Raw genomic sequence first — 72089 nt, forward strand, 5'->3', positions numbered from 1 at the left:
GCTTTTGTGAGCATCAGTGACATTAAACACTACAATATTTTACCATTTCAAAACATTTGAACAGCAGTGTTTATATATAAAATATTAATATATGATAATGAATAAAATAAAACTATAAAGTATGCACAATGTAATTTTTTTCTGCTGAACCACAACTTAAAATTAAAAAAAAAAAATCAAAGAAATCACTGCAGCACTTTTCAAATGATCTTCATTTGTGTTCTGCAGACATAAAAAGTCACGCAGGTTTGAAACAACATTAGAAATTAAATATGTAATGACATAATTTTCATTTTTGAGTGAACTATCCCTTTAAACGCTAGGGAAGCATGTCATCCGAGGACACATTTAGCATCGTTGAACATCTGTTTACTTCTCACTTCCTTAGTGAAACAGCAAACTCATCTATTCTCTCTGCAGGAAATGATAACAGACAGAAAATACACAGAAATGACAATGACAAAGACATTCCTAAACCTATAGTGTAAAATAAAACAAATGCATGAAGATTTTTTATATAAATTGACACAAAAACCATGAGATCTGAACAACCTTGTTTTGGTGACGAGGGAGATTCATTCTCAAACCTACACAATGGGAGGTATGTACGCTGACAGGCAGAGCCTGTAGTTTAATGGCTAGAATCCCAGATGACACTCAGTGAACAGCCTACGTGCCATAAACCCAAACTACAGCAGCCTCAGTCTCTTTAGGAGAGCTGTGAGCTCACAGAGCTGTAACACTTGAGCATGAGAGGTCCTTAGGACTTAAAAGCACACTCAGTGACCAACAAACCCCAAGCATCAGCGGTCACTATGCCAACCAGAAATAAACTCAGCGTATATACGCAAGCACTACATCATATTGGATTTATATGTAACTCTCTTTTGATCCTAACATGCAAATCCTCCGAAAAAAGGTACAAAACTGTGAAGGTACACTTTCAAAAGGTACAATTATGTACATTTAAGGTACTACTATGTACCATTTAGAGGTAAATAAGGTACAAAAAGCTTTTGTATTTTGGGATAACACTCCAGTGACACCAATATGTTAGAATGGTCTTGAACTTCATATTATTTAATAGATTTGGACATCATTTTTATGCTTTTCTAAGATAAAACATTACTTTTGTTTTTATTTATTCATTTATATATTGTAATATCTGCCAAGTCTTCATTATTCACAATTCTATTTATTTCATGCATTTTATTCTTAAATTGTTCATGCATTTTTTTATTTAAGAAAGTGGCCAAAATTTTACGTATATTATTTCATTATAGTATTTCATTGTATTTGTTTATTCATTATTTTATTTGTATTCTATTTTTGGCCAATACAGACAACACATTTTGGGCATTTTATGCTTTTCTAAGACAAAACATTTCTTTATTTATTAATTATTCATTTTTATATTGTAATCTGTCAAGTCCTCATTCATCACAAATACATCTGAATAATACAGAATAATAAAAAATTATTTTCAATTATTTTACAGTTTGGTTTTATTTAATGCATTTTATTCTTAAATTGTTTATGCACCTTTTTATTTAAGAAAGTGACCAAAAATGTTTATTATTTTATTAATTAATTTTATGACATGCTTGAAATTTGTCATTATTTGTCCACGTCTCTATTTTGGAGCTGGATATTTTGTGGAAACAAATGCCATCTATTGGCCATTTTTTGTTAGTGCACATTTTGTGCATCCAAACTAATCAACCTAGGCATCACTTGGTCTCCATTAAGAAAAATTTACTACTGTACATCAGTCAGTGTTTTTTTTTTTTTATGTCAAAACATATAATTATACTGACATGGATGTTTATGTAGGGACGAATTCAAAGTCAAAAGTGAATCTGTTTGTTAATGTTAAGCCTGCTCAAGTGGTGGTCAGGAAAGTAGGACACTGGTAGTTACAACTTTAGATGAAGCTAAAAATGGATCTTAATACGTGCGGTCATCGCTGTAAACAGTCGTCTTGATTTGCAGCTCACAAGTAAACCCCAAAATGCATGGACAGCAGAAAGTTTGGCAAGGAGAGTACATCAAAAACAAACCTCCCTTCAAACTCTTGCTATATCTAACTGGAGCAACAGACTGCCTGGGTGGAGTCAACATCACTGAGTGACGCTAAAAGAGGTAAGCTGAGGACAGACTCAGAGGTTTCCTGTGCAGCTTTGCTCTTTCCTGGATGTGACACTTTGCCACGTCTGCAGCTGTAACTGTAATGAGAGACATATCCCAGAGTCCCACATACCTGTCCAAATACACAAGCCTGGCTAAAATGACCATTTAAGAAGTTGACCTTGAATTTGGTGTTCCTTCACTGGCAGGGAGATGTAAAATTAATTGAGCAACACTGATGCAAAACGAAAAAGTCTGCTGCAAATCTGTGCATGATAAAATCTCCTCCTCTGCATCAACATCATACTTTAGACACTTCAGAAATATTAATATTATTGAATAGTGTGGTTAGTAACCAAATATCAAGACTGATAAACTAAAAGACAGGGATAGAAAAGGCTGAATTTCAAAACGAAAACTTTTAAGGTCACTTCTAAAGGTCAAGAGTTTATCATGGCTTTGTTTTCTTTGCGTCAAGGTTGTAAAATAGTCCATCACTGTTTTTGTCCGGTTCTCTAATACCATCAACACATGCAAAAACATTTGTTTTCTTTAGTCACTAGTGTAATGAGTTCTCTATTTGTTTAAATATTTTGCCTCCAAGTTTGTCTGTTTATCTCATCTTAAAGGGATCACCCAAAAATAACATTTTGTCATCATTTACTCACACTCATTTCGCAAACCTGTGTGATTTTCTTTCTTATGTGTAACATGTACGTGTATAATGTCATTGGAGTCTAATGTTGTTTTGGACCCCAGTGACTTTTATTTCATGGACAAAAAATATAAAAAACATTTTTTTAAAGTATTTGTTGAATGTAATGTTGTTGGTTGTTATGCTAGGCCTATTAGATTTGTAGCAAGTGAGATGTACACAAACCTACTAAAATGAAAAGAAACACAACACAACATTTACTCAGAATTCACTAAATAAATAAATCAACTTTCTTCAAAAAACTTTGTGTTCCACAAAAAAAAGGAAGTGCATTTTTTTTAGATTTTTAATTTTAATCTTGCATGCAGTAACATTTATAAATGTATCAATTCCGTTAAAAAAATTGTTTACTACCCATTGACCTGGTAAACCTCAGCCAATCAGATGTATTTATCATCTAATGATGTTAATTTTTAAATGGTTAAATATTTACCAATTTATCAGCCTGGCTAATATACAGCTGAAGTTTACATACACCTTGCAGAATCTGCCAAATGTTTATTATTTTACAAAAATAAGAGGGATCATACAAAATGCATGTAATTTTTCTATTTAGTACTGACCTGAATAAGACATTTCACATAAAAAAAAAAACATTTACATATAGTCCACAATAGACAATAATAGCTGAATTCATAAAAATAATCCTGTCCAAACATTTACATACACTTGATTTTTTTTAATAGGGTCATTCCAGCTGGAATCATCAAATGGTCCCCACCTGACCCCCTCAGATTTGTCTGAAAAAAATCTATGTGATGGGTAATATGCCCAATAGATCATATACAAAATTTCAGATCTCTACTGTGCTTTTACAAAATTTGATGATTCCAGCTGGAATGACCCAATACTGTTGTTACTTGCATGATCCACAACTCTGTGTGTGTGTGTGTGTGTGTGTGTGTGTGTGTGTGTGTGTGTGTGTGTGTGTGTGTGTGTGTGTGTGTGTGTGTGTGTGTGTGTGTGTGTGTGTGTGTGTGTTTCTTGTTTAGTGACAGTTGTTCTTCAGAACAATCTTTGTTTTTTCAGGTCCCACAAATTCTTTGGTTTTACAGCATTTGTGTGTATTTGAACCCTTTCCAACAATGACTGTATGATTTTTGACATCCATCTTATCACACTGAGGACAACTGAGGGACTGAGGGACAGAAGATTCACACACTCACTGATGCTTCAGAAAGAAAACACGATGCATTAAGAGCCAGGAGTGAAAACTTTTGAACATTTGAAATTTTACCTATATATCATATTTTTATCATTTAGTACTGCCCTTTAGAAGCAACAGAAGATACTCACATGTTTCCCAGAGGACAAAATAAGTTACATTTACCCTGATCTTCAAATTCAAAAAGTTTCTGAAGCATCAGTGAGTGTTTTGAACCTTCTGTAATAGTTGCATATGAGTCCCTCAGTTGTCCTCAGTGTAAAAGGATCGATCTAAAAGTCATACAGTCATTGTTGGAAAGGGTTTAAATACACAAAAATGCTGGAAAAACAAAGAATTTGTGGGACCTGAGGAATTTTTATGAAGAACAGCAGGCAGTTTAACTGATCAGGGCAAACAAGGGATTCATGAACAACTATCGCTAAACAAAAAAACACAGATATTGATCATTCAGTATTAAGAAAATCAAGTGTACTGTATGTAAACTTTTAAACAGGGTCATTTTTATAAATTCAACTATTATTGTCTTTCGTAGACTACATGTAAATGTCTTTTATGTGACAAAAATAACATGAATTTTGTATGATCCCTCTTATTTGTGACCCTGGACCACAAAACCAGTCTTAAGTCCCTGGGGTATATTTGTAGCAATAGCCAAAAATACATTGTATGGGTCAAAATTATTGATTTTTCTTTTATGCCAAAAATCATTAGGAAATTAAGTAAAGTTCATGTTCCATGAAGATTTTTTGTAAAATTCCTACTGTAAACCTATCAAAATGTAATTTTTGATTAGGAATATGCATTGCTAAGAACTTAATTTGGACAACTTTAAAGGTGTTTTTCTCAGTGTTTTGATTTTTTTGCACCCTTAGATTCCAGATTTCAAATAGACGTATCTCAGCCAAATATTGTCCTATCCTAACAAACCATATATCAATAGAAAGCTTATTTATTGAGCTTTCATATGATGTATACATCTCAGTTTTGTAAAATTTAACCTTATGACTGGTTTTGTGGTCCAGGGTCACATTTTGGTAAAGTAATTAACATTTTGCAGATTCTGCAAGGTGTGTGTAAACTTTTGACTTGTATATTTGACTTAAATTGCATATATCTGTCTATCACTATATTATGGTCTGTCTGACTGATTTAAAAAGTGAAATTTAAGTAACACTCATAATTATTCACACTGCGACCACCACTGAGACCACAAAACACACTCTAATCAAAAAGACCTGCAACAACATAAAGGTCAAAGTGGGGTCCAACGGACTAACGAACTAGCGAATACTCATTTCTAATATGACTCAAGGTGTTAGCAAAATGACACAAAGTACAACCTTAAGAGTGTGAATTTAAGGTGGGTGTGGTGCATTAAGTTTCTGCTGCACATGAAATCATTTCATTGTCTTTAAACTTTAGGAAATGTTTGGCATGAACTTCAAGAGCTTAGAGGTTCACTACTCTTAAACAGATGTCACTCTTGTACAAAAACAGACATTTAACCACTCTCCGCAAGCTGTGGTGTGTCTGTTGTTTTCACACAGGATATCCTGTAACATCATTTCTGCTACTCTGACATTCAACACAAAAAGCTGTGAAAGAGGCAAAAATATGTCACAGTGTGCACCACATAGAAATAAAGTGTTGGAAGTTCTTCTAAGGTACATTAAACACCTCTAAATTAATTCAAACCAAATCTTTTTGGCATCTAAGTGAATGGGATCAATTTTGGGTGTCCTTGTAAACACAACATTTCCAAATCATGTCCAAAAGTAAATATGAACCAAATATGACTAACTTAACTTTCAAAAAAGACATGAGGACAGAAATGTGTGCACAAAAACCAAATGTTTGAGTCAGTAACAATGTCAATGTCATGTCAACAAACAAACTTAGGTAAACATTGTTTTATGTCACTGCCATAATGCAAGTGTTTGATGTACGTTTTACCTCAACTAGACTAAAAGAACATGTATATATCAAACTTGACCACAACAATCAATGCATCTGCTAGTTTGTCACTATAATGCACTTTGACACGCTGGTGTCAGTTTAAAAACGCTATGAAACTTTAATGACATAAAACTTACCATAATCGTCCGCCTCCATACTGCAGCAGTGTTTCACACAGCTAGTCTTCCTCCACTACACACACTCAACATCTTTTGTCAGTTGCGCTTTTTTCCTCTTCCAGGTTACATCAGTTTCACTCAGGGTGAACTGTACACATACATAGGCTATGTCTGCAAATCTACTGAGCCGCCTACATATACAGCATTTCTGAGTATCATGAACGCGCAAAAATGCCGCAAAATGCTTTCTATGTAGGAAGCTCACTGGGTTTTTAAACACAGCCGGTCTTTTTAGCGCTGTGAACAAATATCTGTCTGCGAAATACTATAGTGGCATTAAAATGTTACCGTTATTAGTAGCTTTTTTAATATATATTTTTATTTTATAGTCAGTTTTTGATAGTTTGATTTTCTAGTCAGTCCTCTGTGCTTTCCTGTCTGTTTTTCGCTATGTTTGATTCTGTCCAGCAGGAGTCTCCCCAACCTCTTGAGAGATTGAAAAGAGGACTTTTAAATGACACGAACTGTTAAACTAAACTAAAATAAACTAAAAAATATGTAAAAAATTACTAAAAAGAAAAAAAAAGTGAAATGCTATTGTCACCTATCAGAAAAAAAAATACAATACGATTTTTTGCTCTCATAACAAACATAAAATTATGTTGGTGTCGTTTCAAAACGTGTAATTTCTCCTACGCATTATTTTGTTAAGCATATAATTTACTAACTAGAAGGTATTTACCTGTTTCCCATCAAATATTGTCTATTTTCAGCATGCAACGTCTAAATACAGGATTCACTCTTAATATAAATTAAAGAGTGGGCCCACATTATAAGCGAATAAACATTCTGCTTTTATTCTCATCCTGTATGTCTGCACCCTCCTTCTCTATTCACTACTGGAAATTGTTTAAATGATTGACAGCGGCTGTAATTGTTATTCCAAACTCTGCAAATGCACAGACCCAGACAATAATCTTGCTATGTTCCTAAAGGAAAACTTCTGTTGGAAAAATGCAGCCCTATGATGGGAAAAACCAGGCTGTAGACTGTAAATCATTATGTAAATATTACATATAGATTTGCAGATTAGTTCACTCTTGAGACTGTTTACAAATTGGTCATTGCGAGCAAGTTTAGTTGCATTGTATAGCTCAGTCTGTGCATATTTTTTAAAGGGAAAAAAATCACAAAAACACTCTTTCTGGGCACCACATACACATTTTTGACATAGTTTCCTGGTTAAGTATTACCACAGACACTAAATTGCTTTTGTCTGTGCCGCACACCGTCAAACACGCAACAGCAGACCGAGTCGCAAAGTTTCTTTCCTTTACAAAGGCAATCAATACTAAGCTTTTTGCTAGGACTCAATTAGTACTAGAGCAGATTTGACTAGTCCCAGGTCTTGTGATTAGGCCTAAAACAAGACTCTGTGCTCTTTTTAACGATAGACTTTTATATAAAAAATTATATAAAAACAAGGTACTGTGACATTTGAATCCATGAATCCACAGGGGCTGCTCAGCCACAGCCAGAGGGGTGATGTCACCATAATGACGGAGTCATTGCCAACAAACTTGCCATGAGATTTTCCAACCATTGCATTAATTTATTTATTTTACTTCATTCTCTCTCTCAGAGCAGCACATTGTGGATTTTTGCTTTTCCCTCTAGTCAGAGTGGAAACAATGAGAATGTGCCAGCTGCAGACACAGCCTCATGGCAGACGCAGGAGCAAAGAGAGCCTTTTACTGCTGTTCTGAGTGGGAAGAGAAACAATAAAGAGACTTCAGTAGGTTTATGACTACAAGAGCAAATTCCTTATAGATGTGATAGCAGCTAAAGTTCCCGATTCAGCGTCTCTGGTGTGCTTTTGTGTATTAATATGAGAAGGAAATTAGGTTTTTATGGTGGGATTATGGTTCAATAAGGGTAAAAAGACATTTTAACTTAAAAGTGTGGATTAAAAATCAACAAGAAAGTGAAAAAGGAACTTGTATACTACTTTATATATTATATTCTGTTATACTGACAGACTGAGAGCAGCACTACAGTGTACTTTATAATGATTTCAAGCTTCAAAAAGGATGATTATCAGCATACAGTAAACCATAAAATCTGCCCATCCAACTCTATATTCCAAGTCTACTGAATTCTACTGAAATAGATTTGAGTGAGAAACAGACTGCAATTTAAATCACTGATTAGCCCGAATCATGAATGAATCATTTAGACAGGTTTTGTGAACCGAATCAACAATTCATTGAAAAGGTTTGAATTGTGAGACAAATGTAAAGACTGTTAAGGAATTTCTTTCTATACACAAAACTATCACCTGGCTTTAGAGGACTTGGAAAATAGTCATTTAATTTTGATTTTTGAGGTAACCATCCCTTTAATGATTCTGTTTGTTAAGGACTTGATAGGGTGCATAAACCATAAAATCTGCCCATCCAGCGTTATATTCCAAGTCTACTGAATTCATACAATAGATCTGAGTAAAAATAGACTGCAGTTTAAATCAATTAGTCTGAATCATGAATGAATCATTTAGAAAGGTTTTGTGAATCAAATCAATGATTCATTGAAAAGTTTGAATCACGAGTCGAATGTAAAGATTGTTAGTTAATAAATACTGTTCAGGAATTACTTTCTTACACAAAACTATCACATGGCTTTAGAAGACTTGAAAAATAGTCATTTAATTTTCATTTTTGAGGCAACTCTCCCTTTACTGTTTCAGTTAAGGACGTTATAGGTAACAATATGGTGCATAAACCATAAAATTTGACCATCCAGCTCTATATTCCAAGTCTACTGAATTCATATAATAGATTTAAGTAAAAAATATACTGCAAAATATATCTCTGATTAGCCCGAATCATGAATGAATCATTTAGACAGATTTTGTGAACCGAATCAATGATTCATTGAAAAGGTTGGAATTGCGAGTCGAATGTAAAGATTGTTAGTGAATAAAGATTGTTCAGGAATTTCTTAATACACAAAACTATCACGTGGCTTTAGAAGACTTGGAAAATAATAATTGAATTTTCATTTTTGAGGTAACTATCCCTTAAAGACGTTATACAGTATATTAGCATAACAATACGGTGCATAAATCATAAAATCTGCTCATCCAGCTCTATATTCTAAGTCTACTGAATTCATACAATAGATCTGAGTAAGTAATAGACTGCAGTTTAAATCACTGTTTAGTCTGAATCATGAATGAATCATTTTGACAGGTTCTGTGAACTGAATCAATGATTCATTTAAAGGGTTTAAATCGTGAGTCAGATGTGAAGATTGTTAGTGGATAAAAACTGTTCAGGAATTGCTTTCTTACACAAAACTATCACTTTAGAAGACTTGGAAAAGAATAATTTACGTTTCATTTTTAAGCGAGCTATCCTTTTAATTATTCCTTTTTTGAGAAAATGATAGATACAGTACATTAGCATAACAATATGGTGCATAAACCATAAAATGTGCCCATCCAGCTCTATATTCCAAGTCTACTGAATTCATAAAATTCATTTGAGTAAGAAATAGATTTTAAAAATAGCAATAGAATCATCATTAATGAATCATTAAGACTCATTGAAAAGAGTTGAATCACGAGGGTGAATGTAGATTGTTAGTGAATAATGACTGTTCAGGAATTACTTTCTTACACAAAACTATCACGTGGCTTTAGAAGACTTGGAAAATAATTATTTAATTTTAATTTCTGAGGTAACTATCCCTTTAATGATTCACTTTGTTAAGGATGTGATAGGAAACAATATGGTGCATAAACCATAAAATCTGCTTATCCAGCTCTATATTCCAAGTCTAATGAATTCATACAATAGATCTGAGGGAGAAATAGAATGCAATTTAAGTTACAAATTAGTCAGAATCATGAGTGAATCATTTAGGTTCTGTGAACCAAATCAATGATTCATTGAAAAGGTTTGAATCGCTATACTTCTTCAAGAGAGCAAGGGCGAATGCAGAAATTGTTAGTGTGCTTTCTTACAGAAAACTATCACGTTAGAAATCTTGTAAAATTATCATTTACTTTTCATTTTTTTAGTGAACTATCCCTTTAATGATTTATTTTTTAAGGACATTTTCATAACAATATGATGAATAAACCATAAAATGTGTCCATATATCTCTATATTCCAAGTCTAATGAATTCATACAATAGATCTGAGGGAGAAATAGACTGCAATTTAAGTTACAAATTAGTCAGAATCATAAGTGAATCATTTAGGTTCTGTGAAACAAATCAGCGATTCATTGAAAAGGTTTGAATCGCTATACTTCTTCAAGAGAGCGAGGGCGAATGCAGAAATTGTTAGTGTACTTTCTTACAGAAAACTATCACTTTAGAAATCTTGTAAAATTATCATTTACTTTTCATTTTTTTAGTGAACTATCCCTTTAATGATTTGTTTTTTAAGGACATTTTCATAACAATATGATGAATAAACCATAAAATGTGTCCATATATCTCTATATTCCAAGTCTAATGAATTCATACAATAGATCTGAGGGAGAAATAGACAATTTAAGTTACAAATTAGTCAGAATCATGAGTGAATCATTTAGGTTCTGTGAACCAAATCAGCGATTCATTGAAAAGGTTTGAATCGCTATACTTCTCCAAGAGAGCGAGGGCGAATGCAGAAATTGTTAGTGTGCTTTCTTACAGAAAACTATCACTTTAGAAAACTTGTAAAATTATCATTTACTTTTCATTTTTTTAGTGAACTATCCCTTTAATGATTTGTTTTTTAAGGACATTTTCATAACAATATGATGAATAAACCATAAAATGTGTCCATATATCTCTATATTCCAAGTCTAATGAATTCCTACAATAGATCTGAGGGAGAAATAGACAATTTAAGTTACAAATTAGTCAGAATCATGAGTGAATCATTTAGGTTCTGTGAACCAAATCAGTGATTCATTGAAAAGGTTGTGTACTTTCTTACACAAATCTATCATGTGGCTTTAGAAGACTTGGGAAATAATCATTTAATTTTAATTTCTGAGGTAACTATCCCTTTAATGATTCGGTTTGTACAGGACATGATAGGTACGGTATATTAGCATAACAATAAGGTACATATCAAGCAAGTGTCTTTAATATGTAAAAAAAAAAAAGAATGAAAGCATCTTATTTTATGCATTTAAATAATTTAGAATGGATTATATTTAAAACTTTAATGTGTATATTTGTCTAAAACTGTCCTGACAGAAAGAGTGAAAGAAATCTTTTGAAGACCTTCATGAAGCGCCCACCTCTGGTTGAATCTGGTTTAAAGGGAGGAGTCCACTCGCAGTATTAAGGCATGAACCTGGTCTCTCCATGAGAACACACCCATAGAAGGCAGTGGAAAAGAAAGAAGCCTGGAAAGACCATTAAAGATAGAGCAGCAGTGCACTTCCTTTATTACCAACAAGCCCGTTCGTCTCTGAGGAATTTAACAGCAGTAGTCATACTAATAGTCAGCGTGTGGGCATCTCGAACGGCGGTGGACATTGTACTTTTCGGCTGTGTGAGGGGCTGGATCATTGTTGACATTGCAGAAGACCGTCTACCTGCCTCTAAATTCTGCTGTCAGATACTAAAGTGAAGCAATGAAGAGTGTCAGGAGCTGTATTGGCACACTTGTGGTGCTGGTACTGTTTCGGGTGGGAGAGATCGCAGAAGCGTGCAGTTGTTCCCCCGTCCATCCTCAACAGGCGTTCTGCAATGCTGATGTTGGTAAGTGCGTGTCAACAATCGCAACGATGCTACGTCACAATGCAAAATTGTTACCAGAGCGAGTTTACTGCGAAGGCATCTTCATTAGAGTTAAAGGCTGCACGTATATTGTTTAATGCTGCACGTATATTGTTTAAAACTACATTATATATCCTCTGTCATGACAACAACAAAGTTCAAGGCTGCTTTGATGCTGCTTTCTAGATGAAATGCAGCATCACAACCACTGGGGCTGAGGTGGATATTTTATTACTCTTTTACAAACAAAAAATGCCACATAAAAGCAGTACTAAAGTCTGACCCACCTCTGTCCTTAGTATTAAAGTCTGCTCTAATGCTGCTTCACTTCTGTGAATGAATTTGCAGTTTATTTTTATTTTGAAAATTACTCATTTATATTATTGTTACGTTTATGCACATTTTAGTCCTTGTTTTCAAGGCCAGATCTGAGGTCCTGGGTTGTTAAATTGAAAACTTTTATTACCCTTATTTCATTGTTCCTGAATGTGTTGAGTGTTTTTTTCTACTTAAGCATCTGTGCTATTAATTTAGTGCCCAGTTTGGATAACAGCAGATAAAGTGTTCTGTCTGTTGGTCTGTTATCTTCGGCACACATACAGTCCCGCTGCTCAAGCTGAATGACGTTTTGAGGCCTGTTTATATCTATTTATATCTGGCTTCTCTATTTCATTCCTCAGAAACAACTCATTATGTCTGGTTTTCACAGAAAGCTTTCAGCTGGCCTGAATACAAGAGCCCAAACAGTATATTAAACCTAGATTTGTTAAAAACAAATTGCCTGTTGCATGGGAAAATCATGGTGAGATGCACAACAAATGTGGAAGTGACACTTTTGGTAAAAGACTGAAACCCAAACAGGATGATGATACATTCACACCATTCTTACTGGCCTTTAAATTCACACTGATTCACTGTCTAGCTGCAAGCCTCCAAATCATTTGTGTTCATCCACAAAACAACATAGTGTGATTTTGCTTTTTCTTCACAAGAGTGTAAAGAAATGTTTGACTGACTACTAACTAAGGCCTTGGTTTCCTGCACAACTGGTCTCTATTTCATATTTCTCTCAGATGGGGAGAGCTGAGGCATAAAAAATTGCAAGAATGTTTTGCATCCCACAGGGGCTTTCCCTCCCAGTTCATGGTTAATTCAAACGGCGTTCAGAGATGATTAGCTAGGTGCGCCCGCCGCTGGAACAGAACCCAAGCCTTGTCTCGAGCTGCTAATAGAAGATAAGACAAATACACACAGGCCAGCGGTCTTTTTAAGTGCTTTAGAGGGCTTATAGTTTGATTAGATCCCCGCAGCTCCTGCAGAAACCATCGGAGAGCATCCGACATCTGGCCGACAGCTCTGGATGTGCCAGAGAGGAAAAAGCAATGAAAGTCAAGGACCTTTCAGAAATATGCATGGCATTCTTCAAACAGTGAGAAAAGCGCACTCTTTGGCTGCACCGCCCGCCCTTGCCTCAGCTCACTGGCTTTGAACCAGTCTTCCTGGATCAAGGGAGAAGGTTTTTTCCATCTATTTGTGAAAAGTTAACTTCAGTGGCTGTTCTGAGAGGTTTGCGTCTGCAGTGGAAATGAACAAGCTGTTAGCCGGAAATTAATTTAGTGCTCGGGTTTCACGACAGAACCGGGATCTCTGCATATTAATAAAGTAACCCAACCGAAATGCGGTCATTTGCCCTTTGCGGTGTGTTCGTGTTTTTGCCAGCATTAATAAGGTTTTTACGTGTCATACTTAGTCATGTAGATCCAGTCTTCCGTTCCCTATGGGAATGACACAGCCCCGTTATTTACCTCGCAGTTCACTCTTATTGAGTCATAGACGAGCACAACATGCTTTTAGAGAGTCTGAACAGTGACATGATTGTCTCAAAATTGAAAACTGTAACACAAGCTGTGCCACTAGATTTTTTTCTCCTTGAGCTTTTTAAGTCTGTTGTTCAGAATGCATTCCGAAGATAAGAATGTTTATTTGTCCGCAAAACCACTGAAAAAAATCATTCATTTATCAAACAATAAGATGGGTGGGAAACTGTATGGAAGCTTGTTTTCCGCCACTGAATGCAAAAAATAAAAAAGGTTATTGTGACTTTTTATTTCATAGTTCTGACTTTTTCTTGCAGTTGCATGTTTACATCTTACAATTCTCAGAAATGACTCAGAATTGTGATTTTATAACTATTTTGGATTATAAAGGCAGAATTGTGTGACATAAACTCAAGATTGCAAGTTACAAGTCAGTAACTATTTATATTGTAAAAGCATACTTACTGTAAACTCGCAAATCTGAAAAATTGTAAAGAACTGTGTATTTATATTTTATGACTTTATAACATGCAATTGCAAACATGCAAATCCTCAGAAGTAGACTTTATAATTGGAGTCGCAGTTGCGAAAAAAAAAATGTAAATAACAATTGAGTTAATAATATCCTGTAATTCTGACATTATAACTTGCAATTCTCCCAAAAAAAAAAAGTCAGAATTTTTTGTCAGTTTTTTATTACGTGGTTGAAACAAGCTTCCGTTAAACTGTGAGAAGTCAGCATTAAGTTTGACCCAATTTAATTCTTAATGCACATTCCTGATCTTAAACTCTCAAAAATAAAGGTGCTTTAAAAGGTTCTTCGCAGTGATGCCATAGAATAACCATTTTTGGTTCCACAAAGAACCAATAAGTCAAAGGTTCTTTAAAGAACCATCTCTTTCTTACCTTTTTATAATCTGAAGAACCTTCTTTCGCCACAAAGAACCTTTTGTATAATAGAAAGGTTCTTCAGATGTTAAAGATTCTTTATGGAACCATTTATACAAAAAAGATTCTTCTGTGGCATCGTGAAGCACCTATATTTTTAAGAGTGTAATGTTCATAATTGACTTCTGCAAGTCCAAAGAAAAAATGTTTTCAGAATCTTTAATCAATTGATATGAATCAGCTGATAAAGGCTCAAAGTAGTATAGTAAGATATTAGTCAAAATAATTAAAAAAATATTACAAGTATGTAAATACTACAAGTGAATATAGCAATCACAAGGTGATCTAAAAGAACCGGGTTCTTTTTTTAATAACCTAAATGCATTTCCCAGTCATATTTTCTTGGTTAAATAAACATTACTTACACTATCAGAAAAATATATATATTTTATGTTTTTACATTAACAATGTAATCAATAGTTAACTTTTAACTATTTCTAAGTTTTTTTTTAATAAGTCATCAAAGCGCAGTAAATATTGGTCACAGACCAGAGTTAGTTCAAATATCACCAAGCTGATTAGTCACTAAAAACTCCCATGATCATGTTTTCAGGCCATTTTAAGTGTTATTTTGATATAACAAAGTGGTTATATCTAAATGCGGCCCGCCCCCACATTTGGACCGGCCCTCTGAACAATGCCAGAGATATATTTTGAAAATGTAATTTTAAATATGTTTTACTTATATCATGTCGGTATTTGATAATAAAGGCTGGCTTTCAACCTAAAATTTCCCTTAGTTATTAACATAGCCTAATTATTTGTTCAATTCACCAACAGAATGGTACATTGCCATAATGTGTCATCGCGATCGTTCCTTGACACGTCTGTGTGTGGTGGCTCTTGATGCCTTGACCCCAGCCTCAGTCCATTGCTTATGAAGTTCACCCAAATTCTTGAATCGATTTTGCTTGAAAAGCCTCTCAAGGCTGCGGTTCTCTCGGTTGGTTGTGCCTCTTTTTCTTCCACACTTTTTTTCTTCAACTCAACTTTTTGTTAACATGCTTGGATACAGCACTCTGTGAACAGTCAGCTTCTTTGGCAATCAATGTTTGTGGCTAACCCTCCTTGTGAAGGGTGTCAATGATTGTCTTCTGGACAACTGTCAGATCAGCAGTCTTCCCCATTATTGTGTAGCCTAGTGAACCAGACTGAGAGACCATTTTGACGGCTCAGGAAACCTTTGCAGTTGTTTTGAGTTGATTGGCATATTCACCATATTCTAATTTGTTGAGATAGCGAATTGGTGGGTTTTTGTTAAATGTGAGCCAAATCATCACAATTAAAAGAACCAAAGACTTAAACTACTTCACTCTGTGTGCATTAAATGTATTTAATAGACAAGTTTTACAATTTGTGTTGAATTACTGAAATAAATGAACTTTTCCATGACATTCTAATTTACTGAGAAGCACCTGTATATCTTTTGAAAAGAAATTATCATTTGTCTGTCTGGTGCATAAAAAAAATAATAAACTATTCTAGCATTAAAAGGTATAATAAATACAGGTAAAATCATAATAAAATAATAATAATAATAGAAGTCAGTCTAGCCCATGGAATTTTCTTTTATAAATCGACCGGCCCCCCCATTAAAGAAAAGAAAATTATGTGGCCCGCTCAGAAAAAAGTTTGGGGACCCCTGCTTTAGGGTGTCTGTTAAAACTCAATGGGCTCAGGAGAGGTGAGAGAAGCACAGACTCCTGCTGTAACTTTACCTGCTGGTGTTGCTGTTGGACAATGTTTCTTTAGTAAAACGAGTGATCTATACACTTATGTTTTGTTATATTGGCATTTTTTTTACTACAAAGTTTTTTTTCATCCAATATTTTGAGGAAACACTGCCTCGATCGTCTCTGCCCCTGGAATATACTGCATTGACCCGAATATAAGACGACCCCAATTTTTCAAGATGTACCTTTTGGAAAAAGGCTTTTTGAAAACTACAAGTCTAATAATGTTTATTAAAAAACTTTTTTTCTTAAATTATTTTCATATAGCATATTTTCATTTTTTAGTTTTTGTTTTGAAAGTATGGTAAAGACTGGTAAAATGCACCAACAATCACATTAAAAACATTTTATATACCATAAAAGTAAAAAGTAACCCATCTAAATTCTATAATAATTAGGCTATCCATCTCATAGTAGGCATCCTACCAACCTACCAACATTTCATGAACAGTAGAAGTGAAATCTTATTGTAGTCTTCAAATCTGGTAACTGTCTTACGTTATAAAATCACTTACAGAGGAAGTTTGGTTCCATCAGGCTAACATGACAGTCAAGATTCTTGCCGCTGTAAGCTTTTGTTTTCAATTGCGTTGTTCTACCATTACCAACAAACATTACATTATGTATTTCTTGGCACATTAGTTTTACATGGACTTGGCGCCATCTATACTGCCCTCCAAAGGCAAAGTGCAGTAACTACGCCAACACTGAAACAGAGAAAAATGCCTTTAAAATTTTTACACCAGCTAGACAAACATGTTGAAACTCTCGTTTCTCTGAAACGGGAAACAATTTAACCAGGAGACTTTGCCACAAGACAGTTGTCACAAAGTCCGTTTTAAGCCTCAACTCAATTTTGACCAAATGTGTAGTTACTGCACTTTGCCTTTGGAGAGCAGTGTAGTTGTGGGTGTATTATTGACATATCAAAGTCTAGGTCCTGACAAAGACAAAAGCGTTTTTTCAGATGTATCTCCAAGAAAAAAAAAATCTTATATCATTACCGATAAAATACAAAACTAGTATCAGTTGATGGCAAATATGGTACAGGCAAATTGCACATTGTGCAAATAAGATGGGTTACAATTCATGTTGACTCTACAGGATTAACTTTGGCCTTGAGAATTTAAACCGCCTCATTTTCTTTGGTGTACCCAGGGTTGTTTATACTGTATAAACCGCCCAACTAAAGGCCCAATTATACTGGTCATCTGCTCAAAATATTTATCTGTCCAAATGGACTCGGGCTGGAATCGGTCTGGCCTGATCCCTTTGGGCAAACTGTCTAGTGACAGGCCTGGTTTCATGTCAGAGGTTTATAGACCATAAGGGTCACAAGGGTCAGAGAGAGACAGTCGGGTGTGGTGCTGAACATTCCTGAATACAGAAGTGATGAGGATTCTTTTAGTGGAGGTTGAGGAAGTTATAAACTGGAAAAAAGAGGAATTACCAGTGGAGAATGCCAAATGTACAAACATTTCTTACAGGTAGTCCTTTGAAAAGGTTTAGTGTACCCAAAAGCCTTGTAGCAGGACCAGAGATTTTTTTTGACTGCAGTACTTGGACGCCCTAAAACAATGCTGGTCATTCATGTAGAGTAACAAGGGAACAATAATGTAAAGGAGCAGACGTTAACATTTAACATTTGCGTGCAATGTCTAGCCGGACTGATAAACTATACTGTTCAGACAACCAAAATTGTTTAGCCACGCTTTTTAGTGAGTAATACTTTTGGTGGGTGGTTTGAGTGGTGTTACATTAACTAAATAATATAAATAGTAACATTTAAAAACACCCTAAAATAAGTATCTGAAAAGAGGAAGAAACAAGAGACAGGCAGTTTTTCATAGTATGTTTTTTTTACTTACAAATCTTTTTTCATTTGTTCAGTATATAATAATTTACTGTAAAAGTAATATAAATAAAGTCAATATTGTATAAATTTATACTGTAAATGTAATTCATACTTCCATAAACCATACAGTTTACAGTAAAATAAATTAAATTCATGTAATGTAATATGGAAAAATATTTTTTTACTGTATCTGGTCAATTTAATTAACAGATTTTTACAGTAAACTATAAAAAAAGAATGCCATTAAAAAAAAAAGAAATAAATAAAACAGGCATTTAAAAAAAAATTTAGTACAAAGAAAATTTTAATAACCTGAATAAACCTTTTTCCACAATAAAGAACCTTTTGTTATAAAACCCCATTCCTGCCACTTTTTCTTACTAAACTCAGAATTGTGATATAAATGCAATTCTAAGAAAAAAGTCAGAATTGGAAGATACAAACATGAAATTCTGAGTAAAAAGTTGTAAGTCTAACTTTATTTCTCACAATTGCGAGTTTATATTAGAATTGCGAGATGTAGACTTATAATTGAGGGAAAAATTTTTACAAAATTGTAAGATAAAAAATAGCAGTTAACTTTTTTTATATTTTTTATTCAGTGGAAGGCAGTAGAACTTATTTCTCAAAATTTCAAATTTGTATCTCGCAATTCAGATTTAATTTTTTTTCCAAAATTGTGAGTTTATATCTCACAGTTGTGAATTTTCTCAGAATTATGAGTTTATATCACACAATTCTGACTTAATTCTGACTTATAAATGGCAATTGTGAGTTTATGGAAAGTCAGAGAAAAAAAGTCAGAATTGTGAAATAAAAAGTCAGAATTATAGGATATAAAATTGCAATTGAGAGCAAAAAGTAAGAATTGCAGGATATAAACTCACAATTGCAAGAAATAAAGTAAGAATTACGACTTCTTTCTCAGAATTTTGTGTTTGTATCTTCTAATTCTGACTTTTTTCTCAGAACTGCAAGTTTATATCTTGCAATTCTGACTTTTTAACTCGCAATTGTGAGTTTATAGAAAGTAAAAGAAAAAAAATCGGAATTGTGAGATGTAAGTCGCAATTACCCGTTTTTTGTTTTTTATTCAGTGGCGGAAATGGGGTTCCATAAAATAAGATTCTTTTTTGTGGAAGAAAAGTACTTAGATTATTAAAATTTTCCATAAAAAAAAGGTAATTGCGACTTTTTATCTCACAATATTGTCATTATTTCCCCTCAATTACGAGTTTACATCTCGCAATTCTCACTTTTTTTTTCTCAGAATTGTAAGATATAAACTCGCAATTGCGAGTTATAAAGTCAGAATTGTGAGGAAAAAGTCAGAATTATGTTAAGTTCTCAGAACTGCAAGTTTATAAGCCACAATTGTGAGTTTATAACTTGCAATTTTGAGTTTATAGAAAGTCAGAGAAAAAAAGTCGGAATTGCAAGAAAAAAAATTAAGAATTATGGGATATAAACTCGCAATTGTGAGAAATAAAGTTAAAATTGTGAGATAAAAAGTTACAATGACCTTTTTAATTTTTTTTTTATTCAGTGGAGGGCTTTTATATTTCGTGCAGTGGTTTTATGGATGTTAAAGTTTGTTAATGCAACCATAGATGCCAATAAACAACCTTTTACGTCTTTTGACATAAAAATTCCAAGCATTATTTCCAGTGTAGCATTTGTTGCTTTACTATACAAACATACAGTGTTTGTGTGACCTGATTCAATGATGTGTCCCAAAAGAACAGGGTTATTTTGGATATTCAATTCAAACATACCTTGTTCTCAACTAGTACGCTGCAGCTTTGATGTATTAACCAAACCAATCGGTTCCACCTGCTTCACAGTACAGAGATCATCTGGTTCAGTGACATATGACAGAGCTCATTGCCACAATTAATAGTCCTAGACAGTAGCAATAAACTCTGGAGAAGAACTCACACTGCTTTTCTTCGAATCTGCTGAAGGTGAAACAACGTTTGAGCACTGTTTGCAGGTCCTTGGTTTCTCCTGGTCATAAAGAAAGAGAAAAGCAGCTATCAAGAGCAGATTGTTAACTGGAAAGTTTCTAAAAATACTTAAATATGTAAGTCAGTTCCAGGAAATCTTCAACCTCCCACAGGCATGATAGGCTCATTGCAATCACCTTGTGCGTCACATGATTCGTTTTCAATGATGTTTGTTCATCTGAACCTCATCTTTTGGCCAGTTTATGTCAGATTGTCGTGGGGATGCGACTTTTGAAAGCTGCATGTCAGACGATTAGTTGGTTCTCCACCTCACAGGAAATGCTAGACATTTCTGAAAGAAAAAAAACGTTCAAATGTGAAATCTTTTCTCCACATGTATTTTGATAATAATGGGAAATAAATGACATTTAAATGCAGTCAGCAAACCTCACACAAACCAGTCTTTCTCCACATCCTGCCGTGTCTGCTCTGCCTGTTTATATTCGCAGGCTTGAAGCAGTGGGCAGCATCCAGCCGTCACTTGTCCAGCTCTGACCTTTTCCATGTTGGTAAACCTCAGAGTCTTAGAACATTTGCACTGGCTTTCTTGTACAAGCAAAGATGATGATGCACATAAATCCAGCAAATTCTATCTTTTGTGGATTACAATGAAATTAAAGTCAGATTTCCTTAAAGATGAAACCAAAACATTAGTCAATGTGTTAAACGGCAATTGCTTTGCTCTCATATGGAACGTAATGACAATTCTGTCATTAATAACTCATCCTGATGAGCTTCCAAACACATAAGGAAAATCCTCACACTTCTTTTTTCCACACAACAACGAGTTTACTGAATACTGTGACTCATTAAATATAACTCTCCACCTTATTCTTTAGCGCAGAACCAAGCCTATGGGTGAGACTTCCAGTTTATTAGCCGCTTTAAGGAAATAACGAGAAGAAAATAAACGTGCAGTAAACGTTCAAAATGTTTGCATTACAAACCAGTGTGTTCATAAATAAGATAATACATTCAAATAATATGCTAAGTCACACCAATATGCAATATCACGCAAAACAAGCTATTTTGTACAGCCTTTGCTTTTGGATCAGAATCGGAATGCAATACTGTCGTCAAAGACGCCATTTGAAGTTAAACGCAGACATTTAAAAGTACAGACTAATGGTTGAAAGCTGCTATGATTACTTTTTAAAGCATAAATTTGATTTAAACAATAGGCCTACAATATTTACATTTTCAGTTCATATGGGACATATTATATTAGCCCTACAGTTACAGCATGAAATACTATTTAAACCTTTAATATTTTACATAACATTTACCTATTTTATCTCACAATTCTGACTTTTTTCTTGCAAATTCAAGTTCGGACTTTATAACTCGATTTAATGATTTAAAGTTTGTCACTGTTGGGAAAAAACAGCCAGAAATGTGGGATATAAACTCATCAAAGCCGAGGAGAAGAAGAAAGAATGACGAGTTGATTTTTCTTATCGGAATTGTGAGAATAAATCTAGTTTTTTATTATTTTACTTCACCGCTTTGATAGACTGCTACTTAAAAACTATTTTTTTGCCACCAAATAGACTCCACCCACAAAAAAAACATAATTTCTGTTTAGAAACATAGAAATGTATTTTTTTTTTAAATGTAATTCATCCATATGGATTTGACAGAAAGTATTAAACAATGAGAGAATGTACTTTTTGGGTGAACTATCCATTCAAAAGCCCTTTTAAAAATCCAGAAGTGTTTTAATTTTAGTTTTAGTTTTAATTTAATTTGTCAATTACTCAGTAGTTTCAAAGTCAACCAGCACTAAGATAAATAACAACATTACAAACTTTTTTGTAAGTATTTAAAAATTGGAAAAAAAGACAAAAGGTACAAGACTGTATTTAAAGGGATAGTTCACTCAAAAATTAAAGTTTTGTCATTAATTACTCACCCTCATGACGTTCCCAACCTCTTAGACCTTTATTCATCTTCAGAACACAAATTAAGATGTTTTTATAAAATATAGTTTTCTGACCCTCCATAGACAGCAAGGGTTCTACCACAGTCAAGGCACAGAAACATAGAAAGGACATCGGTAGTAAAACCATAATTTTATGAAGCTACAAGAATATTTTTGTGCAAAGAAAACAAAAATGACAACTTTATTCAACAATTCTTCTCCTCCCCATCCTGTCTGCCACAGTGTGCTGCCATTGTGGAGAGTATCATGTGATCCTCTACAGAATGGCGACATGCCATTATTTTTCTTTTCTTTGCGCACAAATGATTCTTGTAGCATCATAAAATTATGGTCGAACCTCTAATGTGCTTTAAACGTGGTAGGCTCTCTATGAAGAGTCAGAAAGCTCTTGGATTTCATAAAAAATATCTTAATTTGTGTACTGAAGATCAAGAAAGGTCTTACAAGTTTGGAACAACATGAGGGTGAGTAATTAATGACAGAATTTTCATTTTTGGGTGAACTATCCCTTTAAATTTAGAAATGAATCAGAAATAATGGTAAAATATAAACCTGTTGATTTATAGTCATTCATTTTAAAAGTAGAAAACCTAAATTTAAAAACACAATTTAAAAAGTGCACAATTATCAAAATCGTTTAGAGAAGCATATGCTATTGCTTAGAAACCTCAAAGCTCCTGGAAGGTTTATACATTATCTTTAAAAAGTGGTTAATCTATGGAGAAAATGAATGGGATTTTTACTTCCGTAACCCGGTTGTTGTGCTCTATTACGGTGATGAATTGTGTCAGGAGTTCAAAAAGAAAGAAATAAGTTCAAAGAAACCACAGGCAGAGTTTTCAGAGTGGAAGCTAAACAGCTCCATTCTCCTGTTTAGTTTTTTACCCCTGTGGTGTAGGAGAGCCACTGTACACAATTACTTGCCATGTGGTTGGCATTTATTTATTTACATTTTTTTTAAACATACATTTTCTTTCTCAATGGATATTGTGTTCATTAATTTAATGTACTGTATAATGCTTTATAAGAATCTCACAATTATATCTAAAAGTTGTTTACATTTCTTTTATGTGCATTGAAGACCTTTAGCATACAGGAAAAAAAATAATGCAAGAACTTTTTTATATTTTTAGGAAAACCCTTTTGAGGTCTGTCCTAATATTTTGTAAAAGGTAAAGACAGCCAAATGGCCTTTGAAATACTAAAAATAATATTGTATTTGATACCTGTGAGGTGGAATATATTTTGGTTGTGGTGGCCCTCAGTGAAGTCAGTGAGTGCTGTCTGTGAAGGTAGGAGTGGAAGAGGAGTCCGGGGACTTTCGGTGCCTGGGCTCCGCACTGGTCATGATTGCTAAAAGCTGTGCAGGCATACGGAAACTCAGGATGTGGCTAGTATTTGTGGTGGGTATATTTTCATGGAAACTATGACATTTTGATTATGATATGTGCATATGTAAGAGAGTGTGTAAGTCATCCGTGGAGGGAGCAGGCGTTGTGGGATATGCATGATTATCGGGCAACAGGAATGTGGGTCAGGCAGGAAAAACGAAGCAGTGGGAATGAAGCTGAAGACAGACACTGCAGAACATCACTCCATTTAAACGGCACAACTGCGAGACATAATTACTCTATAATCCTTTAATTATTAAATCTCAAAGAAAAATACAGTTTTGATTAATATTGTGACCCTAAACCCTGAAATACGTACCAGTAAGTACATAACACTGCAGTTTCCAACAGAAATTAACACTGGAGATGGTTAAACAGCGAGCACTTGTAATCGTTTTCGTACACAGTTATGATTACAACTCCATATGCTTCGGTTTCCAGACATAACAAGCTTGCTCCGTAGCTCAGTCGGCATGGAATTGGACTTAGAATGCGAAATTCTTGGGTATGAATCCTGTCAAAAACATGACTCACGATGAAAGAGCTAAAGATGAGAGATCGAAAGACAAGCTAAAGCGACATGCTTGCGTTTTTACGTCACATTCGCTTTTGTTCATACTATCGAGTAGGTTTAGCTGTAAAGCAGATGGCACATTATTTTAAAACGTTACAGAGCATTAGAGTTATAGTGCCACTCAACGGACATTTGGTGACACATATAAAACATACATACTAACATATTTAGCACCACCCAGTAGACATTTAACATCGAATATATCACAAAACATTCATGGCGGTACGTATTTTGCGTCTTGCGAAAAGCTCCCACAGGTACGTTTTTCGTCAGGAGACCAGGCAATTCATTGTCTTGGCTAAAAAAATATCATCTTGAAAGCATCAGACTGACCTGGTATGAAAGATCTAGACAAGCTTAGAAGTTTTAGATGAGGATGGAGCTGTTGCATTATATCTGGGCATCTGGACATGTGAGGAAATAAATCATTAAAAATATGTATTATGTGCAAAACATTAGTTGTAATGCAAAATAGCTGGGCAAACAATGCAAATAGCAAAGGCTGGGAAAACAAATCGAACGAATCGCTCTCAAATCGATTCTGAGATTAGTTTTTAACAGCAGATACCACTGCATACTTTAGACACAGTCGTACTCTGCTTGCTTCCAATTCCTTACACGCACTTGAACCTAAAATAATCATTCATAAAGTTAAAAAAGGTTGAAGCGAATTACAAGGGTGTTCACAGTGAGCTGTTTGCATTCATCTTGCCTCATAAAAGCATTTAAAACAGCGTTTTAAAATAAAACGATCGTTGTCTACACTGCCGTTTTCACTGTTTCAGAAACGAGCCACATGTGCTCTTCTTTGTGATCAGCGAATAAAAACTAGAAACTAGAAAGCGCCATCTGCTGTTAAAACCTAAGCACAGGTTCAATGAATCGCAACACATCGATTTATCGTCAAAGCCCTTTCTGTTAAAAATGTAAAAAAAAAAAAGGTTCAGAGATAGTTAGCATTAGCTAATGATCTGTTGTTCTTGAAGTGGGCTTTTTCTATAAATGTGCATTTAATGAAAACTTCAATTACATATGTAAATACCAACCAGTAATCGAAGTTGAATATTGTTCCAAACTTGACTTGACTTTGCAACACTAAAGATATTTTGAAGAATGTTTGTCTATTCGTTGAAAAAAAAAAACTTTAACTGAAAAAAGACAGACCTTTTTTACCTAAAATATCTTCTTTTGTAGTTATCCATCAGTCTTGATTTTCATGGCCAATATCAATTTAGATTTTTACATGCAAATTGGCCTATACAGACAAGATGTTTGTTTACATTATTACAGGCTGAACTCACGACCCACTCACGCATTTTAATCACGACCCAAACAAAGATGCTACATACATACAGCATGAGTAGATTCTGATTTAAATACGATTGTATAATTTCAAAATTTGAAGCAGAATGGTCAGACTTTAGCTTTGTAAAATTATGCTACATAAAACATCTACATGAAATCAAATCAGAAGCCAGGTTGAATAAGAATGCAAATTGACTCTCTGACAGTAGGTGGCGCTTATTGAACAGCAGCAATGTAGCCTTTCCTTGGTTTCTTTGGTTCCTTGGTTCCTCTCTGGCCTTAATTAATGGCGGTTTACAGACTTCATAATTTTTCCACATAAATTACGTTTTGGAAAATGATTGCAATGCAGTTTGTGCAAGTCTGGAACAGAGATCGGCTAACTGGTGCATCTCTGTTCTTTTGTGTTCAGGTCATACAGATCTGAATAACATGAGCAGGAATAAATAAAGACAGAATTTTCATTTTAAGATGAACTTTCTCTTAATAGGTTCTTATGTGACACTTAAAGTGCTAATAAACAATAAGTGAAAAACATCCAATCAGCTAAAACTTCTACTGGGTCGTCAGACCTCCTTTTTGAATTAACCACATCCCTGGGTTGTACTCAGAAGTTTCGTGATGTTGGTAACAGAGCGCTCTCTCAGACTAATGAGTGACGTCTACAGAGTCAGGCAGTAGCCACTGTGTTTCTACTCCTCACTGTGGGATGCTCTCACAATCCTTTGGAGACTTTCTTGATTACTTCACCAGGAGAAGCGAGGCCTCCATGCCCTCAAAACGTTTTTAGCCTAGCATTAGGCATCTGGAATTTTAGGTGCAAAACAGCTTGTGTTGTAGCTTGACCTACTTTAACACTGGAAGCACGATAAACTGGCTTTAGAATACGACTATATTGATCTTTAGTTCTGGCACAGTGCTATCATGCCCTATAGCTCAGAAAACCTTGACATATGCAGAAAAGCATGCAACTTGGACAGGAGGGAGGAGGGGGGCTATCGTTAACTTTAAGAGCAACGAGCCCTTCATATTTGCGTCTTTTCCAGCCCATAAAGTGAACCCATGGGTGTATAATAATGGCTGTGAGTGTGCATACGTGTGTGTGTGTTTTCCTTTTTCTAGTTATTTTATGTCCCTGCATCCTATATCCCCCGACTCATATTTTCCATGGTGAGCAAGTGCCTCAAAAACTGCAACCGTTACACTTTGTTTTTCCATTTCTATCTCCTGTGATACCATTCATCTATTTTTCATCCTCACATTTGAAGGAATAGTTCGGTCATCATTTACTCACCCACAAAAAGAGTTATTTATAACAGAACATCCAAGCTGCTCTTTTCTATACAATTAAAACGAATGCTGACCAATATTTTCAGTTTGATCATGGTTTTTTGGAGCTTGACAGCTCTACTGAGGAGTGGTAACATTCTTCAAAAGTAAAGAAATAAAGACATGAGAGTCAGTAAATGACAGAATTTTCAATTTTGCGTGAACTATCCCTTTAACCTCAATTAGCCCTGAGAGTTTAAGTAGCGAGTCTAATTCGACTTGTAAAATCTAGTTTGTCTCATAAACTGTGCTCCATTTGTATCTCCGTTTCATTGCTGCGTTTGCTTAAGTAGTTTTGCAGAAATGTTCCTGAGCATACCTCGATTAAAACAAGCTGTCCTAACAAAATACACAGCCGATCCAAACAGCTGGCAGAGCAAATCGATGCTACGGAAAGACTGCCTGTTTATGAAAGTACAGGGTGGGGTTAAGGAGGAGCCGCCCAGCTAATATGTTAATGCTTCATACCTCTTCAAACTGACCTCAGGTCAGTTTTCTGAATATGTTTTTTCTTTGCTTAAACAGAGGAGATGTGGGTAGGCCGTAACTTCAGCAGCTGTAATTGGAAGCCGGATTTACAAGACAGCTGCTGCTGATGAAGGTCTACTTGAAAAGTTGTCTTGATTCATTTTCATCTGCAGTTGATTAACATGAAACTGCGCACAGTAAATCTTCTCCTTTTTTAGAGCTGTTTTTGTTTTTTCTGGGCTCGTTCGACAGGACAGCTTTCAGACACTCATAAGCTCACTGAACGAGGGTAGGAATGTCATTTGCTCAAAAATGGGTCGCTGACTTATTTGCGTGGAAAAAACAGTGATAAATGCAAATAATAAAATGGAGCTAACCATTTAATTGTGCATAAATAAATAGGGTTTTCCTTTTTTTAGCAGTAAGATTTGTACTGTTTTTTTTTTAAAGAAGTCTCTTCTGCTTACCAAGTCTGCATTTATTTGATCCAAAGTACAGCAAAAACAATAACAATCTTAAGTAGTTTTACTATTTAAAATAACTGTTTTCTATTTGAATATATTTTAAAATAATTATTCCTGTGATTTCAAAGCTGAATTTTAAGCATCACTACTCCAGTCACATGTTCTCTCACAGAGAGAACAACAGCATTTATCCGAAGTAGAAATAGAAATCTATCATCACTTTTGATCAATTTAAAGCATCCTTGCTAAATGAAGTATTAATGTCTATAATTTATTTCCAGAAAACTCCAAACTACTCAATGCTTTTGAATGGTATAGTGTATCATGTTACAAATGTTTTTTATTTCAGATAAATGCTGATATTTGGATCCTTCTATAAATCAAATAATCTTGAAAAAATGTACTCAACTGTTTTAAATATTGATAATAATAATGATAATAACAGCAAATCAGCATATTAGAATGATTTGTGAAGGATCATGTGACACCGAAGACTGGAGTAATGAAGCTAAAAATTCAGCTTTGATCAGGAATAAATTACATTCGAAAATATATTCAAATAGAAAGCAGTCATTTTAAATAGTAAAAATATTTAACATTTTTTTTTTTAATAAAATGTGCTGTATTTTGGATCAAATAAATGCAGGCTTGGTGAGCAGAAGAAAATTCTTCAAAAACAAGTTTTTTAAGTTAACATTTTTACTGAACTCAAAACGTACACTAAAAAAGTTGTTTCAACTTAAAAAAGTGTACATGACAACTTGGATATTTGAGTTGAGTGAACAGAAATTTAAGGCACCACGAACGCTTACTTTTTTTATGTTAAAACAACTTTTTTTTTACAGTGCACTAGTGTTTAAAAGTTGGGGGTTAGTAAGATTTTTAAATGTTCTTGAAAAAAGTCTCTTGTGCTTGCCTAAGCTGCATTTATTTGGTCAAAAATGCTGTCAGAAATATTACAATTTCAAAAGTTTTCTCTTTTAAAATGTAATTTATTCCTGTGATGGCAAAGCTGAATTTTCAGCACCATTACTCCAGTTTTCAGTGTCACATGATTCTACAGAAATCAGTCTAATATGCTAATTTGCTGCTCCAGAAACAATTATTATTAGCAATGTTGAAAACAGTTGTGCTGCTTAATGTTTTTGTTAAAACCATGAACAACTATATCAATCTCTGATGAATATAAAGTTCAAAATGACAGCATGTATTTGAAATATACTTTTTAGTAGCAATGTAAAAGTTTTTACTGTCACTTTTGATCAAATTAATGCAAAAAACTTTTGAATGGTAGTGTACACCATTTAAAAATTACTCCATTTAGTTTGAAGTTTGTAAAACATTTGAAATGTATAAATCTTGGGTCCACCAGCTAGACTAGCACCAAAACTATACTAACATGCATAACAGCCAGTTCATACTAGTCTAAGCTGGTCTTTCCAGCAAGGTCAAATTAGGCAGATGCCAACATGGACATGTTGTGTGTCATTTCCCTCATCCATAAAAGCTGTGAACAAAATAAAATACAGACTACATTACAAAACACAGTTTAAATATGGGTTTGGAACTGCACTGGGTCTTTTATTGTTAATATAGCCAAACCAGTTGGGATAGACAATGCATAAATAAAGGACAACAAAACTTTGTCATTGGTGCTGTGAAGTTGGTTCACTTTTGTGCAATGCGCATGTGACGTTCCCACGAAATACCCCAGAAACTTAAAATATCTGTTCCCCTTTCTTGTTCTTGCCAGAGGCACTGCCAACACAAATAAATGTTGCATATTGACACTGCTCCTCATTTTAGGTCACCAAATGGCTATGTACACTGTGGACATGGGAAGGACTGGATATTTTTAGGTGAATAAGGTGAATATCTTGCAAAAAGTGTGACTTCCAGTATATATCTGGACAATTTAGCAAACTGTTTGCCAAGCAGCGACACAGTCCACCCATTTACTGAGACAATTTTAGCTTTAAGGGCAACATTAGGCTGTAATCGTTTCCTCGTTGGTTTACTAGGCAAATGCAGACAAGATCAACAGGTAAACAACACCATTTTATAGCGATAGCTCATAAGCAATACTTCATTTCACAGCCTAGTGGTGAAGTGTGATTCATAAGTAGATTGATGAATATCCTGTAAAGCACATAATTATGAATATACAATGATTTCCACTAGCATTTGACAACTAGAAAGCATCTAAATGCTTGAAAAGAATGTTCTAGAATGTAAAAACCAAACAAACGTCTTTGTTTTGTGCTGTTTCTTTAAAATGCCACTTTATGGTTTTATAGTTAGTTACACAACTCTCTAGAATACTTGATTCTGATTGGTCAATCATTCAGCACTCAAATATTTTTGCATAATGACTGCTAAACTATATAACTGACCATTGTTCCACCATGTGACCATAGTGATATATCAATATTTCATGTCCATTTGTTTACTTGTTTGGTAAGCAACCATATATAGCATGGGGAAAATGTGTGGAGAATATTAATTTGGTCTTTATTGCAAAATAAACCCCTTCAGAATTACCTAATCACCCTATCAGTGTTTTTGCAATCATGGTTTCTGATGCCATACACTATTGTTTACATATAAGACACTTCTGCATTTTTTTGCTGTGGTTTAAAGGAACAGTTCTGTCATTAAGTTAATCTAACATTGTCTTTTGTGGAACACAAAATAATATATTTTGATAAATGTGATGTTTTTTGTTTATATCCTGAAAGTTGATGGGATCTAGTGTTGTTTTAGACCATTTGACTAAGGATTTTGTCACATAGAACAATGATCTTTGACTAATTCTCAACTTCCCTTGTCAGTCAGTAGCATACACTCAAAAATAAAGGTGCTTTAAAAGGTTCTTCACAGCAGTGCCATAGAAGAACCATTTTGGTTCCACGAAGAACCATTCAGTCAAAGGTTTTTTAAAGAACCATCTCTTTTTTTACCTTTTTATAATTTGAAAAACCTTCTTTCGCCACAAAGAACCTTTTATGAAACAGAAAGGTTCTTCAGATGTTAAAGGTTCTTTATGGAACCATTTAAACAAAAATTGTTCTTCTATGGCATCACAAAGTATCTTTAGTGTACAATAAATTTTGCCTAACTACATTAAAGACAGATAAAACATCAGTAAAATAGAAATTAGTAGAGCTTATCACAACAATAAAGCATGAAATCATTGTATAAGTTGTGCTCCACTAGCTTAAGCAGCAGAGTTTGTATTCATGTGATACACAGTTTATATTAGAAGGTTTGCAGATGTTTACTCTTTTGTCAAAGTAAAGCTGTCTGGATGGGGAGGACACTGCTGAAGTTTATGGTTATGGAGGGTGAGGAGTTTTGTGGAGTTATAGAGATGCTTCTTTTCGTTCCATTCTATGTTTCCGTGCAGTACTTCGGTGAAAAATAACAGCCATTTAAAAATGATTTAGGAAAATAAGGGTGAGTATAAAAGGCAAGAGAATGAATGAGTCAGCGCAAGGTTGTCATGTGTCAGCTTCTCTAGAGGAGGCGTCTCTGCCACATGTTGGCTGACCTGACAAAGAGAGCTAAAGAAATGCTGGACAGCTGCAAACGCTCAACTTGCAGGAAATGGGATTTGGGTTTGGGGGCATGACTCTCTTTATATGAGAGAGACCTCTCGCTGCTGTTTAGACAAGGCCTCAGATGAGAGGTGGCATGGAGAAAGTCATGTGCCTTTTCATCTTTTTATGATGACGTGACAGAATCTCTACAGGCCTTGTGCCTGTAGTCCAACTAGTGGTGGAAAAACATTTGAGAATATTCAACACTCAAAAAGTCATTCTTTGGCTGAACTTGATTTAGTTGTTGACAGTGTTTTTTAAACTTTGGAAATGGGTTTTCTTAACATGAAATTAAACTGTAAACTGAAACTAGACTGGAAACATAACTGAATTGAGTAAAACGATACAATGACATCTATATATCATCTTGCAGTTAAAGTCTAGCTAAGAGCAGTGCATGTTAGCATGATAAATGTGGGTTTTTACCAGCCTAAGCGCAAGCTCACCACAATGGTAACCCAACATAACAAACTTCTCTATATTTCAACATAATGATAAGAACTAAGAAGTCTCTCATTTCTCATCGTGTTAAAAACAGTTTAAGCAACACAAGACAACATTTACTCACCTCATTCAGTCCAGTGCAAAGTATGCTAGGAACTGGAAATCCCCTGCCTAGTAGCAATGCTACGCTAACTGAAATTGTTCATTTAGTCCCAACAAGGCAAGTCAGACACTCTGCAGCCATCTTGGAAATGCCCTCAGACATCTATTTTCAGTCATGCAAGTTCAGCTTCAGAAAATCTTTGAAATTGTTGAATAAAATAACAATTCAAATAAAGAATAAAATGTGATAGGAATAATTTTACTGCTATATCCAACTTATTTTTCCTGTAAGAGTGGGCATGGACTTTTGTAAATTTTATTGTTTTTTTTTAAGTTTTGCTGCTTCATATTAAAATTAGTTTCTTACCACATTATTTTAATGTATTATCTTGCAAACAGTGCAAACAGTTTTACCGTTTACTGCCCATTCTTCTTGTTATTCTCGTTATTCTTCTTGTTATTTCCTTATAGTGGCTAATAAACAGGAATTTTGCCCATAGGCTGGTCTCTTTCATTCATATTATCCACCTTATTCTTCAATGCGGAAATAAGCCTATGGGCGAGACTTTAGGGAAATAACAAGTGTCAATGAGTATCAGTGTGCCTTAAACGGTAAAACTGTTTGTACTACAAACCAGTGTTCTCATAATTATACAATACATTAAAATAATGTGGTAAGACACACCAATTTGCAATATCAACCAGCAAAACAAGTTGTTCTGTACAGCTAAAAATAACCGGTCGCGGATGAGACTGGAAGCCAGACCCATAAATTGGCCACGCCAACTCTTACGTCAAAAAAAGTGGATATGTTACAAGTTTAATCAAGCCTTCTTCCCTTATAATGTTTCTGGTAAATTTCTGTTTTACACATTTAATAGATTTCATGGTAGGAAAATATTGGGTCTAATTTACTAACCATGTGTATGCAAAACAAATTTGTACATGAAATGTGTATGAATTAATACACAGATCAGCAATAAACAGTCTAGTGGTAGAATTTTTATTAGGCATATGAGAGGTTTTGGGTTCTAATCTGCCTTTGTATAAAAAATTTTTCTTTTATTAAGATCAGAGATGTTTATCAGTGATCGTATATCAAGAGCAGGCACACGTTTGTGTGTATTTTGCCAGAATTAATAGATAGTCTCCGCAACATTTATGCGAAAGATTGAAGTGCTCCTGTGTGAAGACCGTGGAGGCCACCACTGAATAAAAAATAAAGAAGGTAATTGCGACTTTTATCAAAATTGTAAGATATAAACCATAGACTGTAAAAAAATATGGACGTAGTGTTGGTGGCGTCACCCGTAGGTTTCTGAAGAGCATGTTTGAAGCTCATAGTGGCCGGGAGTTGGCCGTCGCCATCTTTGAATCGCGTCACCGCGCGTCACTCCCGGGTTAATCAAAAATGGGCAATATTGCGGGACATGGGTGGATCTGGTTGCTAAAACTATGCCCGCCTAGCACAACAGTGGCAATCCACCTGTCACTCAAGTGGCCGCGCCATTAATTACGCAGAACTTTAAGGCTTATGCCGCCTTCCAGGCAACCTTTTACCCGTGAAATTGCACTGGAGCTGCAGTCAAACCCGTGACTTCCCACTCGTGAACTCGTACTAGATCGATGTACTCCCAGTTCCGAGTTCTGACGGCACATAACCCACGAAACAACAGTGACACCCCCTATGGGTGCAGTGTTTATGCAAGTGGTACATGGAAAAATATACTTTAGGACAATATAACATTGCAATCAAATTAATAAAAATATATTAATAATAAATGCGCTTAGGCAGTTTGGCGTGACTTGCCTGGAATGCTACAAAGTCGTGAGTCGTGGTTTGAAGTTGTGAATTACGGGCTCAAAAACCTGCCTGGAACACAGGTAATATAACTTTCACCGTTTCCCCCTCACAGTTGACATGAAGGGCAAAATTAGCTATATAAACCAAAATCACTTTTTGTACCAGGCTGTAAACATTTTTTTCGGCTGTAAAGTTGGCCATTTTAAAATGGGGAGTCTATGGGATTGACTCCCTTTTGGAGCCAGTCTCTAGCGGCCAGTCGATGAATTGCAGTCTAAGTCACTTCCACGTTGGTTTCAATAGACAGAGCGGGAGATTGCCGCTTGATATAAACTCGTGATTGCGTGTTATAAAGTCAGAATTGTGAGATGTAAACTTGCAACTGCGAGAAGTAAAGTCAGAATTGCAAAATAAAAACTCACAATTCTGACTTTTCTTGCAATTTACGAGTTTGTATCTCATCTCATGCCACATTCCAGGCAACCCGTTACCTGTTTTTTTCAACCTTCTACCCGTGAAAGTGCACTAGAACGGCAGTCAAACCTGTGAACTCATACTAGATCGATATGCTCCCAGTTCCTTTGACGCTTTGACGTCACATAGCCCGCGAAACAACAATGGCAGCCCCTACGGATGCAGTGTTTATGCAGTTTGGCGTGACTTGCCTGGAATGCCACAAAGTAGTGAGTTGAGCCTCAAAAATCTGCCTGGAACACAGCATCAGTTCTGAGAAAAAAGTCACAATTGCAAGGTATATAAAATGAGTTTGCATTTCACATTTCTGACTTTATAACTCGCAATTGTGAGTTTATATCATAATTCTGAGAAAAAAGTATCACACAATTCTTAGATGTAAACTCGCTATTTTTTTTATTTTTTTATTCAGTGGTGGAAACGGGCTTCCACAGAAGACTGTGCATTCTGTCACTAAAAACATTGCAACAAACATTCAGCATGATTTCTAAAGCAACAGATTCCTGTGCCAAATCGCATCTTATTAAACAGAAACGAATGTCATATGTTTCATCTGCATTAGGTACGTCCATGCTGTGAAATGTTTGAAAAAAATGGTAATGACAATATCCTGGCAAAAAAGTGTTGGGGATGGATGAATGGTGGAGACTTAAGTACATAGATCATTTTCGTAAATAATTTTAATCTTTTTTCCTTTTTAATTTTCAACCATATTTTTACCATAATAGAAAGGTAGATGACATACAGCTAGTTTTTAAAGGTAGTAACTTTGATAAATCCTTAGGAAGTGCATCCACCTTTTGTAAGCTTTATGGGTCTGGCTTCCGTTCTCATAACAGCTTGTTTTGCTGCTTGATATTGCAAATTGGTGTGTCTTACCATATTATTTTAATGCATTGTGTTAATTATAAACACACTGGTTTGTAGTGCAAACAGTGTTACCATTTACTGAACGTTCTTCTTCTTCTTGTTATTTCCTCATAGTGGCTAATGAACTGGAAATCTCACCCATAGGCTTATTTCCACTTTAAAGAATAGGGTGGATGCTAAAAATCTTTTATTAAAATTGTGTGAGTGAAAATTAGTCTAAAGACTAGTCTCATTTTGACTCCCAATTTTGATAAAAGCTTTCTTTGGCAGTTGGCTCATGAAATTAACATTTATATTCATCTTTTCTCTGCAGTAATCAGGGCCAAGGTGGTTGGAAAGAAAGAAGTGGATTCTGGGAATGATATTTATGGGAACCCTATCAAGAGGATCCAATATGAGATTAAGCAGATCAAGGTGAGGGATGAAGATGACAGCTGTTATTCAAATCTAACCGACAATGAAAATGTCTTGCATTAAATAAAACGATTTTGTTGTGCTCTCTCAGATGTTCAAAGGGCCGGATCGCCACATCGACGTGATCTTCACCGCGCCGTCATCTGCAGTGTGTGGGGTGACGAATTTGGACACTAATGGCAAGAAGGAGTACCTCATCTCAGGTAAAAGACTGTAATTTCATTACAGCTGTTGTTTTTGGTCAAATAAATGTACAGTCTAACCACACAATGCTATTGGTTACTGCCTTCACAGCAGAGCACTTGCCAGTTGGCACATGCTTCACTCAAGGCAATCCGTTTTCAGACAGGACAGAAGTTTACAAACCGTGACTTACTGATGTACAATGTGCTGAATTTACAGCTGGGTTTCAGTACTCTAATGAACTTGCTGAGCAGGCAACTCTGAGGGGAAAAAACAGAATATAAAAGAACGTCAAAAGATGAACACAGACAACTTCTGGTTTCCCCATCTCAAACCATTCCAGCAGAGCCCAAATTACAGAGTTGACAAGGCAGAGGTCTGTGGAGGGTAGCAATTGCCTTTAAAGCTGAAGTTTTAGAGGAGGAGGGGAGGTAAAATAATGAGAGAGCTGATCCTGTAGTGCGGAGTAACTGCTGAGGTTGTGTTTTCAAGGCACACATTCCCTTCTCCACACTACCCAGGTTTCAGATTGTAACCGGAGTAGACCTTCAGAAACTTCAAAAATAGAAACCATCTTGAGGTTGTTTATGTCATTGTATTTGTACGTTCCCTCCCATTTTGTGAAGTCCCAAATTGCGGTTAGCTACTCCTATTCTCCACCATCAGAGTTCACAAGCTTTTGCATGTAGTGTTTTTCACCAAATCTGCGCTTTGACTCTGCAGTGACCTCTATAATGTGGTTCAGTCATAATACACAACAATAGATGACTAACAGAAGGGCTCGGTTTATAAACGTGGCAACTTATTATCGTGTTCTCGCGTGCTGTTATTTTGGCTGTTGGGCCTTGTTGTTCCCGTGACTATCAGATGTTCAAAGATTGTTCAGATTGTTGTGTCTGCACATTGTGTTTCCAGGCAAGGCGGAGGTCAACGGCAAAATGCACGTGACTCTGTGTGATCTCATCATGCCCTGGGAATCCATGAGTGCCACCCAGAAGAAGAGCCTCAGTCAGCGCTACCAGATGGGGTGTGACTGCAAGGTGACTATATTTCTCCTTTGGACATATAATAATCATCGCTGTGGAACGTGCTGTCAACCTGGATTCTGCACTTCAGAATTCAGAATTTGAAGAATAAGATGTTTCTTTCTGTCTGTCTGTCTATCTATCTATCTATGTATCTGTCTGTCATATAATATACATTTAATAATCATTACTGTGGAACGTGCTGTCAACATGGATTCTGCACTTCAGAATTTGAATAGGATGTTTCTTTCTTTCTGATCTGTCTGTCTGTCTATCTATCTATCATCTGTCTGTCCATCTGATAGATATATAGATAGAGAGAGAGACAGATAGACAGTCAGACAGATAGACAGACAAATAAAAATATAGATAGATAGACAGACAGACAGACAGACAGAAAGATAGACAAACGGGTGGACTGAAAGTCTGTCTATATTTCTATTCAGTTTGTCTGTCTTTCTATCAGTCTATCTTTCTGTCCATCTGTCTGTCTACCTATCTGTCTATCTATCCATCTGTCTGGCTATCATCTATCTGTCTGTCTGTCTATCTATCTATCTATCTTTATATTCATTTGTCTATCTATCTATCTATCTATCTATCTATCTATCTATCTATCTATCTATCTATCTATCTGTCTGTCTGTCTGTCTGTCTACCCATCCATCATGCATTTCCTCATTCATCCATCCATCCACCCTGTCTGTCTGTCTACCTGTCTATCTATCATCTGCCCGTCCATCCGTCTATCTATCTATCATCTGTCCATGCACCGTCTGTCTATCTTTCCATTTGTCTGTCTTTCTGTCTGTCTATCCTTCTTTCTTTCTGTATATCTATATATCTGTCTGTCTGTCTATCTATCTATCTGTCTATCTGTCTGTCTGTCTGTCTGTCTGTCTGTCTATCTATCTATCTATCTATCTATCCATCCTGTCTGTCTATCTATCTATCTATCTTTATATTCATTTGTCTATCTATCTATCTATCTATCTATCTATCTATCTATCTATCTATCTATCTATCTGTCTGTCTGTCTGTCTGTCTACCCATCCATCATGCATTTCCTCATTCATCCATCCATCCACCCTGTCTGTCTGTCTACCTGTCTATCTATCATCTGCCCGTCCATCCGTCTATCTATCTATCATCTGTCCATGCACCGTCTGTCTATCTTTCCATTTGTCTGTCTTTCTGTCTGTCTATCCTTCTTTCTTTCTGTATATCTATATATCTGTCTGTCTGTCTGTCTGTCTATCTATCTGTCTATCTGTCTGTCTGTCTGTCTGTCTGTCTATCTATCTATCTATCTATCCATCCTGTCTATCTCTCATACATCTATCTGTCTACCGTTCCATCATCCATCCATCTATCCATCTGTCTACCTTTCTATTTGTCTGTATCTTTCTATCTGCCTATCTGTCTTTCTATTTATCTATCTGTCCATCCATCCATACTATCTCTATCATCTGTATCCATCCGTCTGTCTGTCTGTCTACCTTTCTATTTGTCTATCTTGCTATCCGTCTGTCTGTCTTTCTATCTGCCTGTCTATCTATCTATCATGCATCCATTCATCCATCACTCTGTCTTTATATACGTCTATCTTTCTATCTGTCTATCCATATAATTATCTGTCTATTCATTCTTCTACCCATCCATTGATGGAAGTACCATTGTCTATCTAGCTATGTTATAGCTAATATTTATAAAATATAATTGTAGCTTAATTGTAGCATTCGCATATCTATATACTTTGTTTAAAAATCATCAGTATCACATCCTGTTAACAAACTTTGTTGTTGCATCCAGATTACACGCTGTGCGACCTTCCCGTGCGAGATCAGCGCCCCAGAGGAGTGCCTGTGGACAGATTGGGTGACGGAGAAGATAATTCACGGACGCCAGTCCGACCACTACGCCTGCATCAAGAGAGGAGACGGCTCTTGCGCCTGGTACCGTGGAGTCGCGCCACCCAAGAAAGAGTTTCTGGATGTGGAAGACCCTTAAAGTATCTCCCTCCACTCTCCACATCACCCAATCTGAGATTCTTACAAATATCATAGATAAGGTGTAAGTTAATATCGACATAAAGACAAAACTACCAAATTGAAATTGAAACGGCTAGATTAGTGTACAGTCTTCATTAGATATCGTAACATGAGACAGAATGGAGCGAAAGTAACAAACCCACATAAGGCTGGCACCCAGAAAACACTCCCCATCGTGTGAGGGACAATCTTTAAAATGAGAGCACTTTCTGCCCCCCAATACAGCGCTTAGATTTCTCTCTGCATAAAGGACTCTGCATAAAGGAAACTGCAATCTCATTTTCGCATTTTCAATTTCTGGTCCAAACCCACACGGGGTGGTAGTGAAAGTATTACTTTTGAAGGTAGTGTAATTTCCCAACGCCTTGCCAATTGGTCCACTCAGATAAATGGTGAGGCAGGACTTCCCAGATAGTTCAAAGATGTGCGGGGACCTGGAAAGAACTTGGGGTTTGGGGAAAAAAAAAGAAAAAGAAAATTAAAGACCAAAGTCAATGTCGCTAGGCATGAATTTGTGACAGAAACAAAATTGTGCTGCTGACCAAATTTCAGAATGTTGAACTGTTGTATATGAAGCTGTTCTTCATTTCTCTTCCACTGTTTTTCATCACGGCGTATCCTTCGCATATACGAAAAATGAAGGAATAACAATGTAAACGTCTATTATTCAGTTCTAGAGCTCACAATTAGTTAGCAATATACAGTAAATTCCTCTCCAATTCGATTTTGTCATGCACATCCCTAATTTGTTTTGTCAATATGTCTGTTTACCTTTCTGAACCTTGTCTCGAAATGCCCACAACGAGTCCAATTTATGCATTTACTCCTCCGTTAATAGTTCAGTGATGATACTATTTGAACTTGTTGCACTTTTTAAAAACAAAACCAAGAGGACCGTCTCCTCTTTTTTTGTAATTCTCATTTTCAATGCTTTTGTTATTGATTTGCAAATGCTTCAGTTATCTAAGGTCCTAGTGAGCCGTTTTATCTTCCGTATTGTTCTTATTAGATTATGTACCCGAAGAGGTACATAAGACTTTAGTTGCCATGGTAATGGGAAGACCCTTCGTTTTGCCCTAGAGTAAAACAAGGCTGATTGGATTGGCATGCAAAGACACAGGCCTATAGCATGCGCTGAGAAAGAGGAAACAAAGAGCGAGGTTCCTTCCTCCTGTGATGTCAATAAACTCAGGAGTTTATTGGCAGCTTGAGAGGAAGGCACAGAGTTGGGTTGTTGCAAGCGTCCCCTGATTGGGCGTTGTCAAGTCACGTGATTGACTGAGGGTGAGGCGTTAGAATACTAGTTGCTAGGCGCTTCGTCAGGGTGAACCATGTGGCCCGATGTGGTCATAGTGATTGAGAGGAAGAGGGAAAAGACAGACTGAGGTTGAACTGACGAAAGCAACAATAAAAGTGTTGATCGATTTGGACGACATGCATCATAACCATTGTATAAAATCAAAGGGAGCTTTCCTATGGGTATTCGTTCAACTCACACCTTTCTATTTTGGCTATCAGTGTTCCAGCATAAATGTACGAAGCTTTTTTTTTTTTTTTGCCTAAGTGTGATTTAAATTAAGATTTTTGTTTCAGTATCCTTTCTTCATACCAGAAGCGTTGTCATAACAATTACGAATAGTCTATATAAATCTACAAGGTTAATGTTTAATATGCATCGAGCTATAACTCCTTAAACCGCTTTGTATGAATTGTTATTGAACTTTAATGGCGTAAGTTAAATGATTTTGTTTTCCACGTTTCTACTTTTTTAATGTGTTATTACCTTTGATTTATATGATCATTGTGTTATTTTTACCAGTCTTTTGTCTTTCTCTTTTATGATTTGCTGAAAAAAAGCAGGAATGTGAGACCTAGTGTCTGAACCACATGATAAAAGTTGTGGTAGAAGAACCAGACTATGCATGTCTTTGATGCTTTGTGTAATTCCCATGTGGACGTTCACTTGACGGATAAATATACAGTATTACCAAATAAAACATTAAACTACATCAGCTTGTCCCATTAGTATTTTTAAATCTATGAAAAATCTATCATATTTCTGCATAAGGTAATCTAATTGAATATCCATATTTTTTTTTGTATTTTCAGCATATATACACACACACACACACACACACACACACATATATGTATATACATACACCCATTCATTTCAGATTGTCCTAGAAAGTGGTTTCTGATGTCTTTATAGTATATTTTAGCCCATATTTACCTTCACAAAACTTGATCAGATACTGCCCTCATGTGGCAGGAATGAATATTGAGCGCACAGTTGTAGATAAAATAAACACAAGGTCCTCTTTGGTTCAACTCCCATGAGTTATCACAGACCAGGGGTTTATTTCGACAGCTGTCTGTTTATTTCATCATCTTGTAATGATGAAAACAAGTACATAACTCAGATAGTTCACAGTGAGGGCAGGCAATGGACCTAATTTTGAATTTAAGGCACACTCTACCATAAAATACACTTTCAAACTGATGTTTAATAGACTATACTTTCCCAAACTTCATGTTTGCAACTGGTATTTCAAACGTAAACATTTGATTTGACAGTACACTACCAATCAAAAATGTTTGAACAGTAAGGTTTTTAATGTTTTTTGAATAAGTCTCTTCTGCTCACCAAACGTATTTGATCCAAAGAACAGTAAAATTTTGAAATATTTTTAGTATTTAAAATGACTGTTTTCTGTTTGAATATATTTTAAAATGTAATTTATTCCTGTGATTAAAGCTAAATTTTTAGCATCATTACTCCAGTCTTCAGTGTCACATGATCCTTCAGAAATCATTCTAATATGCTGATTTGCGGTTCAAGAAACATTTTTATTATTATTATCAATATCTATAACAGTTGAGTACTTTTTATTCAGGATTCTTTGATCAATGGAAAGATCAGCATTCATCTGAAATAAAAAAAAAACTGTACACTATATATTATACACTATACCATTCAAAAAGCCTGAGTCAGTTTTTAGTTTTTCAAAGAAATTATAGAAATGAATACTTTTATTTAGAAAGGATGCTTTAAATTGATCAAAATGCTGTTCTTCTGAACTTTCTACTCATCAAAGAAACCTGAAAAGATTCTACTCAGCTGTTTTTAACATAATAATAATACATGTTTTTTGAGCAGCAAATCTGAATATTACAATGATTTCTGAAGCATCTTGAGACTGGTGTAATGATGCTACAAATTCAGCTTTGAAATCACAGAAATAAATTACATTTTAAAATATATTCAAAAAGAAAACAGGTATTTTAAATAGTAAAAATATTTCAAATTTTACTGTTCTTGCTGTACTTTAAATGCAGGCTTGGTGAACAGTTGAGACTTCTTTAAAAACATTACAAATCCTACTGTGTAAAAACTTTTGACTGGCAGTGACTCTTTAAGAAAATTCTGATAAAATGATTTCACTGATGGCTTTAGAGGCTATTAAAGCAGTAAACCTTAAAAATAAACTCTTCCTGAGAGATGTATGTGATAAATGACAGCATTTGGCATCTGAGGGAAAAAAATTGTTAAGACTTTTCAATCTGTTTCCGATTATTCAGGGTAGATCATATACAACAGTATGACGGGGCAACAGGATCAGCTTTATCCAATGTCTATAAATTCTCTGTAAAATTTATTTTACCGAGAATTTTGATTCACAAATCAAACTGATTGTTTGCAGCAGTCAGGGCCAAATGTAAAAATACTATCCATAAATTATGCTTTAGTGCATAACAATTTTTTTTTTTTTAAACCTCAAATCAAAAAGCTTCTTTTTAGCAACTTCAGCAAAAATTGTCAAAAAGAGCTTTTGATTGGCCGATGACTGTGATTGGCCAGCACTCACAGGCCCTTGTTGAAGTAGACATAACTGACACGGTCGCCGTACTGAGAAACAATGGACTCCCTGAGCTCAGGTTCCAGCTTGGATACAGCCATAGAACTGCAAATCAAACAAAAGTGTAAAAATGATTGATTAGTCCGGTATCGTATGGCTCAGAAACATCTGAATTGAGCATTTTAAAGAGAGATAATGGATAAAGCAGCTGCAAAAGGTTGTGTGAATAAGCTTAGTGCCATTATGAAACTGTGATTAGCTCTAAAATGATTTGTTCTAGTCACTACTGTAGATGTGTTTGTTAGCATTATTTCATTTTCTCACCAATGGTTGCTCTGCAGGGAATGGGTGCCATCAGAATGAGTTTAAACAGCTGATAAAAACATCACAATAATTCACAACCGACTCCAGTCCATCAATTTATCTGTTGTGAAGTGAATGTTTGAAGTTAAAAGTGTCTCAATAATTGATTTGTTTTTTACAAACATACAGTTTTTCACTTCACAAGACGTTAATTGATAGACTGTTGTCTGTTGTGAATTATTATGTTTTTATCAGCTGTTTGGACTCATTCTGATGGCACCCATTCGCTGCAGAGGATCCCTTGCAGAGCAATTGACGTAAGGCTAAATTTAAATGCAGAACCCAACTTTTCTACATCTTGAATAGCCTGAGGGTGAGTACATTTTCAGCAAACTTTCATTTTGTATGTACAGTACATGCAATCTTTACCATCTTTGAGGAAACAGTGAACACGCTGCAGGCACCATGAAGATCAGACTGCGAAACAGAGAAGGGTATGTTGTCATTTCTTCTACTGAAAAAAGATCTCATATATTTGGCATATCAACCGTTGCTATTCTCATAATAAGAAATGCGATCACTTACAATACACCAACCATCATGACTTGCAGTGGCCCATGAAGAAATGTGATTTTCTGCACAGATTGAAAGAAACAAATGCAAATATGATTTATATGAAATCATACATATACAGTTGAAGTCAAAAGTTTACATATATCTTGGAGAATCTGCAAAATGTTAATTATTTGACCAAAGTAAGAGGGATCATACAAAATGCATGTTATTTTTTATTGAGTACTGACTCGAATAAGATATTTCACATAAAAGATGTTTATATATATAAAAAATGACCCCGTTCAAAAGTTAACATACACTTGATTTTTAATACTGTGTTATTACCTGAATGATCCACAGCTGTGTTTTTTTAGTGATAGTTGTTCATGACTTCCTTGTTTGTCCTTAACAGTTAAACTGCCCACTGTTTAGAAAAACCCTTTCCAACAATGACTGTATGATTTTGAGATCCATCTTTTCACACTGAGGACAACTGAAGGACTCATATGCAACTATTACAAAAGTTTCAAACAATCACTGATGCTCCAGAAGGAAACACAATGCATTAAGAGCCGACCGTGTTTTTTTTTTTTTTAAGATCAGGGTAAATTCAACTTATTTTGTTCTCTGGGAAACATGACTAAATTAACAAAATATGATATTTAGGCAAAATAAGAAAAATGTACACATCTTTATTCTATTCAAAAGTTTACACCCCCTGGCTTAATGCACTGTTTTTTCTTCTGAAACATCAGTAAGCATTCAAACCTTCAGTAATAGTTGCATGTGAGTCCCTCAGTTGTCCTCAGTGTGAAAAGATGGATCTCAAAATAATACAGTCATTTTTGGAAAGGGCTCAAATACACAAAAATGTTGAAAAACCAAAGAAACTGTGGGGCCTGAAGGATTTTTCTAAGGAAAAGCGGGCAGACTGTTCAGGAACAACTATCACTAAACAAAAAAAAAAAACACAGCTGTGGATCATTCAGGTAACAACATTGTATTAAGAATCAAGTGTATGTAAACTTTTGAATGGGGTAATTTTTATAAATTCAACTATTATTTTCTCTTGTGGACTATATGTAAATGTCTTTTATGTGAAATACTTATTCAGGTCAGTACTAAATAAAAAAGAACCTGCATTTTGTATGAGACCTCTTATTTTCCAGATTCTGCAAGGTATATGTAAACTTTTGACTTCAACTGTACATAGCAACAGCAAAATGTTTATAGCCTTTACAGTCCCAGGAACAATAACAAATAAGATTATATTAGTAAGAATTACAATAATTGTAATTGAACACAATATTATGCTACATAAAACCATTTGAAACCTGTATGCATTGATGATAACTGACTGTTATATGAGGACAGCTCAACAGATGTCGTGTTTGAGAACTGAGAGAGAGTGAATTTATAACAGAAACACCTGCAGATCATAAACTGGCTATTTTATCACTTCTCTGTTCCATTGCGTGCTCCTTGGATGCAAAACAACATCAGGCTCACCTGCATGAATCTATATTTTTCCAGCCTCTGCATAATAATGGGGAGTATGACTGGAAAGAACAAAGAAAGCGGCACAGGATTCAACATTGACTGGTGGGTGAGATGAGGGCTGCTTTATTTTAGAACTGAGATCTGATAACAGCGGCCAAACTCTTTGCACTTACTCATGCCTGGCGCTGCCATGGTAACTCGAGAGATGACCACTTGTGTGATGCCCTTGACAGCTGCTTTCTATGACAAACACAGACAGTATACAGTATTTATCAGTAACTGAACAAAGAAATGCTAATAGTGTAAAAAACGGCATTGTATAATTAAACTGATTATTATAAGCACTAAACACTTTCAGATCTATTTAAACTAATATTTCTACTCATAAATGTACATATTTAGGTATGTATGAAACGTAAAGTTACAAAAAACTGCTTTATGTTAAACTGCTTTAAATTAGTTTTATCAATTTACACTCCATAAACCATAATAATGACAAAGCAAAACCCAGATTTGCTCATTTTACAAATTTATTAAAAATAAAAGACTGAATTAAGTACATTGCATAAGTATTCATACCCTTAACTCAGTACATAGTTGAAGCACCTTTAGTAAAGTCCTTTACAGCCTCAAACTCAGAAGTACGAGATGGGGAGTGGGTGGATATGGGTTGTCAAATTCATAGCAAAAGGCAAAATGGTTTCATAAAAAAAAAAAAATCGACAGGTGCCATAGCGAAATAAGAACGGAACAGTGTTCTAATAGCCTAAACATAATCTTTGCTAATATTCTTGACACTTCAAACTGCTTTAAAGTATCGAATTATGCCTTTACTGTAAGTATGATCAAAAATGACGGAATAGGCTATTTTATCTTTTTCCGTCGACGTGCATGAAGTACAAAGCCTAGTTTACCCTATACATAATAGTTTCGCTTCAAATACTTTGCAGATATGGAAACATTTGGATTCGCGGCGAGACAGGTAGGGTCTATAAGCCCAACTTTACTTTCAGTTTCGCTATAAAGTGTTGGACTTGTTTTGGATTGTTTATATCTAGGCCTATTATAGGCCTATAATTATATTATTGTTATTATATAGACAATTATATTTATTTATTTATTTCATCCTTGTTCTGCTCTGAATACGGTTAAAGTAAAAGGGTTTGCGTGTTTTTTTTAACGTCAGCAAACGAAAATAGGCGATTGATTCGGTTAAATATTCTTACTGTCGGTTAACAAATTTACAATAGAATTTTGCTTCCCAGAGAGTAACAGGGTCTGGGCCAAATCTGGCTTACATTCGTAACTTGTTTTTTTCCAGTCTTGACTGCAAATGTTTGTGATTTGTTTTTATTTTTTATTTGTTATGTACTATAGATTCTGACAATTAAAACAAAAATCAGGCTCCTGTATTCATGAAATCAAGTACTATCTTTGTTCAAAAATGGAAGTAAGTTAAAGTGTTATTTAGCCATTTATATACAGACTATATGTTATTCAATTTTATTTTCCCTGTTTTATTCGTTCAATATTCAGAAACAAGTGCCATTGTTTTTCAAAACATTTTTTAAAGAAAGAATAAAACCCCCCAACCCCCTAAAATTTTGTTTGCCTATGTCACAATATGAGATAAATCCAGCCCTGTAAATGATACTGATTTTTGTTGCCAAATTGGTTTGGAAGAGTTGTTGAATAAACAATTAAACAGAACTTTTATGCCTGTATGACTGACAGTTTTATTGATCACTGAGAAAGCATTAACTTGGTATGATGTTGGTTCAACAGAAAAATGACATTTTGAAAAATAGCTTAGATGTAGTAAACTACTTTTGCCGTGTTGCTGTAGCTTAGCTTGCTACTTTTACGAGGATAGCTTTAGTGTAGTGAAGCTTCATTTAATGAAGAGTAACTGTTAGCTTAGCTCACTACATTTTCTAAGTAGCTTGCCCAACACTGCAACTACATAATAATATTTCTACTTAAATTTTTTGAAATATAAACATTTAAATGGTGGCTATCATGAAAATGTCATAGATTTACACAAGCATAAATATTGAAAAACAGTAAAAAAAAAAATAAATAAAATAATAATAATAATAAATGTGTTATGTTTTGGTTCACTTATTCAGCAAAATGCTCCTTTCTAAAGTTAATTTTTCTGGCTGACTAACAAGTTTATGGTCACCAAATATATTTTTCCTGAGGTAAATGTGACATTACGTGACATATTGTTTACAACCTGTTATATTGAGCTCTTTCCATGATTGAAACACTAAATGAGCATTTAAAAGGGACAGATTTCGGTACGTTGTACTACTCTTTCTTTTTAACATCCTTTCGGATGTTTATTTCGAGACGTAACTCTTACCGCTTCTCTGAACTGAGGCAAGCGAACAGTCACTTTGCATTAAACAGCGCCAAAACGGCATTTATTGTTTGAATACTGTATAAAATGGACAGAATTTGAAATCTGAGACTTTGTTTTATATCAAAAGTAACAAGCTTATCGCCATTTATTGGAGGTGCTATACAATGCTCCATTCATTAACTGAAAACAGGCTTGACTAATCAATTCTTGTGTTTTAAGAATCGATACCGTTTCATAAAAAGGAGAATCGATTAAAATCGAGAAATGGATATTTTTTATGTGTATATAAACAGGTATTTGTGTTGTTTCTGTTTCTACTAATTTGTCTTTGTTTAAGCAGTTTCTTCAGGGCAGTACTAAGATTTAGAGATTTTGCAAAGAGAATGTAAATTTCAGTGCAGAAAAATTTTCCTCAGGTGAGATTATTTCACCCTGATACAACTAATAAATGTTCCTCACCCTTGAGTGGCCCAGTTTATTTCCATCTTCATCTGTCACAGCAATGCCATTCAAAATTTCCCTGTATAGGAAAAAATAAACCTGAATATACTAATATCTAAACATGTCAACCTAGTGAGCAGGACCCACCAAAATAAAAGAGCGTAGGTAACATAAGAGGTCTCACTGTTGTCTCATCATTGGAATGTTCACACAGTTAGCCGAGGCCACAGCAGCAAACGGCACCCAGCGTGCCACCAGTGGAGGAGCTTTCTGTGGACACAAAGGTTAAAGGGATAGTTCAGCCAAAAATGAAAATTCTGTCATTAATTACTCACTCTCATGTCTTTCAAACCTGTAAGACCTTCGTTCATCCTCGGAACACAAAAATAAATTTTTATGAAATCTGAGAGCTTTCTAACCCTGCATAGACAGCAACGCAACTGAAACATTCAAGGCCCAGAAAGGTAGTAAGGAACTTGTTAAAATAGTCGATGTTACATCAATGGTTCAAACTTAATTTTATATAGCTACGAGAATACTTTTTGTGCACAGAGAAAACAAAAAAGTATTCTTGTAGCTTCATAAAATTAAGGTTGAACCATTGATGTAATATAGACTATTTTAAGGATGTCCTTACTACCTTTCTGGGCCTTTAACATGATAGTTTCGTTGCTGTCTATGCAGGGTCAGAAACCTCTCGATTTCATCAAAGATGAATGAAGGTCTTCCAAGTTTAGAACAACATGTAGGTGAGTAATTAAAGACAGAATTTAAATTTTTGGGTAAACTATCCCTTTTATCCTGAAATACCAGTAAGTGCATAACTAAACATGATTTCTAAATTATATTAAAATATTCAGTTTGTACATTTTCTATTGTAATCGCCTGCATATCACAGATCCTGTGTGTAGACAGAGTGTTCCCTTAATTATTTATATGAGGCTGAGTAATACCTTTGTGTAGAGGTTCAGGCCGACCGCAGTGGCCAGCGCTGTGCTTGTTGCTGTCACATAAGCTACTCCAATCTGCCTGAGCAAAGAAGATACACACAACACAACAAAAAAAACATATCTGTTACTGAAGCTTATCTGTTATTTGAAGCTCCTTCCCAGACATCTGTTAATAAATCGCTAGGTATCACGAGACCGAGTCACATTTTAAGAGGTATATGCATATCTTGCAAGTGAGTAAAGTTCAGAGAAAGAAAGAAGTCACAGAAACTTACTTTGATGTGATGGGGGAGGCAGCATTGCGATTGGTGTAGTTGACCAGAGCGTTGAAAGACTGGTTAACCCACTGCCAGAACACTACAGCTGGGACTGTCCTACATGATCATACAAAATAAGTGGTTAACTGTTAAAATACAGTTGAGGTCAAAAGTTTACATACACCTTGAAGAAGCTGCAAAATGTTCATTATATTCCCAAAATAAGAGGGATCATACAAAATGCATGTTATTATTTATTTAGTACTGACCTGAATAAGATATTTCACAAAAAAGACATTTACATATAGTCCATGTGAGAAAATAATAGTTGAATTTATAAAAAAATGACTGTTCAAAAGTGTACATATGCTTGATTCTTAATACTGTGTTGTTACCTGAATGATCCACAGCTGGGTTTTTTGTCAATTGTTTGTCCTGAACAGTTAAACTGCCTGCTGTTCTTCAGAAAAATCCTTCAAGTACCACAAATTCTTTGGTTTTTAGCATTTTTGTGTATTTGAACTCTTTCCAACAATGACTGCATGATTTTGAGATCCATCTTTTCACATTGAGGTCAACTGAGGGACTCATATGCAACTATTACAGAAGGTTCAACTATCACTGATGCTCCAGAAGAAAACACAATGCATTAAGAGCCAAGGGGTGAAAACTTTTTGAATTTGAAGATCAGAGTAAATTTAACTTATTTTGTCTTCTGGGAAACAGGTACGTATCTTCTGTAGCTTCTGAACAGCAGTACTCAATTAAAAAAATATGATACTTAGGCAAAATAAGAAAAATGTACACATCTTAATTTCGTTCACAAGTTTACACCCCTTGCTCTTAATGCATTGTTTTTCCTTTTTGAGCATCAGTGAGTGTTTGAACCTTCTGTAATAGTTGCATTTGAGTCCCTCAGTTGTCCTCAGTGTGAAAAGATGGATCTCCAAATCATACAGTCATTGTTGGAAAGGGTTCAAACCTGAAGGATTTTTCTGAAGAACATTGAGCAGTTTAACTGTTCAGGACAAACAAGGGACTTATGTACAACTATCACTAAACAAAAAAAAAAAAACACAACTGTGGATCATTCAGGTAACAACACAGTATTAAGAATCAAGTGTATGTAAACTTTTGAATGGGGTCATTTTTATTAATTCAACTATTATTTTTTACTTGTGGACTATATGTAAATGTCTTTTATGTGAAATATCTTATTCAGGTCAGTACTAAATAAAAAACAACATGCATTTTGTATGATCCCTCTTATTTTGGTAAAATAATTAACATTTTGAAAATTCTGCAAGGTGTATGTAACTTTTGACCTCAACTGTATATAGTATATATGGTAAACTATATATATTCTAAAATAAATATTTGAAAAAATTAAATGAAACCTGTAAAACTGAAGCATGAACCCCGTAATGGCCATACCCCCAGGCACCTGAAAAGACATTCTCCCTATCAGGTTCATCCTGTCACCTGTATCAGGATGAAATGCAGAGTCATACAGCTTCTTGGCATATAGCAGCTGCTCCTCTGTTGTGCCAGGAGGAACAGAGCCAGCTCTGGGGGAGAAGAAGAAGTGACAGAAAGTGAGAAACAGGAAGAAGAGAGAGCGATCACCTCATCAAATCAATGCATTTCTTCACCTGCAGCTCTCCACTAAAGCTTTGGCTTCATCTAGTTTGGCATCAGGCAGCAGAGCAGTGCGGCAGTCAGTGATGTTGAAAAAGTGTTTGAGACGACCCATGAACGTGGATTGATCCCAGCGCGGGGCGTCAATATCAAAGCCCTTCAGAGCTTCCATGGTTTTCTCCCTGCTTACAAAGAGCCTGGGTGAAAATACAACAGAAAACAAGAACTATTCAATACATTGATGGATTCCAGTTCCAGTCTATAGAGAATAGATCATACTAAGGTCCACAGAACAAAACAAATGTGACATTTCAGAAGAAAAACATGTTGTTTAGATGTAAGTGGTCTAAAACTGGTGAATTCATATTATTTTAAGGTTATGGGTGGCTTACAATAAAATGTAAGATAATTTGCATTCTTCACTCATCATTCGTATTATATTTTTTTTACTAACTGTTTTTTCATCTAAGAAAGCAGCATATCTCCAAATGCTATGATAAGAAAGTCAAAAGCAAGTGAGGGCCAGTGAGGCCAGCTATGCAAACAGATGGATAAAAAGAAAAAAAAACAGACCAGGGACTTGACCAATATTCTAGGCTAGGGAAAGCGAGAAATGGGCTCTTGAGACTCTGACCTAATTCTAACCAGTTAAAAATCAATGAAGTTTCCACTAATCCTTAACAAGTATTTTCTCTCAAACAATATGTGACCCTGGACCATAAACCAGTCTTAAGTAGCACAGGTATATTTGTAGCAATAGCCAACAATACATTGTATGGGTCAAAATAATCAATTTTTATTTTATGACAGAAATCATTAGGATATTAAGTAAAAATCATGTTCCATGAAGATATTTTGTACATTGCCTACCGTAAATATATCAAAACTTAATTTTCTGATTAGTAATATGCATTGCTAAGAACTTCATTTGGACAACTTTAAAGGGTATTTTCTCAATATTTAGATTTTTTTGCACCCTCAGACTCCAGATTTTCAAATAGTTGTATCTCGGCCAAAATTGTCCTATCCTATTCCTTAAAGATCATGTTTCATAAAGATATTTTGCAAATTTCCTAATATATCAAAACTTAATTTTTGATTAGTAATATGCATTGCTAAGAACTTTTGGACAACTTCAAAGGCATTTCTCAATATTTTAATTTTTTTGCACCCTCAGATTCCAGATTTTCAAATAGTTGTATCTCGGCCAAATATTGTCTTAACACTGGAAAGCTTATTTAAATTATAATTATTACACACATATATATATATATATATATATATATATATATATATATATATATGCAATGCATTACAAACATATCAAAATGAAACCAAAGCAGGTGAATGTGGACCAGATGTGATTTTTGTAGAGTCACTATTTACTGAATTGAATTGAAAATGCACAAAAGGCAATTCACAAAACAAGCAAACAAAGAATAACTTTCAATGGCTCCAAACTTGTCAACGCTTTCTTTCATTCTGATCATTTGCTTACTTACCGGTTTAACCTGATTTACGGGTAGTTTAACAATAAATATGTAAAACAAATACTGTGATTAAAATAAAATACAACCAAGCTAATACAACTATGTACAGCTAACTATATCAACTACGTTAGGTGTACGTTACCAAGAAGTTTAAGAAAAACAGACCTCGACTTGTAATTTATTAAGTAGCATAAAGTAAGCATTAGCTTTTAAAACATCAAGACCTCTCAAACATCAAGTATGAGTTTTCATAAAACCAACCCTGCATTAAAATTACATTTGCAGTATGCAAAGTAGCAGCTAATTAGAAAGCAGACTGTATCAGAAAGACTAAGTTGTCCAGCAGCAGCTTGCATCAGTTCATGTGCACTGTACACAAGCACCCGGATATACGCTGTCAAAACAAATCAGACAAAACCACACATATCAATGTGCCACATGAAAATACCTTTATGAAGTGACTTGACACTCTTGTTTATATCTCGTGGCGCTGCAGTAGTAGTAAAAACATTTATGAAGCAGGTTAAACACTGATGATGTGGGCTTGAAACAGTAGACGAGCACGTGGCATTAGTTCTTCCAATCCCTGAAGAGAAGAAGCTCCCTCCCCTTACAATGAAAGGAAATCAGAATCGTTTACGCAAATCGGTTCCTTCGAACAGTTCAAAGAGTCGATTCTAAAACAACTGATTCATTACTTGCTGTTAAACATTTTAACATGTTGTTGACAAGTCTCAGTTTAGTTTGTTGCAGCCGATTCAGCCTGTAAATGCTGTCGGAGAGGGACGATTACCTTTTCAACCATATATTTACATTTTTATGTGGCAGTTACTACTATGCAAATTCAGGGGTTGAGTTCAGTGGCGCTGACTCGAGAACCGCTCGGAACGATTCGGTTTGATTCGTGAACGAATCGTTCAGAGCTGTTTTCTAAGGTTCAACCAGCACTGGCGAATTTTCATATTCACAATGCTAAATTGTACTGCAAAAACTGCTTTTTTTTTTTTTTTTAAATGGAACACTGTGTTTATTGAATATAGATAAATATATTATCTTCCTTACAAAGATAATGGAAAACAAAAGAAAACAAGAAATATCATACATTGATGGTCTCTAGTTCCAATCTACAGAGAATAGATTATTCTAACACACTCAGAACAACACAGATGTGACACTTTAGATGAAAATCATGTTCTGATTAGAGTTGTCTTAAACTATGCTTGGCAAAAACCGACTGCATTTTTTGAGTCACAAATGGTGAATTCATATTACTTTAAGTCCAGGAATGTCTTAAAATAAAATGTGAGCTCATTTGCATTCTTCGTTTGCATCGTATTATTCTTTTTTATTATTACTAACTGGTTTCTCTTTTAACAAAGCAGCAAGTCACCAGAAGTCTTCTTTTTTGAGGATTTCTAAATTGCCTAAAATGGGTTTTGGCTTTGCTATGCTATTGTTTTAATACCTGCTGATGGTAATAACTGAAAAGTGATTTGCACTTACATCATGATTAGGTCAGTTACCTGGATGCAGGGCTATATTGGAGATACTCGAATGTAAACATTTGCACTGATTGCATGGTTAGTGTCCTACTGAATACGTTGTTCTGCTAATTTATGCTGTCTAAACCACAGAAAAACCATGTGGTGGCTGCTAAATCATGTAGAGAAAGTCTTAGTAAGCAGGACAGGAAGCAATATTTTGACAAACTAAAATTAATAGGCGGTAAAGATACATTCAAGCAGTATTAATTAAGATATTAGTCTACTATTTCACCTACCTGACAGGAAATGATAAGAACAAACACGAATGTTGTCAAGATTCTTGCCCTGGAAATCGTGTTTGAGTTTGGCCAACCACAAATGCCTTTTGTTCCTCACAGTTTTATCCACTTTTTTCCTTATTTTGTTATAACTTTTGGCAGTCTATAGTACTCCAATGTTTTTTCCCGGTCTGACCAATTAATACAGTTCAAAACATGACAATAATTGTTTGCTGAACCATTTTCAGCAGCAATAATCAGCTAAATATTATACATTGATGGTTTCTAGTTCCAGTCTACAGAGAATAGATTAAGCTAACACACACAGAACAAAACAAATGTTCTGATTAGACTTACATGGTCTGAAACTATGTTTGGCACAAACCGAATGCAATTTTTGAGTCACAGATGGTGAATGTATAATATTTTAAGTCCAGGAATGTCTTAAAATAAAATGAGAGATCATTTGCATTCTTCATTTGCATTGTATTATCCTTTATTATTATTATTACTAACTGGTTTCTTATTTAACAAAGCAGCATATCATCAAATGCTATGGTAAGTAAGCCAAAACCAGCTCTCACAGTGAAGCAGTTAAATAATAGGCAATTAAAAGTAATTTCTTTAATATTTTTATTCTAACATATTCACCTCATTTTTCCTGTAAGAGCGGGTGCAGCTGTTTTAAGTTTAATGTGTCTGGCTTCTGGTCTCATGGCTTCCAGCTATTTTTAGCTGTACAAAACAGCTGGTTTTGCTGGTTGATATTGCAAACTGGTATGTCTTACCATATTGTTTTAATGTATTATGTTAATTATGAACACACTGGTTTGTAGTGCAAACAGTTTTACTGTTTACACATTGTTATTCTTCTCGTTATTTTCCTATAGCCGCTAATGAACCAGAAGTCTGGCCCATCAGCTTATTGTACAAATATTTGTGTTACATTCTGAAATATTTGTAACTTTTATTATTTTCCGAATAAAAAAATCAGTCATTCAGCCGATTAGTTTGGATACTTTTACTTAAATAATTTTACTTATAATTTGTAATATACTATGCATTATACACAAAATTATGAAATATTTATTATGAAATTCTCTTCCAGTTCCATACATCCTCATACATTCATACATTGTCTTAAGTAGCACAAAAATACATTGTATGGGTCAAAATATTTTTCTTTTATGCCAAAAATCATTAGGATATTAAAGATTATGTTCCATGAAGATATTTTGGTAAATTTCCTAATATATTAAACTTTAATTTTCGATTGGTAATATGCATTGCCAAGAACTTAATTTGGACAACTTTTTTTTTTTTTGCACCTCATATTTCAGATTTTCAAATAGTTGTATCTCGGCCAAACATTGTTCTATCCCAACAAACTATGCATTAATAGAAAGCATTTTATTCAGATTTTGTGGTCCATGGTCATACATTATTTGTGTGTACAGAAACAAACTATCTGAGGATTTGATGACCTCAGCTGCATAAAAAACATAACTGAAATCAATAGGGTTATTATAATTCGTTTTCAAATACATTTATGTATTTCTGTGTTAGAATGTATCATTCAAAACAGCGTTAAACATTAAAGAAAAAAGATCGGTTAGCAGAGCTAAATGTGTTTTCGTGTACTACGTCACTTTTAGCCCTTCTTGGAACGCACGTCTTTTTTGCGTACTACGTCAGCCCCTCTTCCCCTTAGTTACCCTCAGCGGCGTCTCAGGGAGGCAGAATCACAAGATGGTGAGTTAAAGCGCTTACAATAAACATATCCCTACCCGTAGTTGTTTTGTGTTTGAGACTCAGCCTTCTCATCTCCGTCACGTTGTGAAATTCAGTCCTGTTAGCCTCTGAGGAGAATAGTGGATTTGTTGTAATCAAGTGGTATTAAAGATGAGCAGCGGTTCTCGGTGGTGGATGAGATTAGCTTGCAGGACTGTTTAGGTGTCACGACTGTTCGAGAATCGCTTATGTATTGCATCCAAAGTCTCGTTTTATACATATTTCATGGGAGAAGTATATAAAGATCAGTTTTCTTTCATTATACGTCCTTTGAGCATTCATTGCTCCTCTTGAAACCTATTTGTTGATGCTCGTGCATGACGTCATAAACTGAGAGCATTGTATAAGCTGTGCTTTTAACTTGATTTTTCAGGGCTTGTTATCAATTTTAAGGAAACTCAAGAGTACCCCCGACCAGGAGGTGAGGATATTGCTTCTGGGGTTGGACAACGGTGGCAAGACCACCTTACTGAAACAGCTGGCATCTGAAGACATTACTCATATTACTCCAACACAGGTAGGATTACTTAGGGTCACCAAAAGTCTTCTTTTTTGAGGATTTCTAAATTGCCTACAATGTCCGGGTTTTGGCTTTGCTGTGCAATTGTTTTCATACCTGCTGATGGTATTAACTGAAAAGTGATTTGCACTTACATCACTAGTAGGTCAGTTACACAGATACACGGCCATATTGGAGGTACTTGGGTGTAAACAACAACAAGGCTTGTACATGGTTAATGTACTACTGAATACATTGTTCTGCTAACTTATGATGTCTAAACCACCTTGTGGAAGCTAAATCATGTAAAGAAAGACTTAGTAAGCAGGAAAAGGTGCATTATTTTGCCAAACCAAAGTTAATAGGTGGTAAAGATACAAACAAGCAATATTAAAGGAGTAGTTCACTTTCAGAACAAAAATTTACAGATAATGTACTCACTCCCTTGACATCAAAGATGTTCATGTCTTTCTTTCTTCAGTTGTAAAGACATGTACGTGTTTTTTGAGGAAAACATTTCAGGATTTCTATCCATATAATGATTTGAACTTCCAAAATGCAGTTTCAAAGGGCTCTAAGCGATCCCAGCCGAGGAAGAAGGGTCTTATCTAGTGAAACGATCGGTTATTTTCTAAAAACATTTAAGACTTGTATACTTTTTAATCTCAAATGCTCGTCTTGCCGAGCTAGACAAGATGAGCATTTGAGGTAAAAAGTATATAAATTGTATTTTTTTTTTTTTAAAGAAAATAAGCCATCATTTTGCTAGATAAGACCCTTCTTTCCAAGGCTGGGATTGTTTAGAGCCCTTTGATTTCCTTACAACTGAAGAAAGAAAGACATGAACATCTTGGATGACAAGGGGGTAAGTACATTATCTGTAAATTTTTGTTCTGAAAGTGAACCACTCCTTTAATTAGGATATTAGCCTAATATTTCACCTACCTGACTGAAAATGATGAGAACAAACACAAATGTTGTCAAGATTCTTGCCCTGGAATTCCTGTTTGAGTTCAGCCAACCTCAAATGCCTTTTGTTCGTCAGACAGTTTCCACTCTTTTCCTTATTTTGTTATAACTTTTGGCAGACTATAGAAATCCAAATGTTTTTCCCAGTCTGACCGATTAGTACAGTCCAAAACATGACAATAATTGACCATTTTCAGCAGCAATAATCAGCAAAATATATGAGTTTTGTTCAGTTCTGTGGCATTGTTTATATTCAGTGCTGCCAATATGGCCGATTGATTATGCATTGTGAAAACACTGTGGTGTGCAGGCATTGTACATAATTGTTCATAATTGTGGCTTGCAATGCAAGAATATGTGTATGTATAAGGTATGTATGACTGTACAGAGCATGTCAATAAGAAAACAATGCGAAACCCAGACATTTTAGGCAGTTCAGAAGTTTTTGCCTTCGAAAAAGAGGCATATGAATGCTATGGCAGTTACTTTAAACAATTTACTTGGCTGCATTTTATTACCATAGCAAGTTTAATAACTTAATTTGTTTTTCTCTGTAGGGTTTCAATATCAAGAGCGTCCAATCGCAAGGATTCAAATTAAACGTGTGGGATATCGGTGGTCAGCGGAAGATCAGACCTTACTGGAGAAACTACTTTGAGAACACAGATGTATTGGTGAGCTCGCTTTACAGTCCTACAATCCATTTTGATTCCAAACATGTTGTTAATCGGACACTTTTGGATTTCAGATTTACGTTATTGATAGTGCAGACCGCAAAAGATTTGAGGAAACTGGACAGGTGATTTTTCGCCGCTATTATTTCTTCACTATTCCAAGCAATTTCTGCTTTCAGTGTTTAAATAAGTCAATTGTTCTGCATGCAGGAGCTGGCTGAGTTACTTGATGAAGAAAAGCTCAGCGGTGTCCCGGTTCTGGTGTTCGCGAATAAGCAGGATTTGCTCACGGCAGCACCCGCGTCCGAGATAGCCGAGGGTTTGAATTTGCACACTATCAGAGACCGAGTGTGGCAGATCCAGTCCTGTTCTGCCCTCACAGGAGAAGGAGTACAGGTTGGTTTGAAATATGTTTTGTTTTTAGTCAAATTTGAGTTTAAATCTGCAGTATTTGGACTGACTCACATGTTGTTTCAGGATGGGATGAACTGGGTCTGCAAGAGTGTGAACGCTAAGAGGAAATAGAGCAAGAGGGAATACAACCATGATTCTGAAAAAAAAAAACTGTCAGTAGGTATAGGAAATGAAGGCATCCTTTCTATTTAAAATCACTTTTGCCTCTCCTTTTGGGCCTGGTTTGGTCCCATATCCATTCAATGAGTTCTATCCTTTCAATGGTCTTTTAAACTCAAAATTAAGAATGTACGTCCATTTGTTTGCTTTAGTGCATTTCAAATCTTGATTCATTCTGCCTTCATTTCTTGTTTTTATATTGAATGTTATAGTTATTTAGAGGATTTTGTTACTGAGACATTTAAAAAGTGACAGCCTTCATCACTCAATTCAGTAGTGGTCCTTCCAAACTGGCATTTTCAGTGAAGTATCACTCTTGTTACTCCATCTAAGGTCATATTTTTGTAAGCTTTCCTGAGAGTAACAGAGATGCGAATTACGGTACCCAAATGCAACATTTAAGAAACATCAGTAAAAGGGACCATCAGTAGGATGTTTTTGATAATTGAATGTAAATAATGTTCCACATATCAAATTATTTTCTGCATATATATATAGTCGGATTTTACAAATCCAGCATTTAAGGATTTCTTAGAGCTCTATAATTGTAAGTGGCCTGTACAGCTGTAATCTATACATTGACGAGTACAAGTGGACGTCTGTCGTCATCACATCGAGATTATTTCTGTAGCGTCTCTGAATGTTGTGATGTGTGTGAAATTGCTGAAGCATACTGAGTAAAGTACTGAAAAGATATGCTGTGATGTTTTTTGGTTTAGAATTCATTTAGATACATTTATGTTTCTGTTTTATTTATTTTCTTTGTTTCATTTGAAATGGGTTGTTGCATCAATGCTAAGTCGTTAGGATATCTGTCAGACACACACTCTCACAACATATGGTGTTGACAGAGGCACAGCGACTTGCCAAGACACACTTCACATACACCTACACTCACATGATATCGCTTATTATCTAATGCCACATGCCATGTGCTGAAAGTACATGGTATGTTTTGCACTGTATGTTATTATATTAACAGTTAACGACACATTTTTTATTTAAAAAAAAAAAAGATTAGTTCTACAAAATTCATAAGTGTTATATAGGTGGCACTATTGTCCATGTTTACCATCCTGGCATTATTTTGTTTGCTAGTTCCAGATTTTCTATTATTTCACTCCTGTTCTAAGGGTGAACATTATGTATGTTATTTATTTAGGTTATTTATATATACAGTATATATATAAAATGTTTGTTTTAGAAATCTCTTCTGCTTACCAAGCCTGCATTTATTTGATTGAAAGTACAGCAAAAACAGTATCATTTTGAAATATTTTTTACTATTTACAATAACTGTATTTGAATATATTTTAAAATGTAATTTATTCCTGTGATTTTAAAGCTGAATTTTCAGCATCATTTCTCTAGTCACATGATCCTTCAGAAATCATTCTAATATGCTGATCTCTTGTTCAAGAAACATATTTTATTAATATTATTATTATCATCAATATTTAAAACAATTGTGTACATTTGGCAGGATTCTTTGATGAATAGAAAGATCCAAAGATCAGCATTTATCTGAAATAAAATGGTTTTGTAACACTATACACTATACCACTATACCCTAAAAACTTGGTGTCTATATATACATTCTGAAAAAAATAATAAAAATTAATACTTTTATTTAGGAAGGATGCTTTAATGAAAAGTGATGATAAAGACATTTATTTAATATTACAAAAGATTTCTGTTTCAGATAAATGCTGTTCTTCTGAACTTACTATTCAAAGAAACCTGAAAAAAATCTACTTAGCTGTTAAACATAATAATAATAGTTTCTTGAACAGCAAATAAACATATTAGACATATTAGAATGATTTCTGAAGAATCATGTGACTGGAGTAATAATAAAAATTCAGCGTTGAAGTCACAGAAATAAATGAGAGTTTAAAACATATTCAAATAGAAAAAAGTTTTTAAATAGTAAATTTTAACCAGTATAATATTTCAAAATTGTGCTTGTTTTGCTATTCTTTGGATCAAATAAATGCAAGCTTGGTAAGCAGAAGAGAATTTATATATATATATATATATATATATATATATATATATATATATATATATATATATGTGTGTGTGTTTGAGCACTAAATTAACATATAGAAATGATTTCTGAAAATTTGTCATCACAGGAATAAACTATGCTGTAAAATATAATAAAATACAAAAGTTTTTTTTTTAATCGTAATATTTCATTTACAATAACATTTTTCTAAAAACTGACTATAAAAAAATCTTGAATGCTGTGTTTACTCTCTCTTTCTCGCTCTCTCTCTCTCTCTCTCAAGGGAAAGCATTTGCACTATTAACTAAGAATTTCCCCTCATTAAACTTTTAATTGGCTTATTAAGCAAACGTACTTATTAATATTTAATAAGGTAGTTGTTAAGTTTAGAACTATGGTAGGGTTAAAGAGATAGTTCATCCAAAAATGAAAATTCTGTCATTAATCACTCACCCTCATGTGGTTCCAAACCTGTAAGACCTTTGTTCATCTTCAAAACACCAATTAAGATATTTTTTATGAAATCTGAGAGCTTTCTGACCCTCCATAGACAGCAACGCAACTTACAAATCGAAGACTGACACAGAAGAGAAGAAATTTTTGATTAAAGTAATTATTTTTGTTTATTTCACACAAAAAGTACTTTAATAGCTTCATAAATTATTGTTGTTAAATTATGGTTGAACTAATGTCACTAATGATTGGATGTTTTAAGGATGTCCTTACTACCCTTCTGGGCCTTGAACATGTCAGTTGCATTGCTGTCTATGCAGGGTCTGAAAAAAGCTCTCGGATTTCATCAAAAATATCTTAATTTGTGTTCTGAAGATGAACAAAGGTCTTACGAATTTGGAATGACATAAGGGTAATTACTTAATGATAGAATTTGATTTTTGGGTAAACTAACCCTTTAAGAGATTTAGAATATGGTCATTTAATATGCTTTTTAAACAGCCAGCATGCTACACTATTTTTCTTGTTATTTTTCAATGTAACGGTAATTGTGTTTGCCGCCACAGACACAAATGTACATATTAATTAAAAACTTCGAACAAACCATGATTACAAAGCTGCCGACAGTCAGTAGATTTTCTTTTGCATTTACATTTTTAATGGCCCAAAAGCAAGCCTTAATCTTAATTGAATCGATTCCAGTTAATTAAATCAAAATGAGTTGGTATGAGTGCGTTTGATCTTTAATGAGCAAAACAGGCTCGGTCCCTTAAAAAGAAGAATCTCATTTTGTCTCTAATGTTTGTGTAAAGCAGCCAATGACAAGCAGCAGCAGCCTTTCTCCCCCTCCTTCTCCCTTGCTCAATTCTGAGCGTGTTTCTTCAGTAAGAGCCGTGAGTGGCGACCATGCTAGCTGAATAGCTAACAGCCTGCGTGCCTGAATGAGAACACACCCAACCACTCCCTCCGGTTCCTGCACTCGGCATCTTTGAGTGACATTCACGAGCTGACACGTGCGCCCACAGTGAAATGGGCAGGCTCTATTAAGCCTGAATAAATCCAGCTCTTTGAGACAGGCAATTAGACAGGCCTCTATACCTCCCTCTGCATCCTAGTGTGAAGGACCCAGCCCTCATCCAGCATTCTTATCCACAGGCTTTTCCTTCCATCTGGCCCTTAGACAAGCCAGAGTAGAAAGACAGTGGCTTTTTGAATTCTGCTTATTGAAGTGAGAGGCCCCTTTCTCTCTGATTTAAATTGGTAGTCTTGAAGTGTGGGCGTTTTTGATGGAGGCAGCCAGATATCTTCGTGATGGCTAACAAAGTTCTGGGAGAATGGATTATCGTGGGGAGTAAAGCGAAATGTCAGGGAAAGGGGCGTAATTAGCATTATGCTGGGCTGTTTGGTTCCTTTTAATTATATCCGACTTCAGATAGAAGCAGAAATGAAATCCGCAGCCATTCCGAGCGTCTTCTTTCCAAAGAAGCTGCAGTTGCGCCTCTAGTCCAAAGACCTTGTGAAATTCAAGCCTTTTAGATCAGGTATGTCATTTTTAGGCTTGGCCAGATATATATAGTTTTGGAATTTCGAACACATTCGAATAACATTTAAAGTAAAATTGAAAAACAAATAGCTGTAGTTTTAGAATAGCTCAGTTTTTATATCTATTTTGTTATATGTAACGGTAATCTTATTGCTTTTTTTTTTTTTTTTTGCTTTTTTTTTTTGTAAGCCAAAACCAAGCGGAAAACAAGCATTGTAGCACTTCCAGTTCTATCATCCAGAAGTCATTGGGTTTTCATAATGGGTTTTGGGTTAACGTAAAATACATGAGTAATACCCCCTTGTGATTTTTGTAAAGCTTTTTTGAAAAAGTAGGTTTTAACAAGTGTCGAAATGGGACTACAGAGGTTGTTGAGGACATTTACGTAATCACAGTGAATGGGTAAACTCATCTACTCACTAGTTCACTTTCACAGCCTTGTCGCACTTTTGCAACTAGTGTAACTTAAACATTTAGTGATTTTTTAAAAATACATAAGGGCTGAAAGAGTAGTCATAAGCATGATGGTGGTGATGATGATAGTTTGTTTTTAGCCTACATGTAGCTTTTTACTTCTGACAACTGTTTTTAAGCTTCAAAATGTATTAGTTATGTGTTCATTTGTTAAAAAAAAAAAAGTAAGATGGCCAATGGTTATTGTCAAGAGAACCAAGTCAATATGTCACTGCTGCACTCTTGGGTTGAGATTTTTCCTGTACAATTCTTGTAATAAATGGTCACTCAAAAATAGTTTCTTTTTATTTATCATTGTTTAATTTGATTATTTTTAATTCACATATATTTATTATTTCTCTTCACTTCACCTCATTTAATTAAATTTTTATTTTATTTTAATCTTGGCAGTATATTTACAATCAATGTTTTTCAAAATAATTGAAAAATAAAATAAAATACTCCAAAAGCCAACTGAAAAATGAAAAAAAAAAAAGGTTTTTGGGTTTTTGTTGAGAGAACCAGGGTGATGCATCACTGCCGTATTGTTACAATCAATATTGTTTAAAATATTCTAAAATAATAAAATAAAATACTCCAAAAGCCAATGGAAAAATCTAGTTGGTGCATCACTGCAGTATTACTGCAATCAATATTTTACAAAATAAAATAAAATGTGTGGGCTCTCCTAGTTTTGAATACTGAGTTATTCTTGAGTTAATACCATATTCCTTGGTTTAACACAAATTAAATTAGAATTAAATGCACTACCAGTCAAAAGGATTTGAACCGAGACCAAGCCTGTATTTATTTGATCGAAAGTATAGCAAAAACAGTACATTTTTAAAAATATTTTTACTATTTAATATGACGGTTTTCTATTTGAATATACTTTAAAATGTAATTTATTATTGTGATCAAAGCTAAATTTTCAGCATCATCAGTGTCTTCAGTGTCACATGATCCTTCAGAAATCATTGTAACATGCTGATTTACTGTTCAAGAAACATTTATTATTATTATCAATGTTTAAAACAGCTTAGCATTTATCTGAAATAAAAAGCTTTTGTAACATTATACACTTTACCATTCAAAAGCTTAGTATTAACACTTATTCAGCAAGGATGCTTTAAATTGATCAAAAGTGATAATAAAGACATTTATAATGTTACGAAAGATTTCTATTTCAGATAAATGCTGTTCTTCTGAACTTTATTCATCAAAGAAACCTGAAGAAATTCTACTCAGCTGTTTTCAACATAATAATAATACAAGTTTTTGAGCAGCGAATCAGAATATTAGAATGATTTCTAAAGGATCATGTGGCTGGATTAATGATGCTAAAAATGTAGCTTTGAAATCACAGGAATAAATCAAAGTCCCTTTAAGGCAAGTCATGTCACTCGGTGGCCATCTTTGAAACGCCTCTCGGGCATACAAGTGCAGCTCCTATCTGTTTGAATGGGGAAACATCAAATTCTCCAAAACTGTTCACCAAGCTTACGATTAAATTTCATATTTTAAATCTTCAAAGAAATCCAACAAGAACTGCCTCATAAATATGGTTCCTTGTGCTCCAATAGGGTGAAAAAACCATAGATATATATACGTAGATACCCCATTGGACCGCTCCAAGCACGTAGATGCGTCCGCCATTTTGGAACGGTCCACTTGACGTCATTCACCATACTGTAGGTTCGCAGACCAACGGCTGTTCAGGACTGTGGCATTTCAAATATTCAGTGGTTACTATGGTGATTTACATAGATCTATGGGTGAATGACGTCAAGTGGACCGCTGCAAAATGACGGACGGCTTACGTATAAAGGCCCATAGAAACAGTCACTAATGAGGCATCTACGTATATATATCTATGGAAAAAACGCTTATTTTTCCGGCTAGATGAGCCAGTGCGCATGCGCAGTACTGAGCGCACGTCTAGAGCGCCGATTGTTTCTATAGCAACCGGGACTTCTAACGGCAGCTGCAGTGACGCGCTGACTTTACTAATCAACGATTGGCTCTTTCACTAAGAAGGCGGGGCTTCGCGGCCATAATGAGCGTTGCATTTTTCCCCATTCAAAACTACACGAGTGAAATGTCTTGGGTATTCTATAGTCTTTGAATAAATTACATTTTAAAATATATTCAAATAGAAAGCAGTTATTTTAAGTAGTAATATTATTTCAAAATTGTACTGTTTTTGCTGTACTTTGGATCAAAAAAATGCAGGCTTGGTGAGCAGAAGAGACAACTTTAACAGTAAACATTAAAAATCTTAGTGTTCAAAAACTTTTGACTGGTAGTGTATATCCAAAAAATTAGAAAATTAGAAAACATATATGTTAAATTGTAATAATATTTCACAATATTGCCATTCTTGCTGTATTTTTGGTCAAATAAATGCATTTTTTGCAAGGAAAAAGAGGCTTCTTGCACAAACATTTAAAAAAAGACCCTTAATTTTTTTTTTACTTTTCACTGACAGAGAATTTCTTTAAAAAAACTCGTGTAATGACAAACTGACCTTGATTTTTCCACAACTTAAACCACACGAGCCCACATGCCCGTTCTAAACTCGTTCTCATCTGCGTTCCTATGACAGAAATGCAATAGTCCAGGGTTGGATTAGTGGTCGATCACACCTTATCTGAGATCAAGAGGCTCAGACCAGCTTTCTTGCAATAACATCCTGCAGTCCACGTAACCATAGCAACTCAGAGGGACTTGAATGTGCCTTTAAAGTTGGACAAATAAAAGGGCAACATTGATTTTTATCTCACTGATGGGATATAGTCTTCTCATTTGGCTTCATTTATTTCTATTCTGACCATGCCAGATTTAGACACACTCAGTAAGATATCATCTTGTCAGCCAAAGACTCGGATTCGCTCCTTTGCAGTTTCACAAACAGATTGCCGGCATACTTGAACACCCCTAAATGTATAAAATTATCATGCATTTGAGTGTATTGCTATCTATTTATATCTGTATCTGTACCCATATATATTATGGATTTGCGGACAGAGATTTGTTGCGTGGCCTTATCAGCACACTCACAGACTCAAACACTCAGAGCGGTTTAATCGTCAGTTCAGGCAGTAGCACCTCTGTTATTGAGTGCCATTAAAATACTGGCTGTCAGAGGGGTGCAGTGAAGGAGACATAATTATGCACCTCAGCCAGACACAAAAGGCCCAACACCCACACGGATCTCTTTTTCCTGCACAGAGCAGTCAAGCTTTTCCACACGGGACACGGTGCCGTAGATCATCGGGATCATCTCGGCAGATTCAGATGTGCACCTAATGGCGGCGTTATCATTCTGAAAATACATAAGGAATGTTCTTCTGTACGCTTTTCTGGATGTGCGGTCTAAGAGGGTCGATAGCTGTTTTTTCCTGACCGTGTGCCACCATACAGGAGCATGTGTGTGTGGGATGAGGGGGAGGAGTTAGCACAGTGAATTTCTTGTTCTTTTTTTTACTGTGCATTTTGATGGGAATCGGGCAGCTGTTTTGCAGCTGCTGCATGAATAGAACCACCCTGAGGCCTTAGGAGCCGTTCACACAGAGTGCGTTCTCTCATTCAAAAACAGCGGAAGCGGATTGAACGCAGAGGTCTGAAGATGTGCTTTGAAAAAGTTGAACTGTTTTAGACTTAAAGGGATAGTACACGCAAAGCGTGAACAGTTTGTTATCATTTACTCGCCCTCATGTTGTTCCAAACCTGTGTGAATTTCTTCTCTTGAATACAAAAGAAGATATTTTGAAAAATGTTGGTAACCAAACCAGTATATTTTTTTCATACTGTGGAAATCAGTGGCTATTAGTAATGTTCTTTAAAATATCTTAGAGGGAAAAGTACAAAACTGTGTAGTTCTTGTGTTGTAAATCCTTTCAAAGGATTAGTTTACTTCCAAAATATACATTTCCTGATAATTTACTCACCCCCATGTCATTCAAGATGTTCATGTCTTTCTGAATTAAGGTTTTTAAGGAAAACATTCCATGATTTTTCTCTATATAGTGGACTTCAATGCTGGCCAACAGTTTCAATGCAGTTTCAAAGGGTTCTTCGCGATCCCAGCCGAGGAACAAGTGTCTAGCGAAACAATCTGTCGTTTAAAAAAAAATAAATAAATTGTATATACTTTTTGACCATAGATGCTCGTCTTGCACTAGCTCGACTTCTTCCATTGGAAAGGTCACTCGTGATCAGAGGTTGCGTTAGACTTTAACATTGTCCTTCATTTTGACGGACAGGGTCCTAAAAATGTATTATTACCCATAATTTTAATTTTTATATTTTAATTATAATAACACATTCAGTTGCTTTTATTTTTGTTCACATTTTTATTTTTAATCATGAACCTACAGGACGAGCATACTATATAGGCTTATGCATTTATTTATGAAGAGAACATGAACAGAGACTGCATCACTTTTCATGTTCAACACCACACTCCGCAGTGACAAAAGCAACAAACATGCTAGGGCTGAGTAAAAAAATAAACCAATTTCTCATTTTTATGAACCAATATCTCTTCTTAAATCCCAATAGATCTTCTCCCTGTTAAAAAAAACCAGCTTATGTTGGTTAGGTATGTTTTGATGCTGGCTTAAGCTGGTCATTTTGCTGGTTTATGCTGGTCCTTGACCAGCACATGATCAGCTAAGGACCAGCATAAACCAGCTAAGGACAATCTTAAACCAGCATCAAAACATACCTAACCAACATATGCTGTTTTTTTTCACCAGAGTTGGTATATGCTGTTTTTTAGCTGATGAATTGACAGTACATAGTGTGCCTCCTTTGTTACTTTCAATATGAAAAAGTCTCAGATTTCAAATTCTGTCCATTTCATTAGGAAATTCAAGTAATAAATACCGTTTTGGCGCTCTCTAATGTGGCGTGTTAGATCGCTGTAGCTTAAACTCGGTACTCGCATGCGCGTAATCAAAGGCATAGCAAAAGATTCGTAACAGTTTCATTTTTGTTCTGGAGTCTTTGTTCTGCTGCCACACTGGAGCGCACTTGCCACACTACAATTTGGGGAATTACAACTACAATTTAGAATAGATCACCCTCTGTGTAATCTGTCAAAGTGATGGACAAACCTTCAGATTTTTCCGTCACTAATTAAAAAATTCCGACAATTTTCGGTTAATGTGACCTCTGCTCTTGACATAGGCAGAAGTACCGACCCAGTGTTTTTTACAAAAAGGTAAAAATGTCGGATGATTTCGAAGTTGGAGGAGAAAATAGGTTTTTCACCTACTCTACCTTTTTGAACCAAAGTATACAGATTAGGTACTAACCGCACATGACCTTTTCACTGTGATTATGTAATGCATTAAGTCACGCATGTGCATAGTAGAGCTAGTGCAAAATGAGCATTTGTGGTTAAAAAGTATTTAATTTTAATTTTTTTTTTCTTTTGAAAATGACAGATGGTTTCTTTAGGTAAGACCCTTATTCCTCAGTTGGGATCGTGTTGAGCCCTTTGAAGCTACTTTGAAACTGCAATTTAGACCGTCAAAGGCACAGTTGAAGTCCACTATGGAAAAAAATCCTTGAATGTTTTACTCAAAAACCTTAATTAAAAAAAGAAAATCATGTTGGATTCTGGAAGTGAACTAATCCTTTAGAAGTGAATGAACTGCTCATCCAGTGAAGAAATGCAAATGGCATGATGACATGATAAACTATTCTGTACAAAAAAAAAATGCAATATTGATTATAAGCATGAAATGCTTGATGTTCATTGTAAATTTTATAAATACTTACAAATATATACATGTTTGAATAATGAATATATTCACTATATTGCCAAAAGTATTGGGACACCCCCTTCTAATTAACAGGTTTAACTACTTCAGTAATTTCCATTACAAAGTACAAAGCAAGGTTCAAATAGAAATTATTGATTCAGTCAGTGTGGAAGAACTTGACTGGTCTGCATAAAGTCAAGTCGTAATCCCAGCTGAACACCTCTGGTGTGACTTTAAATGCAGACCTTGAGCCAAAAACTCATTGCCAAACACCAATGACTGTACATAAGGGAACAGTCATTTTAGATGCTTCCAAAACTGGTGCAACAGAGATAGAAATACAATTTTTTTTTATGCTTCCAACTTCCAAAATAGTTGTTTTTGTACGAAACAAGAAAGAGCAGTGGTGTGATACATGGACAACAGTGAGAAATATCTGAATAGAAGTGAATAGAAGTAAAAACTAATTTTCTCCATATGGAAATTGACAATACTATAATACAATTAGGCCTATGTCGTTAGCAATGATTAATGGGGTTGTAGTTCTTTCCCTTATTAAAACCCATAAGTATACAGTCTTGTTTCTTTGTCTTTTTGTCAGATTTTTACATAAGTTTCGTAATTCACCTCATAGCTTGTGTTCGGTTTGGTTCATGGCTTATAAAGCTTTAAAGGGATAGTTCACCCAAAAATGAAAATTCTGTCATTAATTACTCACTCTCATGTCATCCCAAACCCGTAAGACCTTTGTTCATCTTCAGAACACAAATAAAGGTACTTTTGATAAAATCCAAGAGCTTTCTGACCCTGCATAGACAGCAACACAATTACCACATTCAAGGCCCAGAAAGGTAGTACGGACATCCTTAAAATAGTCCATGTTACATCAATGGTTCAACCTTAATTTTATGAAGCTACAAGAATACTTTTTTTGTTTTCTCGGTGCAATTTTTTTTTTCGTAATTATATAACATTTCGTTTGAACCACATGGACTATTTTAACAATGTCCTTGCTACCTTTCTGGGCATTGAACATTTCAGTTGTGTTGCTGTCAATACAGTGTTCATCAAAAATTGTCCATGTGAAATCAGTGGTTCAACCTTAATGTTATGAAAATACCTTTTGTGCGCAAAGAAAATTGCATCCCCGTTCATGAGAGTACCATGACACATACGTGTGGTGCTGCTGATGCAGGAGCTGGCACTCTGCCTTGTTTACAAGCAGAAGAAGATGCACACTGTACATTAAACAATCTTCGTAAACATGTCTGAAGATTTTGACAGAAATTATGACTTTGTCCAGCCGTACTTATTTGAATCAGAATATACAGACTATGAACTGAGAGAGATGGATGTTCTGCATCAGAACACCACAGAACACAAATGAGAAGAAATTGTCATTATTTTTGTTTTCTTTGCGCACAAAAAGTATTATCATAGCTTCATAACATTACGGTTGAAACACTGATGTCACATGGACTATTTTATCGATGCCCTTTCTACCTTTCTGGGCCTCGAATGTGTTAGTTGCGTTGCAGTCTATGCAGAGTCAGAAAGCTCTCGGATTTCATCAAAAATATCTTAATTTGTGTTCTGAATATAAACGAAGGTTTTACGGGTTTGGAAAGACAAGAGGGTCACTAATTAATGGCAGAATTTTCATTTTTAGGTGAACTATCCCTTTAAAGAAGACTTTTTTTAATCCCTATGAGAAAAATGAACGGAAAAAATCTTTTAGGAACCAATGGAACTAAAAAAAGTAGGTGGGCACTAATGCACTCTATTACTACTAGACCTGTTAGGTCACACGTAATGGCAAAAAATTTGCCTACCATATTCGTAGGATGTGTGTTAAAGCTTTTTTAAGTATTCATTATACAGGCCATGTGTCTTCAACCTGCACAACATGTGAACGTTTCTGAGCTCACTTTTTCTTTCTCTTAGTTTTCTGGCTAGTTCACCCCCTTTAGCATCACCGAGGCTGTCAAAGAGACAGAGGGAGAGGAATGATGAAAGAGATGCGGGGGGAGGAGAGACAGGAGAGAGAAAGAAATAAAAGCAACGCCAGGAGAGACACACAGGTGTCTGTGTCAGATCATTGGGCCCAGTGAGGGTTGGCAGAGGAGAGGTGGGGGGAGATGGGGCTGGTGTTAAATTACAGTGGGCCTGTGTGGAGGGATGATCTGGGTCACAGGGTTCCCAGCATCTCCACTGACACACACAAGGGAGAGGAGCTCATCACCACCATCCTGCTGTTCATTCTTTCAGCAGACAGAAATACGGGAGAAAATAGATGAAGCAGCGTTGGCATACAGGTACCGTACTAATGGAGCTCGCTCACAAAATTTCCATGCCATAAATAAACATCTACAATGACATAAGTGAGAAATTACATGGAAAAAATGCAGTGCAGTCACTAATAGGCTTAAACGCGAAGTATAAAAACGTCCGATCTCTTTTGGAAATCTGTAAAACAGCGCAACCCCTCCCTGTGCTGGAAATAACAAATCCCTGTCCGTTCACATCAAACAACAGTAACATTTATTACCATCTGAGAGGGAAAACAGCCTCCGTAAGCAGGAGCCAGGACATTAATCCAGCCAGGGTCACAGACAAAAAGCAGAGATCTATTAAGTATTAATGACAGGGCTGAGCAGTGCCAAATCCCTTCTTCTCAAAAGTAAAATGAGGCAAAAACTGGCATTCTTCTGTTTTGAACGTAAGCTTTAAAATGCTGGTATTAATTGAGTCTTTAAGTCAGTCTGAAATCAAAATGGTCTCTGTTTGCATTCTCAATTCCCATTCTTGGTCTTATTCTGCATGATTTATTAGTGCATGTTATTTTCATCATCTTTCATCAAAATTTAATAACTTGCTTCGCCTCAGAAATTACATTTCTTGGCCCTGGCCCAAATGTGCCCTCATCCCCGTGGTCCTCCTTTGAGTCAACACTTATTTGACGTAATGCTGCAGAGACTGGTAGTAGTCTATTGGGGTGCCATCATTATACAGGCACAAAAATGAACAACAACAACAAAAAAAAGGTGCACACTTAAATAATAATGCAGCAGGTTGAATGTTTTTCACATTCATCAAATTGAATAATATAACTTTATTTCTATTCCTGGTTAGAAATCATGAGATTAATTGCACCTGTAGTGACAGAAAGAAAAACAAATTTGCATATGTGATTTTGATCAGTGCTGTTAATGTTAACTAAAACCTAATACATAAAAAAATAAATAAAATAAAATAAAATATGAAAATGTAAATATTATATTGCAAACTTAATCTTAAAAACCTAATTACAAAGTACTTAAATCACTAAAACTGAAATAAAAATACAGTAAAGCTAAATCAAAAACCTAAAAAAATGACAAAAGCACATAAAACAAATGAAAATAAAAATATATAAAATAAAAGATAATACAGAAATAACACTAGATTTAATACAATGACATTTTACAAGCATTTTAATTTTGTTGTCTTTATTATATATATATATATATACTGTATATAGTTGAGGTCAAAAGTTTACATATACCTTGCAGAATC

The 72089-nt window shown here is 35.1% G+C and overlaps 5 protein-coding genes across 5 annotated transcripts in view; 2 read left to right on the forward strand and 3 right to left on the reverse strand.

Annotated features, from left to right (window-relative positions):
- The window catches only part of cyth1b (cytohesin 1b), a 97057-nt gene extending 90816 nt beyond the window's left edge, over positions 1–6241 (reverse strand). Inside the window, exon 1 of the mRNA XM_073827987.1 lies at positions 6104–6241. Coding sequence (XP_073684088.1) covers positions 6104–6122 — 19 coding nt within the window. The 5' untranslated portion in view covers positions 6123–6241. The remainder of the gene's footprint in view (positions 1–6103) is intronic.
- A 5205-nt stretch (positions 6242–11446) lies between these two features.
- timp2a (TIMP metallopeptidase inhibitor 2a) lies at positions 11447–40679 on the forward strand. Its single transcript, XM_073828387.1, has 5 exons — positions 11447–11855; positions 35312–35412; positions 35504–35615; positions 36511–36635; positions 38432–40679. Exons 1-5 carry the CDS (start codon positions 11729–11731, stop codon positions 38627–38629), a joined length of 663 nt encoding a protein of 220 aa, XP_073684488.1. The 5' UTR covers positions 11447–11728; the 3' UTR covers positions 38630–40679.
- Positions 40680–41028: 349 nt separating this feature from the next.
- On the reverse strand, positions 41029–52608 carry sfxn2 (sideroflexin 2). Its single transcript, XM_073828069.1, has 12 exons — positions 52481–52608; positions 50557–50739; positions 50302–50472; positions 48923–49021; positions 48651–48726; positions 47882–47967; positions 47716–47776; positions 45062–45128; positions 44898–44947; positions 43419–43468; positions 43263–43310; positions 41029–42635 (listed from the first exon to the last, which is right to left on the reverse strand). Exons 2-12 carry the CDS (start codon positions 50712–50714, stop codon positions 42536–42538), a joined length of 966 nt encoding a protein of 321 aa, XP_073684170.1. The 5' UTR covers positions 50715–50739; positions 52481–52608; the 3' UTR covers positions 41029–42535.
- A 2889-nt stretch (positions 52609–55497) lies between these two features.
- Positions 55498–58994, forward strand: arl3b (ADP ribosylation factor like GTPase 3b). Its single transcript, XM_073828313.1, has 6 exons — positions 55498–55546; positions 55959–56102; positions 57611–57727; positions 57802–57852; positions 57938–58123; positions 58205–58994. The coding sequence occupies exons 1-6, from the start codon at positions 55544–55546 to the stop codon at positions 58250–58252; spliced, it is 549 nt and encodes a 182-aa protein (XP_073684414.1). The 5' UTR covers positions 55498–55543; the 3' UTR covers positions 58253–58994.
- A 6944-nt stretch (positions 58995–65938) lies between these two features.
- The window catches only part of trim8b (tripartite motif containing 8b), a 24184-nt gene continuing 18033 nt past the window's right edge, over positions 65939–72089 (reverse strand). The window contains exons 7-8 of the mRNA XM_073827916.1: positions 70511–70515; positions 65939–66085 (exon numbers count right to left, since the gene is read on the reverse strand). Coding sequence (XP_073684017.1) covers positions 65939–66085; positions 70511–70515 — 152 coding nt within the window. The remainder of the gene's footprint in view (positions 66086–70510; positions 70516–72089) is intronic.

This window comes from Garra rufa, chromosome 22 (assembly GCF_049309525.1).
Source record: "Garra rufa chromosome 22, GarRuf1.0, whole genome shotgun sequence".
NCBI lineage: Eukaryota > Metazoa > Chordata > Actinopteri > Cypriniformes > Cyprinidae > Garra > Garra rufa.

Coding starts and splice junctions, on each gene's coding strand:
- timp2a (XM_073828387.1), top strand. CDS start 11,729: ATGAAGAGTGTCAGGAGCTGTATTGGCACACTTGTGGTGCTGGTACTG. Junction 11,856..35,311: donor GTTCTGCAATGCTGATGTTG/GTAAGTGCGTGT, acceptor TTTTCTCTGCAG/TAATCAGGGCCAAGGTGGTT. Junction 36,636..38,431: donor AGATGGGGTGTGACTGCAAG/GTGACTATATTT, acceptor TGTTGCATCCAG/ATTACACGCTGTGCGACCTT.
- sfxn2 (XM_073828069.1), bottom strand. CDS start 50,714: ATGGAAGCTCTGAAGGGCTTTGATATTGACGCCCCGCGCTGGGATCAA. Junction 47,777..47,881: donor ATTCCAATGATGAGACAACA/GTGAGACCTCTT, acceptor TTTCCTATACAG/GGAAATTTTGAATGGCATTG. Junction 43,469..44,897: donor AAAAATATAGATTCATGCAG/GTGAGCCTGATG, acceptor CAATCTGTGCAG/AAAATCACATTTCTTCATGG.
- arl3b (XM_073828313.1), top strand. Junction 56,103..57,610: donor CTCATATTACTCCAACACAG/GTAGGATTACTT, acceptor TTTTCTCTGTAG/GGTTTCAATATCAAGAGCGT. Junction 57,853..57,937: donor GATTTGAGGAAACTGGACAG/GTGATTTTTCGC, acceptor TTCTGCATGCAG/GAGCTGGCTGAGTTACTTGA.